The 60,948-nt window shown below is 44.9% G+C and overlaps 1 protein-coding gene and 1 long non-coding RNA gene across 9 annotated transcripts; one reads left to right on the plus strand and one right to left on the minus strand.

The window, feature by feature from the left end:
- Positions 1-23,942: 23,942 nt before the first annotated feature.
- Positions 23,943-33,911, minus strand: LOC145534347 (uncharacterized). The gene is made up of 5 exons (XR_014074487.1): positions 33,811-33,911; positions 32,816-33,115; positions 27,804-27,885; positions 26,306-26,361; positions 23,943-24,235 (listed from the first exon to the last, which is right to left on the minus strand). It is a non-coding gene; the product is annotated as an uncharacterized LOC145534347 (long non-coding RNA).
- Positions 26,586-58,429, plus strand: TMEM273 (transmembrane protein 273). Of its 8 annotated transcripts, XM_081561614.1 has the most exons (7): positions 26,592-26,669; positions 36,191-36,424; positions 47,747-47,800; positions 48,898-49,038; positions 50,274-50,304; positions 52,760-52,783; positions 57,277-58,429. In XM_081561614.1, exons 2-7 carry the CDS (start codon positions 36,400-36,402, stop codon positions 57,299-57,301), a joined length of 300 nt encoding a protein of 99 aa, XP_081417740.1. In that variant the 5' UTR covers positions 26,592-26,669; positions 36,191-36,399; the 3' UTR covers positions 57,302-58,429. The 8 variants fall into 8 exon arrangements, with proteins under 8 accessions (XP_081417719.1, XP_081417724.1, XP_081417733.1 ...); XM_081561593.1 differs by lacking the exon at positions 36,191-36,424 and having other exon boundaries at positions 26,586-26,669; XM_081561598.1 differs by lacking the exons at positions 36,191-36,424; positions 57,277-58,429 and adding an exon at positions 56,739-56,824 and having other exon boundaries at positions 26,586-26,669.
- The last annotated feature ends 2,519 nt before the right edge of the window (positions 58,430-60,948 follow it).

Consider the following 60,948-nt stretch of genomic DNA (forward strand, 5'->3'; position numbering starts at 1 on the left):
ACTTTTGCATTCCAGTCCCCTATAATGAAAAGGACATCTTTTTTGGGTGTTAGTTCTAAAAGGTATTGTAGGTCTTCATAGAACCGTTCAACTTTAGCTTATTCAGCATTACTGGTCAGGGCATAGACTTGGATTACCATGATATTGAATGGGTTCCCTTGGAAATGAGCAGAGATGATTCTGTCATTTTTGAGATTGCATCCAAGTACTGCATTTCGGACTCTTTTGTTGATTATGATGGCTACTCCATTTCTTCTAAAGGATTCCTGCCCACAGTAGTAGATATAATGGTCATCTGAGTTAAATTCACCCATTCCAGTCCATCTTAGTTTGCTGATTCCTAGAATGTCGACATTCACTCTTGCCATCTCCTGTTTGACCACTTCCTATTTGCCTTGATTCACGGACCTAACATTCCAGATTCCTATGCAATATTGCTCTTTACAGCATCGGACCTTGCTTCTATCACCAGTCACATCCACAACTGGGTGTTGTTTTTGCTCTGGTTCCATTCCTTCATTCTTTATGGAGTTATTTCTCCACTGATTTCCAGTAGCATATTGGGCACCTACCAATCTGGGGAGTTCATCTTTTAGTGTCCTATCTTTTTGCCTTTTGATACTGTTCATGGGGTTCTCAAGGCAAGAATACTGACGTGGTTTGCCATTCCCTTCTCCAGTGGACCACATTCTGTCAGACCTCTCCACCATGACCCGTCCGTCTTGAGTGGCCCCACACAGCATGGCTTAGTTTCATTGAGTGAGACAAGGCTGTGGTCCATGTGATCAGATTGGCTAGTTGTCTGTGCTTGTGGTTTCAGTCTGTCTGCACTCTGATGCTCTCTCTCAGCATCTACCATCTTACTTGGGTTTCTCTTACCTTGGACGTGGGATATCTCTTCTCGGCTCCAGCAAAGCACAGCTGCTGCTCCTTACCTTCAACGTGGAGTAGCTCCTCTTGGCCGCTCCTGCGCCGCACAGCAGCCACCGCTCCTGCAGTAACCATCATCTTGGTTACCGACAATAATTTAACACCATCTGTTACCCTGTCTGTGTCCAATTTTCTCTGATTTTCTGTAAAGTTGTTTACAGTTAATTTGTTCAACTCAGGGTCCAAACAAACTTTACACTTCTTACTTGGTGGTATGTCTCTTAAAGATATTTAATAGCTATAGTAGCACCCCCTTTTCATGCCACTTATCTTTGTAAGAACTGAACATCTATTCTATGATTCCTTCACATTTTGGATTTGACTGATTTTATCTTGCAAGTGTCATTGAACACGTCAGATTTCCTTTAACAGGCAGTTAGACCCAGTTACTTGGTTATGTTCAGGTTCAGTTTTGTTTTGAAAGGGAATTTTGCTAGATGGTCTTCTGTTCGTCCTGTTGTATTGTATCATAGGGAGCATGGTATCTGGTGAAACCACTCGGAGTGATTACTGATCAATGTCCACTCACTGATAGGTGACGTAAGTCTCTCTTATTACAAAATCCTTGTCAATCTTTTCCCAGTGGACCTTCAGCCATTGATGTATATCATCTAGATTCGTTGTCTTGAGGTGGCAAAACTGTAGTTTTCTAATTCCCTGGCCTTTTATCTGCTCCTACACTTTATGTAATGCTGTAATGTACTTGTAATTAAAAATATAAATACATAAGAATGAAAGTTTATATCAGTATCAGTAGTAAGCTGAGGCCAAATGGCATTATCCTTAAGAAAGATTTTTAATCTCGTTTCCCAGATAGTCTCGTTACCATGCCTCTTGAGAGTGCACTAAAGTTTCCAGAGGCTGAGGGCTTATTTTGGGAAAGTGTGTGACCAGTTAAATCCCTTCATAGAAAAGGAATTAAAACGCACACACTCTGTCACTCAACAGTTCTACGTTGATATTAGCACCAATGAAATGGCCATCTTTCTCAGGGCAATGGCTTCTGTACTCTTATGACAGAAGTGTTTTGGTGGGCCAGTTTAAAGACAGAAACCAGGAGAGGTGTACCAGGAATTTTATTATAGCAATGTCTGCAATAACCACAAGGTGTAACAACCTCAATGTGAATGGAGGAAGGAACAAATTAAAGGTAACAGAACAGAACATGCAAACGGAACAGGGTACAGCAGGCAAAAGGCATTTGAGCTATCTGAATCAATAGGGATAAATCTCAAAAACTTACTGTTGAGTGACAAAATGAGGTACAGAAAAATTCATTTTTATGTCAGTTATGAAAATAAAAATATACCAAATAATATTTACTTTTCATGCATAGATATGTATCTATGTATATATGACTGTAAGACATGAGTTGAAGGCAAAATGAAATATAATACAGATAGCCACTGGGTTGAGGAGAGGGCAAAGGACCTTACATTTAGCTGACGTGTTCTAACACTGTTTTTAAAAAACAATATAATACTTGTGGGATTGTTTTTTAAAAGAGTATAAGCACAGAAAAAGATGCAGATGAAATATCCCAAAGTAGGCGCAGTGTTTCACTGTCTCACATACGGGTCATTGTTTCTTCTTTTCCTGTTGTTTTTTGGTACTTTTTAACTTCCAAAGATTATAAAAGGGCAGAACCTTGCTCTGCAGCAGCAATAGCTCATCCAAAAAGGTCCCTGGAGGGACAACTCTCATTGTGATGTGATGGGTCCGTCTGGACTGGCAGATCTCACTGGAGTGGGCGCCAGGCCTGGGACTGTGGTGTCTCCCAAGACCCTCTGGGCTCTTGCAGTCTGGGACCATCTGAAAGCCATGTCTCCTAATACAAACCTGTCTGCCCTTTTCTCGGAGGCAAAACCCTGGATCCCCTAGCTCCTTTTCTTCTTCTCCCTCCTTCCCCACAGGCAAACAACCCCCAAGAACTGAAGTCCCACTTTTCTCACAGCTTCCCCCGCCCCTAGCACTGCCCACCTCTCTCTAATCCCTCTTGTGTAGATTCCAGACTGGCCTTCCTAAATCCCACGGCACATGTCTGTCTCCCAGGTGTAAAAATTCTTGGTAGCCCCTTATTGAGGCTGAGACAGAATCTCAATAGCTTAGCCTAACATTTATGGTCCTCTCTTCAATCTGACTCCGGCTTTCATTTCTTCCTCATCCCCTTCTCCTTCCCTTCCTCCATTGACGCCTTTCCTCCAGTCTGCCAACAAGAATCTTTCACTAGAGCCAAATAGTCCACATGGTGTTTCTCAAACCTATGGCTCACCTTCCCCTGGCTGGCCTGGAATGCCCTTCCCTCCTGCCTGGCTCTCATTGGCTCCTCTGTGATCCGCTCTCAGTAATCAGTCTCCCCTCTGAGCTCTCTCATCATGTATTATCCATGCCCTCATGCATTCCTTTCATACCTATTATAAAATAATAATAAAGTAATAGCTACTGCTTATTGAGTAGCTCCATGTCAGGTGCAGACAGAGTTATTAACCAAAGCCATTAGTTTGATGGAGGGCCAGAGAGATGAGAGACCAGGAAAGGGTTGGCAGGGTCCCAACCATCCAAGCTGTGGCTGGAGATGGACTTTCTCAGCCCAGAGAATTCCTTGGGCACAAGAGAGTCAAACACAAGAGGGTCTACTTGAAATCATTTGGGGGAGCCGAGACGGGCAATATGGGAAGAGGCCATTTTCTCTGATGTCTAGAAGGGGCCAGGTTTGGGATACACCTAGTGGCTGTTTTAACTGCCCCCTTGACAACTACTTCCATGCTGACCCACAGAGGGTCTAGGACTCTAGCAACAGGGAAAGGAACAGAGGCCTTCACCCTGAGTCTCCTCACTTGACTCCCCTGCCTACAAGGCAAGCTCTGAAAAGCAAAGAGCCCTGGAGTCCAGCTGCCTGGCTCTGGTCCCTCCTGCCCCAGCTAAGGGTCTGCCCACCCCTACAGCTTCTGGTCCTATGGGCACACTGCTCCTTCACCCATTACTTGAAGCTGGGGTGGGTGAGCTCCTCAGCTGTCCAGGCCACAAGATTCTCTTTCTATAATCTACAGTCCATTTTCTGTCTCCAGCATCTAGCTGTCTCTAGTCCTTTGCTCAAAGCGGTCACTGTGCTTCTTGTCTCAGAGCCCCAGATTCTCATCAGCTTGAAGGAACAGGATGGAAGCACAGGCCCTGGGCTGGTGGCCTGAATAAGCTTTTATTTAGGGCTTTGCCTATTTGTCCAGGTGGCCTATATGTCCTTCAAGATAGGGCTCTGGGTCCTTAACACCAAACATCCTTAGAGAAAAAAGCAACAACCTGATTTCCAGATAGAGCCAGGGGAATTTTCCTGTATAGACTGGAGACCCAAGCCAGAGACACTCAAGGAGGCTGCAGGAGTCTGTCTTGGAGGCAGAGGACACTCGAAGAGCAGCCTTCTGGCCTCAGCGTGGATGTGGCCCCTTTCAAATGCCCAGCCTCCTGCCAGCCGCCGGGGGCTTCTGCCACTTACCTGGAAGCTTTGGGAAAGGCGGTGCATATGCGGGGGCATTCGGAATGCCATCAGCTTCCGGAATGGATGACGTGGAGTTTGCACATGGCCGTTTTATTTTTATTCCATGTTTCTGGAGAAAGCCTAATGGCTTCAAGTGCTCCTCTCTGCTCGTGAAATTTAAAAGGGGGAACAAGAGCACACATAATTATAATCCCACAGCAGGGCAATTGGCTTGCCTCTGACTATTAGGTCCCATTAAAGATGTAATATCTCTGGTGTCTCAGGAGAAATTCCTACTTATTTATGCTTAGTATTAGGGCAAATATTAGTTAGCATCAAAACAGGATGCAGTTAAGTCTAATCTGATGTCACCAGCAGAGCTTGCCTTATAAACAAAATAAGTGGCAATTACTTTCAAGCTGAACTAATAATTTTTTCAAGTAATTCCGTTTGGTGTTCATCAGAAACATTCACCAAAGGAAGGTGTGTTCTAGGCAAATGTGCAGGATGTGCTTTTTAATCACACTTCATTTAAATGTACAAGTGAAGGCTGCGGGGCCGGCTCCCCTCTCCTCCTCCCTAGGTTTTCCTGTGGGACAGTAATTAGGAAATATGACCCAATATAGGAAATGAGCATTGCTGCTTTTATGGGGATTTTAAACCAAATGGCTCTGCTCTGGTGACTGAAGGAGTTGCTCCCAAGAAGCCCAGTGGGCTGCTCCAGGCTACCTGTAATTCAGACCTTTTGGAAAATGGCTCCTCGTTCCTCTGGGAAGACCTTTCTTGAGAGAAAGAGGGGAATACCCGGGAGAGGGCCTGGGGGCAGGACCCTGGGTGAGGAGTGGGCCCAGCACTCAGCCTTGCTGCACGTGACCAGGCAGGCTCTCCAGGTGGTGGTCTGGGGGCAACTCTCCTCTTCTGCACTGTGGTCTTCCTGGCAGCCAATGGCTGTGTGCTGTGCTTTATTTCAGTCTTTAGCAGCTGGACATTCAGCACATTCTCCAGAAGCAGAGTGTCTCTAGCCCAGAACTTCCTCAGGTTGCAAATGTCACCCCCAGCCAGGACTCTCTGCCTTGTTAAATGTTCCCCTTAGTCTGACATCCACACAACTCTCAGAGGGCTATACCTAGGCCCTCCGAGTGATAGACGGGGTCATCCATCCTTCTGTCCTTCTGAGAGGGGCAGCTGCTTTGGGGTCTCACCCATGGGCCTTTTCTCTGCAGCAGAGAGATGGCCCCAGCCCCTACACCAGCAGGCACTGGGGGACCATGCACGGAACTGTGCCTCCAAGTGTATGTGAGCTGAGCACTCATCTCCCACAGGACCCCGGTTCCACATCTGTGTCTCTGCACAGCACCAGCCAGGGCTGGCCCAGGCCATGAGAAAATCTACAAGAGCTTCAGATTCACTTCCCCTCCCAGGTTCCACCCTCTCTCCACATAGCTCCATCTCATTACACCAACAAGGGACACTCCATGGATCAGGTCTGGTGAGGTCCAGTGGCAGATTCACAGAAGAATGAAGCCCAGATTCTACCTACACAGAACCTGCACTTCTAGTCGAGAGAGATGGTAACAGATAATTAACTGAAGACACCCAGGCTGAGATGAGTGCCATTGTGGTAGGTAGAAAGTGGTCTAGAGAGGCAATCATGTCCATTTGGGAGGATGAAGGAAACCTTCAGGAGGGAGGCAGCGTTCGCGATCTTAAAGGTCAGATACAATTCCCCTTCGAGGAGCTGGTTTCCAGGGATGATATTCCAAGCAGAAGGAGCTGCAGGAGGAAAGATGTGGAGCTGGGACGTGAGGGGCACTTAGACAATGCCAGGTTGGTGGAAAAATTAGTTACGTTTCTTTTATTGAAGCAGCAGTAACCACCGACTGGTTGTGGAGGCTAGTGGCACAGGTTAGCGTGCCAGCCATCATGGGAGAAGGGTTGGGGTACAGCAACACGGGTGTCTGGGTGGGACAGAGGTCTGGGGTGGTGGTCAGGTCCTCCAGGGCACTGCTTTGAGTGCCTCTGAGCTGTCAAGGGTCAGCTTGACACCAGTACGTTCAGTCGCTCCCCTGCCAGAACCCACCAATGGCTCCTCATCGTGTCCAGGGGAAGTCCAAATGCCTCTGCTTAGCAAGTGCTGAAAGTCTCTCCCTGAGCTGCCCCTTTCCCCTTCCACCTGCTATTGCCTTTTAGAAATCATTTCCTCTGACTCTGGCAGACCCTTTTTGGGGGCTGAGGTAGACAGGCCAGCTAAGCTCCCCACAAATCCTCCCTCTCCAGGAGCACAGAGCTGACACCTCAGCGCAACCTTGCTTCCCTGGTCTGTGGGTAGGCACCTGACCAGTTGTGCCTAATCACATTTGTTCTAGGAACTTGGAGAAGGGCAGAGGCTGGGTTCCACAGGGAGGGCCAGTGAAGTCTGGCTGAAGTCACAGGTGCTATTACCGTGTATTTTCCTGCTTCCTGCTTCTTGGTTGTTCACATCTTTCTCAGATTCCCTGAGATATGTGTACACATATAGATACATATTCCCTCTGTATTACTTGAAAACAAGTATTTACATGCTAATCACTTCACCCTAAACACTCTGCAAGGTAGCTTCTAAGAATGAGCCTAGGACAATCTCAGGGAGTGGAGGAGGACTGGGGTCCAGGTAAAGGGTTGGACTCAGGAGCTGTCTCATGGTTGCCAATCACTGAGCTCCTGCTCACTTGCCTGTGAAGTGGGCTCCATATATGTCCCCTGTCATGCAGCACGTCACGGGACTCTGCTGTTAATCTCACTGACCCGTAGGAGCTGGCCACACTGGAGCCACTGGCTGCCAGATCCAAACCTCACCAACTTTCCTCTGCAGCCCAGAGGTGGGAGGCGGAATGTCACTGAGAGGGCAAGGTCCAGTCCTAGCAAAGAAAGGGGGTGGCCTTGTTAGGTTAAGAAATATGCCCAGAAACAAATCTTGTAAGAAGTTCTGTCTATGGGCACACATGTTTGGAAACATTTTGGCTGCCACATGGGTTGGTAGAAATAGAATGTAGTGAAACAGCAGAAATTGGTGGATCTTCATGAACGCATCACAGTCAGCAGGAAGAACGTGTCTTGGTCAGCAAGATGGCAGGAGATACAGGGCTGATAAAGAGGAAGGGTCGCTGCAGAGCTGATACTCTCTCAGTCTCCCGTGGGAGGCCCAGATGGAGATAGCGAGATGCTATGTGGGAGGCAGTGATGGGCCTCCTTGGGGAGGATCTGGGCTGTGCACTGAGGTGACACTGAGCCTGCCCTGAGGAGCAGGGGGTCCTGGCTGTGCCTGGTCACCACGTGTGTGTGTCAGCAGTGTGAGCACATGCTGCCTGACTTGCCCTCAGAGCGCCGGGCGGGGCTGCACTCTCTTTCCTGTGGCTTCTCTGAGCTGGTGCCACACCGGTGACAAGGGCAGCCTGCTGACGCGACTGCTACTCTCTGACCTTCAAAGCGCAGAGCCTTTCCTCAGAAAGAGAGCAGGATACAGAAGCAGCCTCCCAGGGTCCGATTACATCACCCTCTTTACCCATTGCCTTGAAATATTTGAGGGTCCCAGCCATCCACTCGACAACTATTTTAAGAGTCACAGGGTGTTATCAGCGAGCAGCAATAACATAGCGGGCTGCCTGGAATTTTTCTCTGGTGTGTATCTGGGAGCCAAAGCATTCCAACTCTCCTCCCTGGGAGATGGTCATACCCCAGAGGCAACAGCTTTAGGTCTGCTGATGAAGCTCTTTGGGTAGAAGAATAGAAGTATTATGTTTTCAAATGAATGTTTCATTGTTCACCTAGTCTTAAGACTGGAAAGGCCTCCTTTTATTAATAAAAATCACCTAACAGTAACAGGGCTCAGAGAGGGACATTGACCTGTCTAGAGCTACTCAGCAGGCAGTGGGGTTTGGGATTCTGATCGATGGCCGCTGCACCACAAAGGCGGGCATAAGTAAGAAGAGATGGATGGATACCTCCGGGGAGGGCTGAGAACCAATGACTTCATGTTTTGCCCCAGTCCACAGGAGACTGCAGAAGACTCTGGAAGATAGAGCTATGAGAAAGTAAATCTTGAACCATTGAGATTCTGGTCCCAGCTTCCCACCTGGGCCTTCCTCCTCTGATGGGAGTGAGTAAGTGTGTAGGAGCTGCAATCCATCCTCAGGCTGGCTGAACTCATCCCTCATTGTATTGGCCAGAGTCTGTCCCATTACCGGTCCCTCTGTCTTCCTGACACCCTTTCTTACTCCTAGGCAGCCAAATTTGTTGCTTTTCAGGTTCCAGAGCTGTGTATATGGGGGCAGGATGATGGCATGACTCTTAGCATAGGTTATAGCATCACATGCTACATGCACGCTAAGTCGCTCAGTCATGTCCAGCTCTTTGTGACCCTATGGACTGTAGCCGGCCAGGCTCCTCTGTCCATGGGATTCTCCAGGCAAGAGTGCTGGAGTTGGTTGCCATTTCCTCCTCCAGGGGATCTTCCCAACCCAGGGATTGAACCCATGTCTCTTACGTCTCCTACACTGGCAGGCAGGTTCCTTACTACTAGCACCACCTGGGAAGTCCACATAGTATCACATAGACCTGGTTCAAATCCAGGCCCCACTGTGTAGCTCTGTTTGACTTGGTCCCCCTGTGTGCAATCAGTGATCATTAGAGTTCATTACACATGTCGTGGGGGCTAAATGGGGTGATGAATGTACAGCTCAGGGCATGGTGCCTGCTACACAGTATGCAACCCAGTGATTCTGGAAGTTTTTAACCCTGGCTTCAGACACTTGCGGTCTCCTGGAGAAGGGCAAAGAGGCTTTAGAGTCCAGAGGACCTGAGGGTATGTCCCAGCTCTCTCCACATGTCAGCTGTGTCCTTGGGCAAGTTACTTTGTCTCTCAGCCTCAACTTTCCAATGCATCCTGACATGTCATAGCTGCCAAACAGATACCTGCCTTGTAGGAGAAAATTTGAGGGTCATTGTGAACACATATTTAAAAATACCTCTTTTATCTTTACTTTTATGAAACTTGATGCCAGTGTTAATATTTGTTAAGATTTGGCTGACTGAAACTGAAATGATAAAGTAACTGCATTTGCTACATGTAGTGGGAGATACTCATTCAAGCTCATCAATGAAACTTTCTAAATTCAGATTCATTATGATGTTTTCAGACTTATTTATTTGCATGTTTGTTTATTTTGGGTTTCTGAGACACACATTAAAGTAAGAGTTGAAAGTGTTCTGGAAGGAGATCAGAGGCATCAAAGGAAGAGCATGAGGTCGGGGTGTTTATTGCCTCAGATCCCTCCTGGCAGTTGCCTTGTTGTGTTTATTATGTGCAAGGGCTTGTCCCTCTGTTTAGGGTTCACTGTCATTGGGACTGGTGACCAGGCATAACGACAGGCAATGACACCATCAGGGAAGCTGAGTGGCAAAGTTTCAAGGCGAAGCATCCTTAGGGTCTCTGTGACCTGAGTCCAGCGTGCGGTCTGTCCTGCCAGCATACGGATGCAGCCTGTGTGGAATGCCAGGCCACTAAGCCAGCTTGTCAAGCATGTTGGTGACACACTTCCAAGGAAGGAGAATTCTGTTTTGTCCAAAGGCGATCACAGGACCAGAGGTGTGAGCTGTCTCACTGTCTCTATGCAAACAGAGTCTCAACAGCCATTTGGCTTCATTTCTACATTTACCAGACACTACAGCTCTCATTTTCCCTTCCAGCAATTAATAGAGGAGGCAGCTATAGCTATTTCAGGGAACATGAGGAGCCACTCAAAGTGGCCAAATTGTTAGCAGTCGTGCTTGGAAATACAACATAGCAATAAGGCTTCATTCCAGGGCAGCCGCACTTCTATAACGCAAAGGCATACACCTTGTGCGCGTGTATGTTTTTTCTCTCTTGAGAAAGTAAACTAGTTAATACCAAAGAAGTCATTAGAACAGTGTCTGGAATAAAGCTCTGTATAGTTGTTACACATGGTGTTTATTATGTGCGAGAGTTTGTCCCTGCCTTCAGGGTCACTGGGGCCAGTGAACACCTAGGAAACAGATGGTATCCTCAGGTTAACCCTTGTGCTAAATTTACCAATGATGATTTTCCTTTGTCTAATCAGGTGTTGTAAAAGGCACAGGTTTTAGAGACAGACAAGACCAGGTTTGGATTCTGGTTCCCCTTTATATTAACTTTGATAAAGCCCCCAGCTCTCTCCAACCAACCCTGATATCTTCCATTTGGGCTTCCCACACTGTTGGAATGACTTCAGCTGGGCCGTGTGGGGAAGTGGGAGTTCATTGCCCCTCAAGCTCTGGGCCAGATGCCTCGTCCCCCAACCCTACGTGCCAAGAAAGCCTTGCATGGTACCTGATTCCACCTTCCCAAAGCCTTGTATCTTCTTGACCGCTGTGCCCAGAGATCCTGATCTCCTAGGGGTGGGCCTCTTTCCAAGTGTAACACTGATGCAGGGGTGAGACCCATCCTTGAACTGAGCTTCAGATAACCCACTCACACACACACTGTTGAGACAGGTCAGGGGAGACTCACATGGAACACCACCCTGCAAAAAACTGAACTCACTTATTGATTTTTCTTTTTTCGAAAGTTTCTCTCCGGATGCCTTCCACTCAGTCCACCTGTTGGCCCGTCCCTCAAGGGCTCCCGCTGTCTTCTCACTTCTCTTTTGCTGCTGCACCTCCTTCCTCCTGTCTGCACTAGATAACACACGAACTCCAAGTCCTTCTCTCCAGAGTTGTATCCAAGTCATTCGGGCTCTCAGCAAGCAAAATGGCCTTTTATTAAATGGCATTCACCTTTGCGAGAAGACAGCTAAGGATATAACTGGCAAAGTTCTTCATTCAGTTGCTTGAGTGGCTTTTGTTTGTGTTTCTCTCCCAAGATGAATCTCAGACAAATCCTTGGGTGCAAAGAACTCCTTTGGGAGGTGAGGCCCGGAAACAAGAATAAAAAAGGAAGGAGGGTGAGACTGGGAAAAAAACTCATACAATGTGTACAGCACGGTGATTTCTATGTGTTCAGCAGAGGCTGATCTCTGCAGGAATCTCTGTGAAGCATTGCCAGTCAGAATTGTCTGTTTAAAACTCAAGAGGCTGGAGGATGTGTGTTCCTGTCCCCCAGGACATTTGAGTTGCCCAGGAAGTAGTTACTCCCCCACATTTCCAGACTGCCTATGAGCTAAATGGGATGCCACATCTACAAAGAAAGCTCAGAAGCAGAGACAAAGAGATCCAGGGCTCAGGCTGGAGTTGGGACGCTTGCTTGGAACTGTCCACCTGCTGTGGCTGAAAGTGGAGGTGGCCAGGTCCGTGTGGAGCAAGATGCTGGTGGCATCTTCCGCATAGTGGAGCACATGCAATAGCTCCGCAGCTCTTCCTCCCCTCTCCCCTGCCCATCCCCTGACCCTTCATACAGTTGGCTCGTCATGAGATGCTGACCATGCCTGGACTCCAGCCAGGTCTATCTCTTATCCTGGGATTCCACTTCCCTACCCAGCTGGGTGCCTGCATATACAAACCACGGTTGAGTGCATGTGTGTGCCCTGTGCTGACACCAGGAGCAATGACGGATGAGATGGAGGCTGTCTTCAGCTCTCAGGAGGGAGGAAAGGAAGGGCCAAGAAGGAACTCTGTGCCTGTGTGGCCTGGGGGTGATCAGTGGCCAGGAGGAGCCAGCTGCCAGCCTCTTGTGCTGCTGTGACTGCATGAGCCCTGGGATGAGAGGTGAGGTAGGCAGGGAGGATGTGAAGGAGCTGTCCCTTGGGCGGTCTTTGTCACCAGCAGTTGGCTGAGCCAGCTTTGGTGCAGAGTGTCCATGAACCCCCTTTTCTGGCCATTGAGGGGTGTAGGTGGAGGTGAGATGAGGGCCAGGCCAGGGAGCTGCCCAGCTTGGGGAAGTGGGAGCACAGGAGTGGGCCTAACCCAGGCACAGGTGGATTTAGGGCCAGACTCTTCTGGGTGGCCCAAGGAGGACAGAAGCACAGACATATTCTGCTTCTGAGGCAGCCAGGAAGTTGGTGAGGACCGTGGTTGGGGCAAAGGGGATCAGCGTGAGGCCTTCCTACTGTTTGCAGACCCTGTACTGGGTCAGTGAGGGAACTTCAGTGTGGGCAGGTGTTCCTTGCCACCTTAGAGCATCAGCTCACACAACGCCAGGCAGGCCTTGCTGTGAGCATCATCCTGATCTGACAGATGAAGAATCTGCAGCACAGAGAGATCATGTGATTTGCTTAGATGACGCTGTGCATAACTGGGAACATGGATCCTGGCACTCAGACAGTCTGGGTCTAGGGTGGATTCCTAACCATGCACAATCCTGCTTCTTTCTTGGGCTTGCACTGCTGTATGATAACCTTGTGGGACTGCAGCTCATCCTGCTTCCATGCGAGGCCTGCTTCTAAACACAGTCAGTAATGGGCAGAGTCAGCACTTCCTGCTCCAAAGCTCAGAATCCCTGTTTAGGGCTCCAGAATGGCCTGGACCCCTAGGGTCTCAGCCCCAGATGCTTAGGACATGGCTCAGTTTTCTCTATTTTTTTTTTTTTTTTAAATCAGAGAACTATTTCTCCAGCCCAATACTGCTCACATCTTCCTGCCTGTCTGTTTTTGATCATGGGCTCTGAATGTTTTCCTCATATCCCCCCAACTCCCAACTTTAATTAGAGAGCACAATTGACTCACAGTCTCGTTCCTGGCATTGACTCCCCTGGCACTCCCTGTACTTGTGTCTCGGCTCTTTCCAGAGAGAATGACCCGAGGATATGAGGGATAGCTTAGAGCTCAGGTAATCAGCGGGATGGACCTCTGAGGAGAGGAGAGGATGATGCCACCCCCAGAACCATGAAAGCTGCATAAGAGATGATGTCTGACCCTGGAGAAAGCTCTTCCCAACTGCTCTGAAGCAGGCAAAACTCAGAACAGGATGTGATGAGAACACTAAATTCCAGCGGAAATGACAGAAGGATGCCGATAAACGGTAGATATTTGTCCCAATTGAGACCTAAGGCAGAAGTTTGACACAAATGGCGCCTCAGTGACTTGCATAAAATAAAATGGAATGAAATCTTGAAAGCAAAGGAAAAATACATAAAACAGAGCTCAGTTCCAGGACTTAGGTTGCCGTGCATTTTCAACAAGGTTGGATTTAGGTTTTGTGAGCAGAAGTCACCAGGGGGTTGGTTGAACACAGGAAGTGATTCTCCCATGAAAATCTTACTAAAAAAAATCTCCTGGGGAAGTCTCACCACAGAGCACACTTGCCAATCCGGCCATGATTGGCAGGAATTTGCTGGTGACTGAGGTAGATAAAGAATCTGCCTGCCAATGTAGGAGACGTGGGTTCAATCCCTGGGTTCAATCCACTCCAGTATTCTTGCCTGGGAAATCCCATGGACAGAGAGCCTGATGGGCTACAGTCCCTGGGGTTGCAAAAGAGTCAGACACGACTTAGCAACTAAACAACAACAACAAAAAGGTAGATTGGACTGAGGGTTCTTTTAGAAGTGAGACCACTACTGTGACATCAATAGAAGTCTGGAAAACACAGAAAAATTGAGTGGAGGAGACACTGACTTTCCCACAGGTTAATAACCCAAACAAAGCTATTTTTTGTCTTGTTGTTGCTTCATTACCATCATTTTCCCATGAATTTTTGTGACTATCCTGTGTAAACAGATTTTGTATATTGTTTTCTCCTCAAATGGCCTTCTCCATGTTAGTCTTTTGTCAAACCTGCTGTTATTAATTGTACTCTATCCTATCAAATGTTTGTGCTTCCTGATTTGATGTGTTCCTCTTTGAACATTTGGGTTATTTCTAATTTTTCACTATTAAAGGTATATTTTGTGCATTGGGCTGTTTTCCATCTTTGAGATTATTTCCTTGGAAAAGATCCCCAGTACAGTTCACATGGCAAAAAACGCAGTCATTTTGAAAGCTTTTGTTGAAAATGACCAACTGACCTTCTCAAGGAGGCCCTTTTTAGTTAGTTACCATCCCTGGGCAAACATGAAGTTACCATCAGCTACCCCCTTACAGCAGAGGCTTTGTCTTCTCTTTGTTACTTTCTGACCCCATTCATTTATTCAATATTCACTGAACCCCTGCTACAGAACAGGAATTTCTGTGTGTGTAGTGCAAAGAAAAATGAATCTGACACATCCCTGTTGCTCAGAGAGCACACAGTCTAGAAGAGAAGGCAGATGGTGCAGCAGCAGTCAGGCACCATGCTTCCTGTGTCTGTTGCTGCCCAGAGTCTAGCACAGAGCTAGGCCACCCTTGTGGAGATGTCCATGGTTTTGCTCCCACTACACCCAACGAACTCCTGCCAGGCTCCTACTCTCTCCTCATTCCCTCTCCTCCCACCTCCTTCCCAGTGCCTCTTGAAGGACCCTAGTATTCATATCACATAACTCTCAATTCTCGAGTTCATAATGTGCTTTCAGCTTCTTACCCAAACCATTCTACCTTCTTCAGATTGACCAGGTAGTCAGATTGCCTAATTTGTTTTATTTCCTGGGGCTTCTGATTTTTTTCTCTGCATCCCAGGGACCCTTTCATGGGATCCCAGAGCCTCTGAGCTGTTTTCTCCATATGTCTTAGGCCATCTTGAGTTTCTTAATTCCCAGTCTGGAGTGCAGAGAGGATATTTGCTTAGAAGCTGCAGCAGCGTGGCAGGGATATACAAAAGCCCCTTGGAGCAATTCCACCATCACCATGCTTCTCAGATGGCCTTTGGGAAAAGATGTGGGCAATGGCCTTTCAGAGAATTAAACAAATTAGGGTATTTTGGGGAAAAGACGATTGTTTCCTTGCAGCTTCGTTAGGTGCAAGCTGTTGTCCTGGAGTTTTAATGTTCTCTTCAATTTTTCTGTGTCATAACCTGCTTTGAGGTAAGAACTGTTCATTTAGTTTGATTCCCCTCTTTTTTTTCCCGACTCTTGCACAGAGGTAAAGTTGATAAGAAGAAAGTAGTTTCTCCTTAGTCCCGGAGGACTGTAACAGCAACACTTTAGCTTGCCTCTAATTACAGCCACCATGACAGTTCATATGTTGTAGCAATAAAAATAACCATAAACCTTACATAATCATTAAAGTTAAGCAAACAGCCCCTCCCTGCATCATAATGTACAGGTAGTTGCTAATAATCCAGGAACAGCATTGGGGCATTCAAGGAACATCTTTCCTATCTCCACAGTTTCTTAAACAACTTTAGAGACATATTTTTATTAAGTATATGCAAGGCAGATGATCTTAAACCTCAAGAAGAGTGTGCATAATAATTGTGTACTCTTCTAATGCTCTCCAAAGACCTATTCAGAGTCCATTCTGAAAGACAATAATATATCAAGAAGTTCTGCAAACTTCCTCCTAATGAAGACATGCCAATTTGAGACCAAGAATGTGGCCTCTAAGGACAAAATAACCACCGCTCTCAGTCTCTCGGTGTTTTGCTACTTTATTTCAGAGTGATTCAAAATCTAATTAAATTTCTAAACTCTAATGAAATTACAGAAGAAAAATCATTTAGGATTATATTATGTACAATTACTCACAGCTGAAAATTACAGTTACCCTCTTTCACCAAGATGGAGTCTCCTGGGAAAATCCTTGTTATTTATCCACCAAATAAATCTGACAATTCTCTCACTATTTACAGGTTGGAGGTAAAACTGAATTAATTAAATGTATATATCCTGAACTGCAACAGATAGGTGGGGAGGGAGTCCAGAAGAGGAACGGACTGAGATTTTCTTACACAGGAAAGGCTGGGATTGGGTGAGTAATGACTGACACTAGATTCTGTCTAAATGAGAAGGTACTCAGAATCTGGGATCTCTTGGGAACAGAAGCATCGCAGAGCTTTAGAAGATGAGCCTAGGGTGTAGGATGTTCTTTCAAGTTATGTTTGGCTTTGAGAATCTTTAGCTTATTTTTCTGCAGGTAAGTGAAGACCTTGCTACCAGAAGTTTGCTTAGGAATGGTGGCCTGAATTTCCATTTTAAAAGGGCTCGGTAATGCGATCCATTCAGCCTAATATCATTAACCAGATGCTTTTGAGTCTTTAGCAGCTGATTAGCAATTTCAAGGAATGCATCTGCTCAGTCTTTTTCTCTTTTTTCTGTGAATAGGGAGTTTTGAAGGTGTCTCCATAGATACAAGTATTATCTTGTGCTGCAACAAGTTGGGCTATGGTGGACTTGGATTTCTGGGAATATAGACTAAGTAATTCAGATCTTTCCTTTTATTAAGAATGACTGGAAATGCTAGACAAAAAATAAATTTTAAAACATCTGTTTAAAATTGGCAGAGAGCTAACAGGCAACGAAGAAGTATGACAACAAGATCTGGGAGAAGAAACTCCAAATGTGAGTGGAACTTGACAATTTTTTCTCCCGGAGGCACCTTTCAATTCCAGAAGACGTGACTGGGAGGCTGAGAAGGGAGGAGAGCTGTCAATAACTTTGAGGAGATAAAACCAGAACCTACTAAGAAAGAGGACTCTTGGAAACTCTCCTAGCTTTGGGTCTGGATGCTAAAGGGCTAATTCCTAGTAGAAATGGTGGACCAGAAATAAACTGTCCCTCAGAAGGAGTAGCGTCCAACTTTTATTCATTTTAGTCTCTGGTCAGTGTTGCAATTTTTGCTAGTGAAGCATAGGATACTGTCAAAAGAAATACAAATCTACTTGAAGGAATATAATATCATCCTAAACTATTTTGTTTCTCTAATGTTCATATGTAATATCAGGGATTCAATAATACAACCAGGTATATGAAAAGGTAAAACACACTGGAAAGAAAATAAAAACAAGAAAAATAAATATAATGAATTAAATTGATAGATTTTTCTGGTTTTAAGTCATTCTTGAATTCTTTGAATAAACTCTATTTCATTACAATTTATTAATTTTTTTAAAGTAAGTAGTTGACTTGTTAATACTTTACAAAAATCTTTTCTCTATATTCTATGTGAATATTTGTTATAATACTGACCTTATCTGATTTTAGCATCATTAATATGAACTTTTATTTAAATGAGTAGGACAGATTTTAGTCAATTTTTTTCTGTAAAAGTTTATATAAGAATTATTTGTTCCTGTAGAATTTGGTAGAACTCATAAGAACATGTAAACATGGGTTTTATAAAGGTGGGATGTCTTTGATCAACGTCTCAGTTTTTTGGATGGCTATGCCTGGAGAATCCCAGGGATGGTGGAGCCTGGTGGGCTGCCGTCTATGGGGTCGCACAGAGTCGGACACGATTGAAGCGACTTAGCAGCAGCAGCAACAGCAGCATGGTACCATTAATTTGTCTATGTTTTTCTTAAGCTAATTTTGGCATTTTATATTTTTACCAATTTTCGTCCATTCTTTGAGGTTTTTAGCTTGATTTTGTAGATCTTTATAAAATTTTTAAAACCTCTCAATTATGTAATCAGTTCAGTTCAGTTGCTTGGTTATGTGTGACTCCTTGTTATAGTATCTTATTTATTTTTATGTTATTTCTCTTTCCCCTTTGATAAGTCTTGCTAGAGGTCTATTGTATCAGCATTTGTAAAGAATCAGTGTTTTGTTACTTCTTTGTATTGTGTAGGATTTCCCCCCCCTTCCTACCTTAATAATAAATCCCTAAATTTTATGCAGGGCGCATAGATGAAAGACTTTATTTCCCAGTCTCTTTGCATTTAAGTCTGATCATGATTAACTTCTTGCCAATACGATGTAAGATGAAATGTGGTGCAAAATTTGTATTCTTTCTTTTCTGAGTGTAAATGTATTAATATGAACTTACTTTATTCAAACTCTTTACTTCTTGTTTATTTTTGTCTATTTGATGTCTCAGTTTCTAAAATAGATATATGACATTCTCCAAGTATAATTGCTTATTTCTCTCTGCAATTCTTTCAATTGTTCCTTTATATATTTTGAGATTATATTTTTAGGTGCCTGCATATGCATGATTATTATACTTTCTTTCATCATTTTTACCATATGTGTAATATCCATCTTTTCACTTATGTGATTTTGCATCTTAAATTCTGCTTTATTCAATATTAAAATCACTACCCTATTTTTTGTATTTGTCTGCTAAATTTTTTGTTTCTAATTTTCAACTTTTCATGTATTTCTTTCTAAAATAGATCTTTAACAACAAATAGACAACATATTGCAGAATTTAAAAAAATTTAATGTTAGTGTTTGTCTTATAGTTATCCCAACTTACATACTTAAATTTTTATTGAAGTTCAATATGTATACAGAAAATGTGCATATAAAAATATAGAGAACTAAAAGAATTTTTTAAAAGCATGGTTCATCCCCAGCACTGTTTCTCCCTCCAACATCTTTGCCTTTTTCCCCATCTCCAGTCATATTGTTTAGCAAGCAGTATCCTAGCAGGAATATTACCCATGGAGTTAGATCTTTGAGCTTGTGTATGGAAGGAGATATTCCATTTTCAAAATATTTATTTATATGATGACATCTTTTAACACCAAAGAAATTGGTGTTTATGCTAATTTCTTGTGATTCCGGGGCAGAGTCTTAGCTGCAAATTGAGAATTTGTAGATAACTCGAGGCTTACTTCCTAGGCAGAGAAGCCAGGAATGATTTTAATTCCTTCTGAGAAAATAAGGTGGAATGGAAGACTTCTGATGTTTGCTATCATTCTTTAAGCTTCTTGTAGCACCAAGGATGTCCAGATAGCCGACAGTCTTTTACTCAGGGTTGAAGTTAAGAAACAGGCACTGGGGTGTTTGTGTTTTTACCGGTCTTCAAATTTGATAAATGCCAACTTTTGCAACCTTCTAAAAGATACAGGTTGAGAATGCAGTTCTTCTTTTTGATAGTGAGGGAAACACTGTATACACCATAGTTTCCTAATTATCACACAGCGTGCAGATGGCTAAGTATGGGTAAAATTGAAAGCCTACCCTGAGAAAGATGCTCTGTCCCTAGAACTCCCTTTGAACTGGGCTCTTAGCAAGCCATGCCTATGTTTCTTTGACCAGGAGCCCCTGAGCCAAGGGGGCTTTATGGTGTCCACGGCTTCTTCAAAGTCTCACTGGTAGATACCCAGCTCCTTAGCTTCTCTGAAGCACTGGAAAATATTTGAGAATGAAAATTCCTTTTTGGTTTTGGTGGTTTTATTTTTTCAAGATTGATTACTTTAATAATGAATTTTGCACTAGTACCTTAATGGACTTTATCCTTTTTATGATGACCTGGCCATATTTGAGAAAATTTAGAATTGCAATATTATTCTTGGATCAGTAACAGAACTGTATATAGCCATGCAGAGATAAGGAAAGAAATTAAGTCATATGTAAGTTAAGGCATAAATATATATATATATTTTTGGCTGTGCCACATGGTTTGTGGGATCTTAGTTCCCTGAGCAGGAATTGAACCCAGGTCCTTGTACAGAGTCTTAAACACTGGACCACCAGGGGTCCCAAATTTTTATAATCAGAAAATAATATTGAAACCACATCACATTTATGGTAAGATTTATGGATCACATTTATATGTAAGATTCTCTGTGGGTCATACCCAAATGTACACATATCCTTACTTATTACAGTATTTCTGACTTACTTCACTCTGTATAATAGGCACTAGGTTCATCCACCTCACTAGAACTAACTCAAATTTTTTTCCTTTTTATGGCTGAGTAATATTCCATTGTATATATGTACCACTACTTCTTTATCCATTCATCTGTTGATGGACATCTAGGTTGCTTCCATGTCCCTGCTATTGTAAATAGTGCTGTGATAAACATTAGGGTACATGTGTCTTTTAGAGTTGTGGTATTTTCAGGGTACATGCCCAGTATTGGGATTGCTGGGTCATGTGGTAGTTTTATTCCTAGTTTTTAAAGAAATCCCCACATTTATTGTTCTCCACAGTGGCTGTATCAATTTATAGTCCCACCAACAGTGCAAGAGAGCTCCTTTTTCTCCATATCTTCTCCAGCATTTATTGTTTGTAGATTCTTTTGAAGACGGTCATTCTGACTGGTGTGAGGTGATACCTCATTGTAGTTTTGATTTGCATTTCTCTAATAATAAGCAATGTTGAGCATTTTTTTGTGTGTGTTTATTAGCCATCTGTATGTCTTCTTTAGAGAAATGTCTGTTTAGGTGTTCTGCCCATTTTTTGATTGGGTTGTTTTGTTTTTTTTGTTATTGAGCTGAACCACTCTTTAATTGTAAAAGGTTTTGAACTAAAGGGCTGCACTACTGACCATGCTTGCCTACCTTTCTTCTTTCCCTGGAAACAGGTATCTATACCAATTTGCTTATGAAACTCAAGCAAGATGATGAAGGTAAAGGCACACATTTTCTGGTATAAACCCTCCTGTGCTCTTACTATTTCGTTAACGACATGAGTCAGTTTAGGTTGGGTACTATTTTCTACTTGTCACGTTCTTATTTTTAATTTTCATTAATTGTATGGTGAGCATTTTTGTATATACATCCTCGTGGGTGATGATGGTGGTTTAGTCACTAAGTTGTGCCTGACTCTTGTGACCCCATGGACTATAGCCTGCTAGGCTCCACTGTCCATGGGATTTCCCAGCAAGAATAGTGGAATTGGTTGCCATTTCCTTCTCCAGGGGATCTTCCTGACCCAGGGATCGAACTCACGTCTCTTTCATTGCAGGCAAATTCTTTACTGCTGAGCCACTGGGGAAGCTATATATAAATACTTGTACACTTGTTCAATTCTTGCCGTAAACTCTGTTTCTTACAGTGGGATTAATGGAGCAAAACTTGTGTAAACTTTTAAAGCTGTAGATGCTTATGACTAGAATGGTTGGAACAATTTAAAACTTATCAAACAACTGTGCCTGTATCTACATTTATTTTAATTATTCAATATTTAATAAATAAAAAAATTTTTTAACATCTGTGGATTATGAATAAGTAGACTATATAATTATGATTCAAATCTTTTGGTCCTTGTCAAACTTTGGGGAGTGAAAGGGATGCTATTATAACTACACAAAGATAATGGACATAAACCAGGACTTATCTGGGCAAAACTCAGCATATGGTCTTCCTACTAGTGAAGCATAATAACCCATGCACCTGACTAGAAATTAAAGAGCTAGAATGTTGCCTCTACTGCCCACCTTCATACTCCTTCCCTTATACCTCATCTCCTGAACTTTTCGTTTATAATTTTAATGATTCTTAAAAATACTATTCAATGAAAAATATGTATGTGTTCTCTGGATTCTTTATTGTTCAGTTTTGCTTGCTTTTGTACTTCATGAAAATGGTGTCATTCTGCCTGTCATCTTTTGCAATTTGATTTTCTCACACATTATGTTTTTGAGTTTTATCTAAGTTGTCTCTGTCACTGTCGTTCGTTTATTATTTGTTGTTGTGCAGTTGTTAAGTCTTGTCCAACTCTTCGCGACCCCATGGACTGCAGCATGCCAGGTTTCTCTGTCCATCACTATCTCCCTGAGTTTGCTCAAACTCAAGTCCGTTGAGTCAATGATGCCATTCAACCATCTCATCTTCTGTCACTCCCCTTCTCCTCTTACCCTCAATGTTTTCCAGCATCAGGGTCTTTTCCAAATTATTAATAGTTATATAATATTCCATTGTAAAATTCATCATGAATTATTTACCCACTCCCCTGTTGATGGATTTTGTAGTTCTTTCAAGATATTTTTTGCTATCACAAATTAGGCTCTGTGAATATTCTTTTCTATGTCTCTGAATGTACAGGTGTAAGAGTATATCTGGTTATATTTTCAGGAGTAGAATTGCTGAATCACTTGATAAATCTTCAACTTCACCAGAGAATAAAAATTGTTTTCAAAAATGTTATATCATATTTTTCACATTCTCAGCTTAACTTAAGCATTACCCAATATTTTCACCCATCTTCATTAGAGGATTAATCAACAAATAAAAATTGATACATTTAAAGTGTACAACTTGGTGTTCTGATGTATGTATACATTGTGAAATAACAGTCAAGCTAATTAACATATCTGTCCCCTCAGTGTGTGTGGGCATGTGTATTGAGAACAATTAAGATTTACCCTCTAAACAAATTTTAAGTACAGAATACAGTATTATTAACTATATTTGCATTACTATGCATTAGATAACCAGACTTATTCATGTAACTCATGCCTTTTTAAGTTCTTCTTTTCTAAGCATTTACATCTACTCATTTCCTTTTAATTATTATTTTACTTTCAGTCCACAAATCTGATACAAGATGTTTTCATTATCATTCAGTTCTAGCTGTTTTTAATTTTCATTGTAACTTACTCTTTGACTTATCAGTTACTTAGAAATGCATTTTTTAAATTTCTAAACATGGAAACTTAATGTATTTTTGGCCACTGTTACCTAATTCAATTGCACCATGGTAAGAAATATGGGCTGTTTGGCAACTATTCTTTGAAATTTTTGAGAATGGCTTCCTGGTTCAGATTTTTTTTGTAAATATTTTATGTATGGTTCAGAGAAGGCAATGGCACCCCACTCCAGTACTCTTGCCTGGAAAATCCCATGGACGGAGGAGCCTGGTAGGCTATAGTCCATGGGGTCGAGAAAAGTCGGACACGACTGAGCGACTTCATTTTCACTTTTCTCTTTCATGCACTGGAGGAGGAAACGGCGACCCACTCCAGTATTATTGCCTGGAGAATCCCAGGGACGGCGGGGCCTGGTGGGCTGCCGTCTATGGGGTCACACAGAGTCAGACACGACTGAAGCGACTTAGCAGCAGCAGCAGTATGTATGGTTGAAAATAGAATTTTCTATTTTGTTGGACCAGTCTTCTATTTAAGTGTGGTACATCAATATGTGATTAAGAATCCTCCCTATACTTAGTTTTTTACAAAGCCTCCCACAATCTTGGTGGATTTGACGGTTTCTCCCTACTAGTACTGGGCTTTGCAGGTGGTGCTACTGGTAAAGAATCCGCCTGCCAATGCAGGAGATGCAAGAGACGCAGGTTCGATCTCTGGGTTGGGAAGACCCTCTGGAGTAGGAAATGGCAACTCATTCCAGTATTCTTGTCTGAAGAATTCCATGGACAGAGGAGCCTGGCAGGCTATAGTTTATGGGGCTGCAGAGAATCAGACACAACCGAGCAGCAGCAGCGCTCGACTCACACTATAGACACACGTGTCAATCGCATGCACTGTGGCTGGTGCTAAGCTGCTGGGAGAGGACAGAAGCTTCCTGGGCATGAGGGGACCGTGCTGGAGAAGGGACAGAGCCTGCAGAATATCAGAGCTGCAGAGCTCTTTCTCTTTTGGTTGGCAGAGCAGGTTACCTCCCTACCGCAGGTGAGGTCCACAACTTCTGTACTCTAGGCTGAAGGCTGGGCTGGCTCAATCTGTGTGTGAGCAAAGTAAAGTGATTCCTTTATTCAATAAAATCTCTTGAGACCCTACGCTGTGGCAGGCTCTTGAGATCCTATGCTGACCTCACAGGCTCCCAGTCTAGTGGGAGGCATCCCAACACCTATAAAAGAGCAGCCTCAGGTTAAGAGCTGGGCATTTATTATAGGGGCATGGGGTGGGGCAGCCCATTCTGGCTGGGAGAACACCAGACCATAGAGACTCCAATCGCTCTCAGGTCCACTGGCTAGATGATGTCAGGCTGTCTTTTCAGATTCCAGCTTATGGGACCATTTTGAGTCTCTATATTTTCCACTCTTCTACTCAGGTGGGTAGCAGATGCTGTATTTTCTGGTCTTAGGAGGTTGTGGCTGGGTGAAAAAGAAGTTGCTGCAGAAACTTCCCTTCATGGGTTTAAATATGAATGCTTGAGCCCTGGAAGAGATCACAAGAGGTATTCTAGAGCAGAAGTTACACACTGCTATTTGGTTTGACTTGCCACATGGAAGGGCTTCCCCAGTGGCTCAGCAGTAAAGAATTTACCTGTAGCACAGGAGATGCAGGAGACACGGGTTCGATCTCTGGGTCAGGAAAATCCCCTTGAGAAGACAATGACTACCAACACCAGTATTCTTGACAGGAGAATCCCATAGACAGAGGCGCTTGGAGGGCCACAGTCCATGGGATCACAAAGAGTCACAGATGACTGAAGCGACTGAGCATGACACTGCATGTGAAGACATTGTAAAATTAGTTGCCCCAAATAGGAAAGTCTGATGTCACATCAGCTTGGGACCTCTTTGTGTACCTGAAACCTTGGGTCCGTGGGAAGGTCCCCTGGTGTGTTTTCTGCAGCCCACAGCCACTGCCCATAGATTATTGTGTCTGCACTGGCATCTTTTAGTTCACTTAGGGTAAACTGAAATATCTCTCCTACAAATGTCTCCATTAAGTGGGATAAAGATTTTAAAAGTCCACTTGTTTCAGGAGAAGCAAGAGAGAGTATGTTTCCTGGTGCAAGTGAAGACTGAGCCAAAGTGTTTAAAATGAAATAAAGTGTATCTGGGTATAAGGATGAAACTTAAAGGCACCCAAATGAAGCAAATTGCATTCCCCCTGAACCGTCTACTCCACTCATGTGGAGACTCAGAGGAGCAAACACGGCTGTTCTGAAGGGGTCCCGTCTGTGGGTGTCAGCAGCTGCCAGTGCAACCTGATGGCCTCTGTCTGGACAGATGGACCTTGGCAGGGGTTGGTGCTTACCCACGGAAGGCACAGTGCAGTGTGAGAGGCACAGACTGCCAGCCGAAGGCTTGGACTCAACACCCAGCTGAGTGGACCTGGGGGTAACACACACCTCGGTGATGTCGTTCCCTCCTCCATCAAAGAAGGCCAGTGCTAACACCTGACTCAGAGGGTTGGGATGGGGGTCAAATAAACTCACATTCTAAGAGTGCAAGTGCTCACTGAGTTAGCTGTGTTAGGGATTTGGCTGAGGAATCCCAAGAAAAAAAGTGTTAAGTTTCTGCCCACTCATTTAAATGGAGCTCTACAACTGTCATTAAGTTGATTTATGTTTTTGCAAGTGACATTTCTTGCACACTGGAGTTGGTGTCTTGATAGTTAAGTATGTGTCAAGGAGAAGTATGGAAACATGTGACCCCAAATTTGCGGGCTGAGTCTGTGTTAACAACCAAGGGTCCTCCGAGGTTGGACACTTGACCTGGGATCTGTGAACTTGGATGGGAAAAAATTCCATCTCTGTCCTCTAACCCCTAATGGAAACTTAGCATTTCCTGCTAATGTTAAGTTCAGCCAGTAAGCCACAGTGCCATTACCACACTGGTGATTTTATTACTAGTAGGAGCAGTGAATATGTGCATCCATATTTTAGTTGTTAGAGACATCTCTCAATATCATTTTATCATGGCATCAAGATCGTGGTAGTTATTTCACTTGATGCTACGCCTTGTTATTTACTGTGTGGGCAAAGAAGCACATATATTTCTGTATCACAAGTCTGTTTTCTAGATATTTGGATAATTGTATTTCAAAATAACTGGTTTCTTTTATAATCTGTGTGTGTGTGTGTGTGCATGTGCTAAATCATTCAGTCATATCTGACTCTTTGTGATCCCATGGACTATAGCCCGCCAGGCTCCTCTGTCCATGGGATTCTCCAGGCAAGAATACTAGAGTGGGTTGCCATTTTCTTCTCCAGGAGATCTTTCTGACCCAAAGATTGAACCCATGTCTGTTTTGTCTCCTGCATTGGCCGGCAGGTTCTTTACCACTAGCACCACCTGGGAAAGGATCCCCAAGTACCTTATTTGGGGCACTTAAAAATGTTATTCTGGGAAGAAATCCGTAGGCCTCTGGAATCTAAAGGAGTCTGTGGTCCTAAAATAGTGACTGGCCACGTGGTGGGCTGGGAGGCTGGGGGCTACTGTAGGAGTTGCTCCTCCAGGCAGGCCAGCTTTGCCCACATCCCTCTCTGAGACTTACCAGCTGGGGTCTCTGGGAAAGAATCTGCATCCAGTCACACTTGTGTGGGGAAGATCCTAGGAGATAATATTGGGTAATGATCAGTACTGTTCCCCCTGATGCCCCCCTCTTACCCCAGATGCCCTCATCGTGGACCAGCTCCCCTTGGCTGCCTGCACTTGCTGGGATGACAAGGCTGAGAGGAACTGAGCGGTGTTGGGCTGTGGTGGCAGCTTCCTTCCCCATGTGTCACGTGGGACTTGGCTCCTGCTCCCCAGAGCTTTGGGTCACATAGTTCCCCCTTTCTGCCCTTTAAGAAGCCCTGAGCAGAACGCCAACATGCGTTCTGCTGCCAGAATGCTGAGAGTCCTCCTCCTTCTCCTTGGTAAGTGGTGTGTGGAAAGGGGGCTCACATTCCCCTTTCTTGGCTGGGGCGGGGGCGCCTCAGTGGGTCGGAAACGGGGGCTTGCTAGCCCACTGGGGCTCAGTCCCTCAAGAACACATGTGTCCCTTTGGGCACATAGCTTTTCTCTCTTTGATGGGACATGAGAAAAGCTTTTGGTCTGTTTCACTCCAGCTGCAGCTGACAAACGCTTCTGGGACTGCAGAGGACAGGAAGTTTCCTGTGGCAGAAAGAGCTTTGGGTTTGGGACCTAGACAAATCTAGCTTTAAACTGTGGCTCCATTGCTGACAAAACAGAGCTTCTTAGAGTCTCAGTTTCTGAACCAATAAAAGGGAGAATAATAATGTTTACCTTCTAGGATTGTGTGAAAATTAAGTTAAATTTAATTAAGTCAAATGAAAATAATTATGTAAAATGAGAAAATGTAGATATGTAGATGCTTTTCTATTGTTAATGGTGAATCAGTCTTATTATGCAATAAAGCATGCTCTTATTTACTCAGAGGTATTTGTTTTTTAAAGTCGTTTTTAATTCTGTGATCAAAAGAGGAAAGAAGGGAGAGAGGCAGAGACTAATAGAAAAACAGGGAGATACAGAGGGAGAAAAATCAGGCTAGAGAAACAGAGAGGAAAAACCGATAAGAGATAGCGATCAAGACAGAGTGATGGTTAGAAAAATGCATAGAAACAGAAAAGGAAAGAGTCTTGGGACTTTTTGCAAAATCCTCTTTAACGTCAGCTGTTATTTCTTAAAAAGGCAATGGATGTCTGTCATCTACACAAAGAAGCTCTTTGCCAAAACTTGCACTGAGTCAAGACTCAGAGGCAAGCAGTCTGTCTCAATTTAATATTCTGTCTTTCGAGTAACAGCCTGTATCCTGGACATGGGCAAAATTATTCTCATGGGCAGGACTTTGTCTAAAGCCTGCACTAAGCCCAAGAGAGAATAAAGACCTTGACCTCCGGGAGTTAGCATGTCAGACAGCTAGCAGCCTCGGCATCTGTCGGTTTACACGTGGAAATGGCATGTAAAACAAGTGTTGGTGGCAACGAAAGGATGGCAAAACCCAGTCAGCCAGAACTAAGGATGTACAGGGCAGACAATGGGAGGTGTACCTGGTAAAAGTGACAGAAGGTGGTGCAAGTTCTAACCCTTGTTTCTGCTTTTGACCCATGTAGATACACAAGCCACTCTGTCCTGGGGGGGAAAAGTTAAATTTAAGGAGCCTAGTGAAAAAAAGGTGCAAATTATACAAACAGGCAATTCGCTGAAGAATGACAAATAGAAATAAACCTTTAAAATGCTCACGCTCACAAGTAACAAAAGAAATAATAACGTCAAAAGTTTTGGAGTGCATCTGATAAGCTGCATAGTCATATATATTCTGCTCAGTACTTTACATTAGCTCATTCTGTCCCTGTGACAACTCTGAAATTAGTCCCCCTATTATCTGAGTTTTATGGATGAGGTTTGCACTGTGATACTTGGCCAAAGCATCACAACTGTTTAGGGCTTTCAAACACTACTGGTAGAGATAGCAGTGATCAGCCCTGTGCATCCAGCTCTAAACACACTGCATGTTAATCCTTGCTCTTCTCTTTACAAGCCCAGAGTGCATGGGTAGGATATTCATCCTCACTGTGCTCAGTTTTCTCATGTGTAACTTGGGGATAAAGATAGTAGGGACCCCACAGCTTGAGAGAATTCCATCTGTTATCATATTTAAAACATGTAGCCAGTATCTAAGGTGAGGGGAGCATTCGTTATTGAGTACCAGATTCTGTAATCACAATTTGGTAATTTGTAGCAAACTGTAAGCTGTTCACAGCCTTCTACCCCAAAATTCCACTTCCAGGAGCTCATCCTAATAACCTAATAGAGTAAAAGCTCCCTAAAATATTTAGCAGGATGCTATTCAGCACTGCTGATCACAGCAAAAACCAGAAACTAATGATTATCAGTCGGAATCCGGATAAATCAATTATGCTCTAAAATTTCCGATGAATCCAGTAAGCTTCAATGAAAGACTTAACTTTCTCAGAACTGATCTGGGTAGAAGAGAAGAGACAAAGTCGTAGTTACAGAGTTCTAGTTATGTCGTCTTATTTTGTACGTTTTCTTACCTTTCCAAAAATTGATGGGAAGGAAATATAGCAAATGGTTACAAGTATCCTTCAACTCTTTTTAGGCAATAGGATTATGGGTCATCTTTTAGTTTCTCTGTGTTGGAAAATTTCATAATGTTTATATATATTCTTCATTCCAATAAATACATTTCTATGAAGAGAAAAATAACTACCAACCTATTGAAAATTATAAGACAAACTGCACTTTCCCTTTGTGGACTGGTGAAAGTGACCTAAGGATTATCTAGTGTAACCCATTAACAGATGGCCTGTGAAGGCAGCTGACCAGGCTGGTCATCCCAGGGTATATGTGGGAACTGTACAGGAGAAGGCTTTTAGGGACGCAGCGAGGTAGAGTGGCATCTCGACCTTGTCACCTCGGTGACATCCAGGCTTGCCTGGGGCCAGGGAAGAGAGACCAGGTCCACTGTCTCCCGTACATGGAGTACTTGGAGAGCTTTTGAAAAACCAGTCCTCAAATATTTTGAAACTATTTCTAAAACTTAGATCAAGGTGACAAACATTCATGGACCCAACACCCTAAATTAACACATTTCAAAATTTGGTTGTTTTTGAAGATATCCGTGTTTAAAAGGAGATGGATAAATGAACACATCCATCAAAGAAGCAGGGCACCAGAGATGAAGTTAAACCCTCTGTCTCACTTCCTCTGTCTTGTTTACCTCCCTCTCTCTCCAGAGGAAGTAGCACACCTGCTTTGACTGTGCTTCTTTCCTGTGTTGTTCTCTAGGTGTTAAAATGTTGACCTGAATGCCCTCACAGCATGGGTAACATCTGTGTCATCTACCCATGCTGAGCCTCTGAATCAGGTGTCTTCATCTTAACTATCTGTATGAGTCTATTGAAATACTACACAGTAATTTCATTATCCATTCCAGTACTGACCCAAGTCAGGTTGTTGCTAACTTTTCTCATGACAGCTGTAGCTGCAATGAGCCTTCTTGGTCCTGTCTCCTAGAACCTGTGTGCTGTGTGCCCCTTAGGAGGCATGCCTGGAAAGGAGTTACTGTCATTTGTATGCATGATTCTCCTCTTATTGGGGCTGCTCTCCACCAGTGAGGTCTGGATTATCTATCCTGCTAGTAGATTCAATAAAACTTGATATTGTCACATTTCTAAATTTTTTTGCCAGAGTTGTGAAATATTACCTACAAGGGTTTAGGTTATATGTTTCTGATTGCTAGTGAAGAATCGTTTTCTACGTACTTATCAGACAGGTTTCTTTTTCTCTAAACTTCTTGCTAGTTTTACTTGGTTACTGGTCTTTTATGTAATTTTTTCTGGATATGAAGTTTTTGTTTATGTCATGCATTGCAAATATTTTCTCTTATTATTGTTTTTCTTGTATTACTGTTTTTCTTTTATATTTGTGGTATTCTTTGCAAAAGTCTCTAAATGTGACACAGTCAAATTTATCTTTTCCTTTTTGTGTGTTTTGTTTTTCGGTCTTGCCTAAGAAGCCTTTTTTTAAACTTTAAAGTGGTTGAATTTTTCATGATTAGGTCTTTAATTTATTTGGAATTTATTTTTGTGTAAGGGCTAATTTTAGTTTCTTTATGGAATATTACTTGTCCTATCATTTATTTAATCATCTTTCCTTTTTCTCCTACTTTGCAATACTTCTATCCTCATCTAATATGTGTCTGAACTGTTCATGAGCAGCATCATTATGCCCGTTTCGCAGATGAGGAAACAGAGAAATAGAGCATTATTGCTAATTTACTAGAGGTCAAGGTAAGTGAGAATGTTGGGATTCAAATGGAAGTGTTTTGATGCCCAAAGACTATTTTTGGCCCATCAGTCAAGAATAGAAAATGGATCATCAGGCAAAAACTGACAAGACTTTTCAAACTATCCTTTCAATTTTTTATTTAAAAATAATATTAAACCTAAGAAAAGTTGCAAGAATAAGAATACCACAAAGAACAATTGTACGATTTGCTGATTTAACAAATTACCTCGCTTGCTTTATCATATGCTCTCTCTCTCTCTGTAGATAGGAAGAACAAATGATAAAACAAATGTGGTTATATGTATATCTGTATTTATAATCTCTATTGGTCTTTATGTAGATAATAGCTATGTTTTTATGATACAGAAAATATCTATTATATATAGTAGATATATTTATACATATACATATATACAGAGAGAGATGCATACACACACAGATTTTTTTCCTGAGCCACCTGAGCACAGAAGAACTGTACAAAAAAGATCTTCATGACCCAGATATCACTATGGTGTGATCACTCACCTAGAGCCAGACATCCTAGAATGTGAAGTCAAGTGGGCCTTAGAAAGCATCACTATGAACAAAGCTAGTGGAGGTGATGGAATTCCAGTTGAGCTATTTCAAATCTTCAAAGATGATGCTGTGAAAGTGCTGCACTCAATATGCCAGCAAATCTGGAAAACTCAGCAGTGGCCACAGGACTGGAAAAGGTCAGTGTTCATTCCAATCCCAAAGAAAGGCAATGCCAAAGAAGGCTCAAACTATCGCACGATTGCATTCATCTCACATGCTAGTAAAGTAATGCTCAAAATTCTCCAAGCCAGACTTCAACAATACGTGAACCATGAACTTCCAGATGTTCAAGCTGGTTTTAGAAAAGGCAGGGGAACCAGAGATCAAATTGCCAATATCCGCTGGATCATCGAAAAAGCAAGAGAGTTCCAGAAAAACATCTATTTCTGCTTTATTGACTATGCCAAAGCCTTTGACTGTGTGGATCACAATAAACTGTGGAAAATTCTGAAAGAGATGGGAATACCAGACCATCTGACTTGTCTCTTGAGAAACCTGTATGCAGGTCAGGAAGCAACAGTTAGAACTGGACATGGAACAACAGACTGGTTCCAAATAGGAAAAGGAGGACATCAAGGCTGTATATTGTCACCCTGCTTATTTAACTTACATGCAGAGTACATCATGAGAAACGCTGGGCTGGAAGAAACATAAGCTGGAATCAAGATTGCCAAGAGAAATATCAATAACCTCAGATATGCAGATGACACCACCCTTATGGCAGAAAGTGAAGAAGAACTAAAGAGCGTCTTGATGAAAGTGAAAGAGGAGAGTGAAAAAGTTGGCTTAAAGCTCAACGTTCAGAAAACTAAGATCATGGCATCCAGTCCCATCACTTCATGGGAAATAGATGGGGAAACAGTGGAAACAGTGTCAGACTTTATTTTTTGGGCTCCAAAATCACTGCTGATGGTGACTGCAGCCATGAAATTAAAAGACGCTTACTCCTTGGAAGGAAGGTTATGACCAACCTAGGTAGCATATTTAAAAGCACAGGCATTACTTTGCCAACAAAGGTCCGTCTACTCAAGGCTATGGTTTTTCCAGTGGTCATGTATAGATGTGAGAGTTGGACGGTGAAGAAAGCTGAGCCCCGCAGAATTGATGCTTTTGAACTGTGGTGTTGGAGAAGACTCTTGAGAGTCCCTTGGACTGCAAGAAGATCCAACCAGTCCATCCTAAAGGAGATCAGTCCTGGGTGTTCATTGGAAGGACTGATGTTGAAGCTGAAACTCCAATACTTTGGCCACCTCATGCGAAGAGTTGACTCATTGGAAAAGACCCTAATGTTGGGAAGGATTGGGGGCAGGAGGAGAAGGGGACGACAGAGGATGAGATGGTTGGATGGCATTACCGACTCGATGGACATGGGTTTGGGTAAACTCCGGGAGTTGGTGATGGACAGGGAGGCCTGGTGTGCTGTGATTCATGGGGTTGCGAAGAGTCGGACACGACTGAGCGACTGAACCGAACTGAACTTGAGATTAACTTATATACATCACTTAAAAAAAACCCTAAATACATTAATGTGCATTTTTTAAAACTGAAGATATGGTTCAGTGGTAAAGAATCCTCCTGCCAATCCAGGAGATGCAGGAGATGCGAGTTCAATCCCTGGGTCGGGAAGATCCCCTGGAGTATGAAATGGCAACTCACTCTTATATATACTTGCCTGAAAAATTCCATAGACAGAGGAGCCTCCTGGGCTATAGCCCTCGGGGTTGCAGAGAGTCAGACACACGCCACTGAGTGACTGAGCATGTACAATCTCTCACAAAACTACAGTCACAGGACAGTTATCAACTTCAGGAAAGTTAGCATTGACAAAATACTATCATGTAATCTATCATAGTCCAATATTTCAGGGGACCTCACAGTGATCTTTGCTGCTTTCACCGTGTCTCAGGCAAGGAGCCAGCGAAGAGGATCTGGTGTTGTGTTTGGTTGCCATGTCTCTTTAACCTTCTTTAATCTGGAACAAATTTTGTTCATTGTTTATGATACTGATGTTTGAGGGTTTCTGTCCCCTTTTTTCATGGAACATTCCTCAATCGGGAGTTTGTCTGATATCCTAATGATCAGATTCCAGGGGTCCACTCCCCATCAGAAAACTCTGTAACTGATCTTGCGTCCTTAGGGTTTCACATTGGGAGATGTAAGACAGCTTCCTGAGGAGGCTGATGTACTTTTGACATAATGATAAAAGACTTACAACCAGGTTTTGGGTAATAGCTGTCACTATTCTAAATAATTTGCCACTTAACTACCAACCAATCAATATTTTAAAATTTTGTTAAGATATTGCCCTAAGAAGAGCTATTGAAAATATCCAGTGAAATTTCTAGGCATTTTATTAGAGGTTTGCACCTTCCTCTTTAGAAAGCTGTTGTATAAAATATTCCTGTAGACTCTAATTCCCACCCAAATGTCAGCCATCTGTCTTCATTTTAATTCTGTTGGAAAATACCTGCTGAAATCTATGTATTATTATAATCATGATAATAAAAGAAATACAATATCACTTTAATTATGTTCCAGTGCCTAAAACATTCTTCACTGGAGAAGGCAGAGTTATTGAAGATAGCAGAAGCTTTTCTCCCCGCTTAATTTATAATGAAAAGATGGCAAAGGCCGGGGTAAAGAGAATTAAATTCGTTTTTATCTTACAAGTCAAAGTCATCACTTTATGCCTTGGCTCATACTCCCTGAGATCTTTGTAGAAATCTTTCCTGACAGCTTTTCCCCTGTTCCAGATTCTTGCCAAGACAATGGTTAGGAATTGTGTGGTGTGTGCATTCCAGTGAGAAAGAATTCCTGCTGTATTAGTTCTCTTTGACTATGTAACAAATGATCATAAATGTAACAAAAGAAAATATGCACTAGAGTCTTTCTCAGAAAGTCAGCAGAGGGTAAAGGAAGGGGCTAGGACCCCAGGAAGGCAAGGAGAAATTTCCTGATATGATAAGAATTCTCTTCATGATTTTTATCCATTTTCTAATTCTACTGCTTTTTTTTTTTTAACTGTAGAATCTTAAGAGTTCTTAATATATTTAGGATTGGAGTCCTTTGTCAAATATGTGATCTGCAAGTAGTTTCTCTCAGCCACTAGCTTGTCTCTTCATCCTTGTCCCAGGGTCTTTCATAAAACAAAGCTACTTAATTTTAACTGCCTAATTTACTGATTTTTTTCTTTAATTTATCATGCTTTTGATAGCTGAGTTTTCACCAAGCCCTAAATCTCAAAAATTTGATCTTACATTTTCTTTTAAAAGTTATATAGTTTTATATTTTATGTTTAAATCTATGATCCATTTTGAATTCATTTGAGAATTTAAGTCAAGGTAATTTTTTTCTTTTTCTTCCTTTCTATCTTTCTTCTCTACTCTTCTTTCTTTCCCCTCCCTCCCTACCTCCCTCTTTCCCTCTTATGGATATCCAGTTGCTCCAGCACCATTGGTTGACACAAAGGTTGTCCTTCTATTGAATTGATTTTGCTTGCTCCTCAAAAATCTGTTGGTCGTACTCGTGTGAAATATTTCTGTGATATCTTCTCTTTTCCATTGATGTATGTGTCTGTCCCTCTGCCAGTACCACACAGTACTGATTTCTGTAAGTATACAGGTTCCAAAATGGTAGAGCGATCATTCCTACTTTACTCTTCCTTTTCAAAAAAAATTTTAGCAAGTATAGTTCTATGTAAATATTAGAATAATCTCATCTATATCTACCAAAATCTTTCTGGAATTTTGACAGAAATTACATTAAATCTGTAGATCAATTTGAGGAGTCTGGCATCTTATGTTGAGTTTTTCATGAAGTCAGTATGTATTACTAATTATTTAGGATGCTTTTAACTTTCTCTCAGCATTGTGGAATGTTTAACATATTAGACATTGTATATATATTACCAGACTTGCACCTAAGTATTTTTTTGAGTGATTATAAATTGTATGGTATTTAAATTTTCTCTTTCTATGTGTAATTGTTAGTATATAGAAGTATAATTGATTTGTGTATGTCCATCTTTTATCCTGCCCCCTTGCTGAATTGACTTATTAGTTCTAGGATTTAATTTTTAGATTTTCCTACATAGACCATAATATCATCTGTAGGGACAGTTTAATTTTTTCTGAAAAGTATGCCTTATATTTCCTTTTCTTGCTTTATTGGATTGGCAGGGACTTCTAGTAGTATGTTAACAGGCATATTCTCTATCTTAATGGAAAAATATCTCATTGAATTAAGTATTCAATATAATGTTAGCTGTAGGGATTGGGGTAGATATTCTTTATCAAGTTGAAGGAATTTCCCTCTATTCCTAGTTTCTGAGAGTTTTTATCATGAATGGATGTAGAATTTTGTCAAATGCTTTTCTTGCATCACTTTATATAGTCAGGCAATTTTTCCTTCATTAGCTTGTAATTATGGTGGATTACATTGATGGATTTTTGAATATCAAACCAGTCTTGCATCCCTAAATAGACTCCATATGGTCTTGATGTATAATTCTTTTATCTTGCTGGATTCTGATTGATAATATTTTGAATCTATATTCATGAGGGACACTGGTTTGCAGTTTTCTTTTTTTTTTTTTACATTTAATTTTGTCTGGTTTTAATGTCACAGTAATGCTGGCTTCATAAAATCAATTAGGAAGTGTTTCCTTTCCATTTTCTGGATGGAACTGTGCAGAATTGGTGTCAATATTTTCTTTAAACATTTGCTAGAATTCTCTCATGAAATTGGTCTTGCAAATTTCTGGGAATTTGTAGATTATGAATTTAATTACCTTAATAGCTACAAGGCTATTCAACATATTTCATTTGGTTGAGTTGTGATATTTGTACTTTTTGAGGATTTGGTTCATTTTCTGAGGTCTGAAAGATCTATATGATTCCCTGTTTCATTTCTGCTATTGGTAATTGGTATATCCTCTTTTCTTCCTTTGTCAGTCTTGCTAGAGGTTTGTCAGTTTGATCGATCTTTTCAAAGAACCAGGTTTTTGTTTCAGTGATTTTCTCTACTCTTTTTGTTTCCAATCTCTCAGACACACATCCCTGATCCTAGAGACTCCTGAAGGGAAGTGCCCTGTGAGGTGAAGGCAGGAGGAGCGACCTCAGCAGAGTGTCTGTCTATAGGAATATTCCCCTGTTCCTTGCACCCTGGATGGGAGCCACAGCGAAGAGGCTCAGAGCTGTTGCTGACCTGGCTAACACACTCATCAGCAGACTTCTTCACTCGCTCTCAAATTAAACCATGCATGCTTCCTCTGTAAAGTCATGTAAGCATCTCTATCACACCCAGACCCTCATTTATCCACCAGAATTGCTTGAACTGCTCCTTTTATTAAATTTGATTCCATTAAATAAGCGGCTAATGGTTCTCAGTAAGATGAACTGGGCTCGTGCTCTCCCTGTTGTCTGAATGAAACAGATGAGCAGCTGGGAAATTTTTGCCTGGAACCTGACTGCACCCACCTCAGAGACCTGTGCAAATCCTTGGGCCATGTCATCAAGGAGTTGATGTCCAGGGTTTGAGGTGAAGGACCTAGAACTGGACCCATGGGCTATACCAAGGGACTGGAACACATGGACCTCAGGGCTGTCCCTTATCTTAACCAAATAGTGATTTTCACCAGACTCTGCCAGGACACAAAAAGTACTTGATTTCAGGCCCCAACCTGAAGTAGTTGACAGTCCATGGAGAGGACAGTTGCAATGTGTTATGTTAAGTGCTGAGATGAAGGAACAGGCAGGGAACAGAGAGAAGACCTTGAGCCAAACTAGAGTATCCAGGAGGGCTTCCTGGAAGAGGAGTTTTCCTGAGAGCAATTTAATTATACCTCTGCCTGACTAAAATCCTTCAGCAGCTTCCTGCTGTTGCCAGGACTGACAAGCATTTATGTGGTCACTGGGCCTCCCTAGTGCATCATGCGGCCCATCCCAGGGCTCCTGCTCCCCAGCCCCAAAAATATCCATCAAGTTCCTGTCCAATCTCCTGTCCAGTCTCGTACTGCCTCTGTTGTGTGAGATATGTGCCAACCCCTCCCCTAACCCCAGGATCCCAGAGATGCTCTCTCCCGGTGCTGTTTCCATGCCTGTTTGGGATCTCACTCCCTGCCACACTGTCACCTCAGTCAGGTCAGGGATCCAATCTTGCCAGCCACTGCTCAGCTCATGCCCAGCAACTGCCCTTGTTTGAGTTGGTTAGTGCATGAAGTAGAAGCTTGGCTTCCAGGAGCCAGTCTGCAGGAACCGTGAGCAGGGACAGATCTGGTTGTCCGGAAGGACGGTGGGGAGGGCAGTGAGGGCTGGAGAGGAGTGTGAGGTGCAGCCGGGGATGATAGGGGGATTGTGAGCCTTGGGAGGAAACAGGTCTTATCCTGAGGGCATTTTAGCAGCCCTGGAAGAAGAGCCGCCTCACCACATCCCCCATCAGTGTAGCAGGTGAGTTAGTAGTAAGGAGACCACCTAGGAGAGAAGACAGGCTGGATGTGTCTAGGGCCTCACCAGCAGGGTCTATGCTGGCTTCTGAGGCCTCATTACACACTCACACCAGCTTTCCCACTGCGTGCGGCCTGAGGTCAGGGTGTGGCCAAGGTGCCATGTCTGTCACAGCTTGTACTGCAGAAGACAATGTTGGACCAACTGGCTTGAGGCTGTGTGGAGATAGCCCTGGGCAGCTAAGCTGACCCAGAGAAGGTTCTGGAGACACTCAGAGAGGGCCCCTGAGGTGTCCTTGGGGTACAAAGAACAGAGCCCCCCCTTACAGAGCTGTAGATGAGCCCTCGTCACTGAGCCACACATGACACGTTAAGAACCTGTGGTCAGCCTGGAGCCACAGTCCACACTGTGTGCTGGCCTGAGACTCTGAGGAGCCTGGCCGGCTCGGGTTCAAATCCCAGGGCACTCTTTTTCAGTCGTGTGACACGACATGACATTCACCTACTGGGACTTCCCTGTGAAAGGAGAACTGTGGTCGCCAAGAGAGACTCCTGACCCTACCTGGCTTTAGAGCTCCCCACCCCCCACCAAATCACACACACATACAGCAAGAATTTTTCTTTTTTTGGTTATGTTAGAAAATCCTTGAAAGTTCCAGAACTGGGTCAGCACAGAGACGTAAGGGAGGGACCTGTGTGTGTGTGCTGGGCAGTGGAGCGTGAGGGGACGGGGACCACAGCTTGGTAGGGAGCTGTGAACTAGAGACTGAGAGTGGGCTGCTGCTTTTATTTCAATGATCGAGGGCATTCCTATGCAGACTCAACCCTTAGGTAGCTCCCCTTCCTCCCTCTACTTGGTGGTCCAGTGTGGGATGATGTCTTAATGCTGCCCAGGAGTCCAATGGGGAAAGCAGGGTGTTGGTTGGTGCGAGGCCCTTGGGGGCATCAGACTGAGCCAGGCTCCATCCTGAATCCTGGGGATCTGTCCAGGTCAAGCCTGACATCCCCCTGCTCTGTTCAGAAGACCTTGGCAGCCCTTGGGGTCACAGGCAGGGCTGAGCTTCCCTTTGCAGAAGATGACCCCTGGAGAGTGGACCGCGGGGCCAAGCTGGAGGAAGTGGGTTGAGCCCTGTATGTGGGTTGATCTCTAATCTTTACTTAGATTTGTGGTGTGCCCTGGTTTCTGCAAATGTTAGAAACAGCCTTTAAAAAGATAACTATGGTGGAAATGCCTGACACAGACCTCGACACACAGTACGGCCCAATGATGGCGACAGACGGCTCGGAGTTGCCAAGCTCCCTGGACTTTCATTGGCTGGGTGGGTGTGGCTGATTCCTCTGCAGCTTCACGGCCCCTTCCCTGAGGGCTAGGCCAGCTGTCATCCCACAGCCCCGCCCCCTGGGCACATGCCCCCTTCCACCAAGTCCCCGAGGACTCCAGAGTGAAGCTTCCCAGAGACTGAAGAGCACACTATGAATATTGCATGAATAATAATAACCCCACCACTTAGCGGTTATGCAACGCTTTCCTTTTCCACAATACTTTACCATCATTAATTAGTTATTCTACACTGCTTCCAGCCTCCCCTACTCTCTCTGCAAAGGCGGGCCCTGAGATCGCTCCTGAAGACAGGCTTTCTCTGGTCTGAAGCCCCCATGTTGAGTGGGTGGGCCGTCCCCCACCTGGAACCCCACAGTCTCTCAGAGGCAACAGTAGAGACCTGAGACCTTGATGGGGAGGACTTTCTCCTTTCTGATCCGAGTGCCTTTCCAGAGCCGCTCCTGATATGCTCTGTCCCCGCCTGTCCTGCAGCCCTCTGGAAAGCTGAGGACCCCATGTCAAGCAGTGGCCAAGTGCCCATGGAGGATGGTTCCTGCCCACACTTCAGTCTACACCACCCACCTGTGAGGGGATCCTTGCAGTCACAGTCCTCGCGTGGCCAGGCAGGCTTCCTGTGGTCAGCCCCACTGCACAGGGGCCATTGAGCTGGGAGCCACGAGGGGCCCATGGCCACTGGCTGAGCAGGGGCAGAAAGGGGACACAGATGTTCTGGTTCTAAGCATCACGCCTTCCCATCCACCATGGGGGCATAGGGAGGTTTCATGTCCCCCCCAGAGACATTCAAAGATGGAGTGAACCCATCCACTGGTGAGTGTAGAATTGATTGGGTGTTCCAACTGGGGGGTCGTCTGACCCAGGCTTTCCTGGACATCACTGCCCACCCCACCAGGGCAGCCTCAAGTTCCTCCCAGCTTCCAAGCACCTCTGACCCCCTTGAGGATTCAGCAGCTCTTCTGCTGGATGTGATAGCATTTATGCATCACCACTCCTCACTGAGCATAGCTGGAACTCCCTGTGGCCTCCTACCCCTTTGGGAGCACTCCGAGGGCCTGGAGCACCCTTGGTTCCACCTTGGGCCAGAGCCGGCTCCCTGCATCCAGCCCCTCCATTAGCCTGGAAGGGTATTGATCAGTTTGGCTTCTGCAGCTGAGTGTTTTAATCCCAGTGTGTGAATCTTTAAGAATTAATTAGCAAAGATTGCTCTGGAAAAACAAAGTGGGCACAAGTTTTGATACCGTCTGGTCACCCACCATTAATGTTTTCCTCTTAATTATGAGGCTATTTCTGGAAGCTGGAGGCATTTCCCCTTGTGTTCTGTTGCCTCAGATGGGCTCCTCCATCCTTCTGGTGGCCTTCTGTGGCCTCCTGCTTCCAGGTCCTGCCCAGCTGCCTGTCCCATCTGCATCCTCTGGAAAGCACTGAGAGCCTCAGTTTACCCATGCCCCCTCACTGCTCTGACCCACTGAGCCACTTTCTTTATTCCCAAGGCCTTGTCCTACTTTTCCTTTTGTTTTTAAATAGTGCTCATTCTTGGGGACCTTCACGGATGCCTCAGGCTGGGTTGGGTCCCCCTTAGTTCTCCTGGATGCTAACAGCTCTATGCTTCTCTGTGTTAGGATGGACCCCCTGCATGGAATTACTTACTCACTGCCCATCTTCCAGGAGTCAGGGCCCACTGCAGTCCAGGGCCTGGGAGGTCCTGAGCTGGGTTTGGAAGCAAAAGGTCTGTCTGCTTCAGTGTGCTCTTGCCCTGAATGGGGATCCCTGGAAACCAAGGAGGCATCCCAGTCTCCCAGGCCCATCGTGGAACAATCTTTGCTTTGTTCTCCTAGATCCTCTGCATTCCTTCTGCTTTCCATCTCTCAAATCTGTGCAGCTTTGCAGGTTTGTGTTCTCCCCAAAGTCTAGGTGCTTTCATAGGAAGAAAGGAATGCCAACAGCTATGGGATAGGGATGGCAATGTCCTGTTTACTTGAAGTTTGGCAGCTGCAGCCTCTTTACTGAGACTGGAAAAGGGTATTGAAGAAGAGCAATTTCAAGGTGGTTTCTAGGTTTGTGAGCCAGGAGCCTGAAGTTCCTATAAGTCACAGAATGTCAGAGGAAGGCTGTAGACCCCAGCGCAAAGCCAGCCGCCACTGGGAGCAGGGGCCACTGCATAACCCAGACCAACTCACAGTCCTGTGACATCCTGCTCAGGAGAAGATTAGAGCCTCCATCCTGTGTTAGGGTTTCACATGTCTAATTTCTAGCATCTAACAGCCCCAGGGAGGGGCAAAAGGGCCAGGGCCACTGACCTGGTTTTTATCAGAAGAAGACCCATCTGTGAGCCCTGAGGAGGGATGGGATTGCCAGCACCCACAACCCCCAAACCAGCCCAATTAGAGAAGTGTGCCCTGAATCCTACTGGGACCCCAGGGTCAGCTTCCGTTGCAGGAAGGGTTTGGGATAAATAGATGAAAGAAATCTGTCTGAGTGAGTCCATTCTATGTGTCAGGGCCCATGTTCAGATGAGAAGAGTGAGGTCCAGGCTCTTTTCATGACGTAAAGCATAAAGGGAGCATCCCCTCTCACTCTGCACTTCCACTCCCTTTTCTAATCCTCCCTCCTAGTGGGATCTGGCTGTGTGGTACTTGGACCAGAGCCTCAGGTATATCTACAGCAACAGCAGCCACGTGTCCCATCTGTGTTCCACACATGATCCACGGGTTCCTGGTCTCAGAGTCATAGGAGCAATGCTGTTACAAGATCTATTTCTCTGTGGCTGAACTTTACTTCCTCCTGAGCCCTTATTATATCACTCAGTGTTGTAAACTTAATCTTATCACATAAGCCACTTCTGGTTTAACAGTAATTTCGGGGGATCTTTCCTGTCAGTTCAAGATTCTCCCCTTTCACCTCCCTCTTGCACCTCCCTGGAGGAGAAACTAAGCTCTAAGGAGTCTCACATATCATCCTGGGCCTGGGGAGGAACTGGGGCTAGGAAGTGTGTCCTTCATGCCCTAGAGCATTCTGCGGGACAGTACAGACAGGGCAGGGGCAGATATGTGATGAGGTTCAGGGGGATCCTGAGCCAGCTGAGAGCAGGGGACTTCCAGAGGAGGTGGCTTTGTGCTATGTCTTGGAGGATAAGTAAGAGCTTTCCATGGAGACAAGAAAGGTATTGCATCAAATGGCAGCATGTGCAAAAGGCCCAGAGGCACATAGGTTTGCTTAGCTGGTAGATCATAGTTGGGTTTATCTGAGGCTGTGCTGTGAGCTCCTGGTTCATAGCCAGCACTCTCTACTGTGTGAAGGACCTGCCACCTAAGTCATCAGGTTGCTTGCAGGTGACACTTACTTAGCTCAGGTTAGACTATAAGATAAAAAAGGTGTTTCCTTACTAAGGTGACTGAGAAGTTAAGAAGAGGTGCTTCAGGCACAGCTGGATTCAAGGGCTCAAAACCTGTCTTAGATTTGGTCTTAGTCTGACCTTCCTGGTGGCTCAGTCAGTAAGAGTCTGCCTGCAATGCTGGAGACCAGAGTTCAATCCCTGGGTTGGGAAGATCCCATGGAAAAGGAAATGGCAACACACTGTGCCTGGGAAATCCCATGGACAGAAGAACCTGGTGGGCTGTATAGTCCATGGTGTTGCAAGAGTCGGACATGACTCAACAACTAAACCTAAACCTAAACCTAGCATGACCTTATTCAGTGGGGGTTTCAGTCTCAACAGTTTCCCTCTAGCCTGTGGGTCTCCCTCAACCCCACAGTTACTAATTCCAGAAGACATTCTTCTTTCTCAGTATTTTCCACAAAGTCCCAGAGTTGAGTCTCACTGGCATGAGTCGGATCACCCCTCGACCAGTCACTGCTGACTGGAAGATGTCATATCTGACTAATCAGGATGGTTCACCGTCCATCTTGGGACCAGCCTCAAGGGAATCACAGGGAGGTGCTTCCCCAAAAGAAAGCCAAGGTGCTGCCTGCAGCCAAAGGGCCAGGAAATGTGGGGGGGGGGGCCACATGGCAAGTGTTCACCCCACACACCCCTGTTCAGACTTCCTCCAGCTCCTGGGGACGCAGGTTTGCAAGAAGATGCTGAACATCTCCTGTAGCACTCTGATCTTTTCTTCAGTGTCAGTCTTGTCTGTCCATCACTGTGCGAGCTCCTTCATGGGGTGCCAGGGTCTTTTGTCCAAGAGCACTTTGATCCCCCTGCACCAGGGCCATGCGGAGCACACCACAGGTACTTCATTCCTATGTGTGTACTCTGTTAGGAGAGGATAGATGTTTTTTCTAGTTATCTGAGACCCCTTCCTTGAGCTGAGAACATTGGAATTTATGTGATCTAAAGTTAGGAGCCATTCTGTAATATTTAAGTTTCAAGATGAAAATGGCCAGGCATCAATTGACAAACACTCAGGGCAGCCTCTCCCTATTTTTAGTCCAGATACTTATAGAACGACATCTGCGTGCATGCACGCCCACTGCCCCACAACTGGAAACACACAGCCTGATTCTGCCCAAATAAGGGTGGTGAAGAGGGCCAGCTCCCAGGAAGGGTGGACCGAACAGGTGTGGGCAGCTCTGGAGGTCTGGATGATGGGGATGGGCTCTCAGGGGTCAGATTCCAGCTGAGATGCGGCAGGCCACCCTATGCCTTCCACACACTCCCCAGAGCAGCCTTGCTTCCGTCTACCTCTGAGGCTAACATCCCAGTCCTGGAGGAGGGGGACCCAGGGAGCCTCCAGGCCTCAGGACTATTTACTCTTGCAGGAGATTCCTTCCTGTTGGGAAACCACTTGCCCAGAGCAGATTGTGCTCTGTAGGGGGGAAGGGCTGCAGAGAGGGGGCGGGGCACTGGCTGTTTTGCAGGAAGGGCTGGGGTGTCAGGTCTCTGTCAGCTGCCTGTCCAAAAGGGGCCTGGGAGGAAGAGCCACTCTAGACTCAGAGCTGTAATGGTGTCTTCGTACATCTTAGAAAAAGGCACCATCTTCTGGGCAGGCGTAGCCTCAGGTGAGTGGTTTGGTGAGAGTGTCGGGGTGCAGGGCTGGACCTGAGTGTGCATGGGGACAGTGTGGGTAGAGGCCCTGGAACCTCAGCAGGCCCATCTAGAGGCAGCACCCCTACTCTCTGCTCTGCTGCTGCTGCTGTTTAGTCGCTAAGTTATGTCCAGCTCTGCACACCAGCAAAAGCTGTGCCCCAGGACCTTGGCTCCTGCACTCTGCACCTGGCTCAGTGTAGACAGTCCTAGTGCAGTGTTGACTGGCAAGCCAGATTTGGGCAGCACTGTGCCTGCCAATGCAAGAGACATAAGAGACATGGGCTCAATCCCAGGTCAGGAAGATCCCCTGGAGGAGGGTGTGGCAACCCACTCCAGTATTCTTGCCTGGAGAATCCCAAGGACAGAGGAGCCTGGCAGGCTACGGTCCATAGGGTTGCAAGGAGTTGGACATGACTGAAGCGACTTAGCACGTATGCATGCATGTGCCTACTACAGCCATGTGAATCTACCAGTCAGAGGGTCCCTGCTTGCCCCCTGGGACACCAGCCTTGGTTCAGTCAGCCCTTGCTCAACCCCCTTGAACTATCCCCTGGTTGTGAGAGACTGTTTTCTGGATGCCAAGCTGCCAATTCATGTTTGCATGAGAGAACCCAGAGAATTTCAGTAAAGAAAACGTGGTTTGGCTTCCTCTTGTGTCTCTGACAGACCTGAAGCAGGAGCAGTTAGGAGGCCTCTGGCTGTACTCGCAGACCAGCAATCCATCCTTCAGCTACTTTGCAGAGCCAGGGGAAATCATCCCTGGGGGCTTGCAGGGGTCTACAGCGCAGGAGGTGATGATCTTGGCAGGAGGCGGGGGTGGGGGTGGCCGATATAAGTGTGGTTCTGACAGGTCCTCACCAAGGGCTCTTGGAATGCAAGGCGGAGAGGCTGAGCACAGGAGGAGGGCGGCTTGGAGGATTTCCTCCCCGAGGAGGGAAAAGGCTGCCGCCAAGTGGCCGTCTGGATGGCTAGCAGGAATGACTGAGATGGGAGATGGCTGATGGAGGGCACAGCGTGGCCCACTCCTGGGGTTTGGCACCTGCAGCTGTCTGATCTGCAGCCCCAGGGAGAGCACTCACTCAGTCTCTGACCTTGGACTTCACTCAGTCCCTGAGGCCCAGGGAACCTGTTTGGGGTCAGGGACTAGGAGCAGCCTCCTGTCTTGGGGTGGACCCAGGAGAGAGCATGGAGAGGAGGGGTCTAAGGAGTCTGAGCCTGTGGGGGTGAGAGTGGGAGCTGAGCTGAGCCACGGACCCCTGCCCGGGAGGGGCAGAAAGAGTGGAGCATTCAGGAGGATGCATTTGGCGGGCAGCCTGATGAAGGACACTGGGCAGTCTGATGAGGACTGGGGGCCTGGTGCTGCTGGGAAGGCCAAGGCCAGGCTTTTTTGGACATTAGACATTCTTTCTCTCTTTCCTTCTCTGCATGCTCATCAGCAGTCTGAGCTTCTCTGGCAGAACGTTTGTGTGTCCCTCTGTCTCCATGTGTCCTTATGTCTCTCTGACTCTTTCCACCTTTCCACTCTTTCTGATCTATGTCCTTTCTTCTTTCCCTGTTCAAGTTTCATTTCAGGTTCATATAAAGATTTTATGCTGTGTGATGGTCATGCAGAGCCGTGGTCACCAGGAGAAGACCCCTGAGGGAGGACCCAGGAGAAATGTCTGTGTGTGAGGGGGCAGGGGGAGAGGCTGGCCCTTAGTGGACCTGGCCCCACACACTGATGCCTGCCTTCCCTGTCCCTTGTCTTCTGGCCAGTAAAGGCTGCGTGGGGTAGACTGGGGTTGGAAAGGTCCCCTCGTGAGCATGCAGCACACACGTCAGGGTTTCCAGCATCAGCCCAGAAGTCAGTTCTGTTCAGTGACTCTAGCAGCCTAGCCCTACCATGTGTGAAATACAAGGCTTTGTCTAATCCCTGGAAAGGTTTTCACTCTGTCTAGAGTGGCAGGATTAATGTGAAGAATAAATGTAAAGAAACAATGAAGCTCAGTGGGGACTTCAAAGAACTGATAGAATCAGGGTCATATTGTGTCCTGTGGTGTCTGTGGTATGTGAGTGAGTGGATGGGCCCCATATGGGCCCATCGATGACAGAAGTCACCAGATTTCCAAGAAGACTAGTGATTAGAACAAGGCTGTGTACTTTTGCTTCAGAGTCCTCCAGCTTTTTCATCACTAGGTGAGGCCATCAGAAAACCCCTAAAGTCTATTACAATGGTCCCTTCCCCACCAGCGCACTCAGCGAAGATGTCCTCTGTGGAGTGTCTGCCCAACCCCTGGGCAGCACAGAGCGTGGTCACATGGACATCTTGTCACTTTGGTGACCAAGTAGCCACCATTTGCCCACCATTTGCCCTCTCTTGGAGCTAAGTTGGGGAAGATGTGGTCCCTCTCAATGAAGTCAGCTGCTCCCTTTTAGGACCAACAGGGATTTCTGCCTTTGTCTGGAAATTTGAGCGTAAGAATCAAGTTGGGCCTCACCACCCACCTGCCCCTATCTCAGCCCTCCAGTCCTTGGTCTTGATGGTTTTGGCATCATTCTATTAGTCAGCTGCCTGGGATTTGAGTTCTCAAGGCATCACGGGGCTTTGGGCTAAGGTGGCAGGGCTGCCACTTTCCACTTCTCTTTGGCCCTTGGGTACATCCTCAAGTTCTCAGTGCTGGATTCCTCACGCATCAAATGGTTGGGTGACAGTGCCTGTCTCACAGAGCTCTTGCTCTGAATATTGAATGTATTAATGCAAGTGCTGCCCCCAATATCTGCCTCGGAGTAAGTGGCCAGTTAATGTACACTTTCCTTTACAAGGCCCATGCGTCAATCTTAGCTCTTCTAGAGCCCATCTTCAGGGACCAAGGCCCAACTTGTGAGTCACATCTCCTACCTTAAGGTTTCAAGTCTAGGCTAGAAGAGTGAGCACCCCCTGCAGCATGCTCTGTTATCATCATTCATTCACTCATCAAATGTCTATTAATACCTCCTGTGGGCCAGATACTGTGTCAAATGCTGGGGATAAATCACTCCACAGGGCACCACTCAGCCTAGGGGGAAGACCAGCCAGAAGACCCATCAGTGGGTGAATAGCTGAGAAGATCTGAGGACAGTGCCTGGCACACAGCAATGCTATGTAATGTTCTTCAATAAATGGTGTGGTCAGTTACAATGGGTAGGCACAGCCGCTGTGAAGCACCCAGAAGGGCAGCTAAGCCAGGAGTGGGGTGTCAAGAGAAAGTGACACAGAACCAAGATGAAGTAAAGAAGGAATAGGGGAGAAGACAGAGCTGGGCAAAGGATATGGATCAAGGGCAGCTGGTCCTGACCTGGGTAGGGAGCTGGAATCAATCAGTCTGGCCGGAGTGAGAGGGTTCTTGGGAGTGAGGAAGAGACTAGAGAGGCAGGCGGGGATCCCAGTGGGGGTCTTAGAAACCATGTTAAAGAGCTGGTTTAACTTACAGCTAAAAAAAACTGTTAACCTAAAAAAAAAAGATCTTTTATAATACGAATGAAATAAAAAGCAGCCTTCTAATGGGATTAAAAGGATCTGGTTTAACTGAACCCAGTGCACTCTCATTCCTGCTTTGGCAGAGGTTCTGACATCCCAGCAAAGCCCCCGGACACTGTGGCAACCAGGAGCTACCTCTGTGCTCCTGAGTGTGGTGGCCAAGCAGGAGGTTTCCTGTAACGGACTTCCCCAGACCTACTGGAGTGCACGGTTGGGGACAGGGCTTTGGCCTGAGACCCCCGGCCTGATCTTGGCCAGCAGTTCTGTTCTAACCATAATTTGGGGTTTTTATCTTTGCAGATGTTGGGGCCGCTCAAGTGTTAGCAACAGGCAAGCCTGCTGGAGCTGAAACTGGTAGGTGGCTGCCCAGTGGATTCTGGATGCAGGGCTGAGGGGCAGGAGGAGGCACTCCAAAATACATGGGCAGGTGGGGCATCCTGGTACCCGTTTCCTTCCAGTCATCGTGGAACCAGGGCAGTGTTCACCCCCAGACCTGTCTGGGTGGCTAACATGGCTTTATCCTGGGGACATGGTACTGAATGAGAGCCTGTCCTCAAAGGGGACGTGAGTCATCAGGGCCACCTCTGTCCACTCTCTATGAGATGAGCAGCCCTGCACTGCAGCTGTGAGCCCCCAGATAGCAGGCTCTGCGCTGGCCAGGGCCTCCCTCCACTTGAACCATCCCAGCCCCTCTCCACCTCAGAGTTCAGCTTTCCATATATAGTACCCCTTCCATGTCATCTCCTCTGGGAAGACTGTCAGTTTCCATATCAGCCCACCTTGTCACTCAGCATTCGAGTGAGCTCTTGTCTTCCGCTGCTGACTGTAGGCCCCTCAGGATGGAGTCAGGGACTCATTCATTTGCCGTCAGCACTCGCCAGAGCAGGCAATCGACACACACGTGGATGAACTGATGCAGGGATAAGTGAGGATGACTGCAAGAAGACAGAGAAAGAAGCCACCAGCCACTTGGGAATGATTCCCACAGCTGAAGGGACCACGGTTGGAGTTCCAGGAAGCGGAGATGCAGTATGGGTGGAGGGATAGGGAAGGAGCACGTTCCCAGGAAACTGGAAAATTAGGCTGGCCTCAGTGGATTGGAACTTCCCAGGTGGCCCAGTGGTAAAGAATCTGCCTGCCAATGTAGGAGACGTGGGTTCAACCCCTGGGTCATGAACATGCCTTGGAGGAGGAAATGGCAACCCACTCCAGTGTTCTTGCCTGGGAAATTCCATGGACAGAGGAGCCTGGTGGGCTACAGTCCACGGAGTCGTAAAAGAGCTGGACACGACTGAGCAACTGAACACACACGCATGCAGCAGGTTGGAGTGTTAATGTAAAGGTCCAAGTATATGACTTTGGATTTCATTCCGATGCAAAGGGAGCTGTGGAAGACTTTTGCTGGGTGATGACTGATTAAAGCCCCTTGTTCAATTCCCCCTGCCCTCCAGATATCAAATATGCCATCATCGGGACTGCTGTGGGCATCGCCATATCAGCTGGCTTCCTGGCCCTGAAGTTCTGCATGATCAGGAAGCACATGTTTGATAACGATTCATCTGACCTGAGAAGCACAAATGTGGGCTTCAATGGTAAGGAAACAGTGATGCTCAGCCCTGGCTCTGCCCTTTCCTGAGACAAGACATATTCTGGCTGGTTATCCGGTGTGAGGCTCTGAGGGTAAAACTGGCTGTAGAGAGAATAAAAAACATGGATCGAAAAGAAATGCAGTGACCTCTCTCTGTCTCTGTCTCTCTCTGCTTCTGTCTCTCTGTACTTTTCCATTTAGTCATTCTTGATATCCTTAAGAATCAGCTTTCTTGGAGAAACGTGGGGAAGGGAGCTGAGTTGGCTTCTGATAGAAATTTCTTTTCTTTTACCCAAATGATGTGATGAGATGAAATCAATCCCAGGAAGTGGTGAGGCTGCTCCTAGCATGGGTGGGTGGCGGGAGGTGTGGCCGGCACTGATGACCTGGGCCAAGTTGCATTTTTTCCCCCATAAATTGGGCAAGCCCTGCACTGAGTGGTGCTGAGTGTCTCCTCATGACCCAAGCAGAGCTGGGTTTATGAATGCCCAGCATGGTTCTCCACACCCTGTGGCAGCTGTGGAGATCTGGGTCCTTATGTAGATGCTGAACACTCAGTGAGTTTCAGTAGCAAAATACAACATTGATTTGCACCCCTTGTCTCTCAAGGGGAGACCTGCAAAATCCATCCCCCATATGACTGCTTAATGGGATGGTGATACAGTTTCCAGAGAGTAAGGAGGAAGGACTCTCACCATGTCTCTTGAAAATGTGATTATTAACTGTGAAGATATCCAAAAGGGGAGACAGGGCAAGGAGGAGACTGCATTGGGGGGCTTCCAGTGTGTCCAACTGCACAGGGAACTTAATTGATCATAGTCCACTTGCCATTGATTTTGTAGCCCTAGGAATAAGAGGAAAAAGAAAATAGTCTCTTCAGCACACGAAGAGACATTCTAGATCTCCTAAGGGTGAGAGGGCCCAGGATCGTCAAGGAGGGAGGAGGGGAGGAAAAACTGGCAGGGAGCTAGGGAGTCTATTTCTAGGGAAGCCTCTGTCTCACCTGGGTGCTGAGCTAGGGGGCTCGGTGAGGAACTGTGTAGAGAAGCTTCAACAGTGCCAATGGGGAGGGGGCAGAGCACTCAGCCCAAGACCACCCCCTCAGTGGCCCCAACCCCAAGAACCTCTCAGCATTACCTGAGTCTGGTGGGCTCTGACCCCCTCCTGCTGGCCTGGCACCAAGAGAGTTGCATCACCATCACAGTGCCCCCTTCCTAACAGCCTGCTTTCTCTGTTTAGAGACCATTGCACTAAAGAAGACAACTTCAAGGTAAGGTCACTACCAACTTGTGTCCTTCTCATTTTCCCTCCTGTTTCATCCATCCCTCTCCCTTGCCTGACATCCTAGCCCCTCTTCCCACTTTGAAATGCTTCCTAGGGGACCAGGATGCACCCCTGACCTCCCTCTTCTCACTCTCCCCTCCTTTGGGCAGTCCTCAAGTGTCATGAGAGTGGGGAGCCCACAGGGTATTATGTAGTCAAAGTAAGCTTGGGCTCTTTTCTGCATTTGGTGGGTTAGATTTTGCCTTATCTCCTGCTCAGAGTCCTCCCAGTGCATCGCGCACTCTCATGATCATGTCCCCAGCTACTGCCATGTCCCAATTGGAAAACTACATGTGTTCTGTTTCCAGCTTCCCTGCTGCCACCCAGCCACATTGCTCTTCTGTATAGAGCCCTTGTCCTCCAAAGACAATCCTAGCTCAAGACTTTTGCACTTGCTCTTTTGTATCATATGGAATGCTCTTCACTCAGATAGCAGTAAGCTACTGTAAAGCCCTCTGGCCTGAGGATCTGAGTGATACCAAGGAGGCAGCCAGTCTCTTGGAGCTGAGTGAAGGTACAGGCCAGAATCAAGAATCAGTAGCGTTTGTTGGAGTGGGGAGGTCCTAGCTGCAGATGCCCTTTGGTGAATCGGCAGTAGAGCAGGGTGGACAGTGGGCTGGGTGGGGTTGGAATATGTTGGTGACTACCTTTTTTGAATATGGTAAGTCTGAGGCTTCTGGAGACTTCCTCGTGGAGGAGCTGTTCAGTGAGTGACTGGTATTCAGGACAGAATCTGAGTTGAGATGGGCTCTTGGGCTTTTAGAGGGATGCAAAGCACAGTCCCCCCTCCAGTTCTTCCCTGGGACCTGGGGCTTGGTAAGTACAAAGTAGCATCTCTTGAAGAAATGTATGGATCTATGGATGAAGGAGATATGAATGTGTGGTACACTGCAGTCAGGGGGGATGCCCTGAGGATGAGCTGGAAATGGATTTTCTCAATACTTTCACTTTCTTGAGGCTCTGCCCTCCTTCAGATGTTATGGTGTCTGTCAATAATTTCTGAGGACTTAACTCTCTTGATGGTGGGGGTAAGGGGACCTGGGAATGTATAGATGAACCCCAGGCCAAGAATCTGCATTGCCTTTGGGGCCCAGCTCATCTCTGTGGTGGGAAGTGTAGGATTGGGGTCAGTTTTGGATCGATGAGCTGTGCCTGTGATGGCGGACTCTGCCCACAGCATGGTCTCAGGGGCCCTCTCCTGGGTGGCTGAGGCACCCTGGCATGTGGCTACAGGCTGCAGTGGCCAGCTCTGGCCCTGTGTCAGGATGATCGAGTGGGCTGGTGGAGGTTATAACAGAGTGATCTTCTTAACCACCCATGAGCCATGCTGTCTGGATCATCCAAACAGCTCACATTCATCGGGGGACACTTTGGGTTAAGGCATCATGCTTTGGAAGCTCCAGTGCCCCCTGGAAGTTCCCAGAATTGGTGTAAACTCTGATTCAGGGACATCTTAGTCATGGGATTCAAAAAATGGAAAGATTTCACAATACCCAATTCTTAATCCTGGTGCCTTTGTACATGCATATGTGCGTGCTGGGGGAAGGAATGTGAGAGGCAGTGATGAGTCATAATGAAGGTCTGACACACAGATGCTGCTGTGTGAAAATGCTGCTGTGAACAGTACATCACAAACCAGTTCAAGAGCACTGAATGAACAGTTACTACGGTTTCATGTTCCTACCTATGATCAGGTCAGAGGAGCATCTGTTTGGTATATTTGTTGTTGTTTAGCTGCTCAGTTGAGTCTGACTCTTTTGCGACCCCGTGGACCATAGCCTGCCAGGCTCCTCTGTCCATGGGATTTTCCAGTGGATTGTCATTTCCTTCTCCAGGAGTTTTTCCCAATTCAGGGATTGAACCCGCGTCTGCTGCATTAGCAGGTGGATTCGTGACCACTGGGACACCAGGAAGCCCTTTTGTACATTTGGATGTTTTGACTTATTTTGATACATCGGAGCTGTAGGAGGAAATTTCCATAACCCAGGCGAGATGGCTGCCATAGTCATCCAACAATAAGCATTGTGAGAGTGAAATACAGGAGAAGGAGTGTGAAGGGTGCAGGAGGAAGGCAGGGGCAGAGGAAGGCAGGGAAGAGATGAAAGATGGGAAGAGGTGGGTGGTTGGGAGTTAATGGCTGGACGGGGGTTCCCCTGCATCTATTGCCCCACAACGTGCAGGGAACTGTTCTCAGCATTATCACACCAGAGCTCTTCTATTGAGAAGACACAATTTAAGTTTCCAAAACTGACACTAGATGGAGTCAGGCTTAGTCGGGAAGCCAATAGACCTGAGAATGGAAAAGCAGAGGACATGCAACCATTCTCCCGTAGCAGAATTTTGCGTGTGCTTTTGGTCATCTAGGAATGAGTTAGTAAACATCCCGTCTTCCTGTTTTGCAGGTTAAACCTCAATTTCTCTGAAAGGTGAGCTGTAAGAGTAACGGATGGCTCATATTGCAAGGAAGAAAGGCAGTCCCTTTCCTGTCCTGTGCAGGCTGGAGGCTCTCCTGCACGCCCCCTGCAGAATGGGAAGGGGATTGCTAGGCATGGGCCAGAAGTCCTGGTGTCAGGCTGGCTGTGAGGTCAGGAGTCAGCATCTCTTTGGGACAGTTGTGGCAAGTCCTAATATGGTGGTACTTTGGCAAGATTTTAAATGAGGTTGTGGAGCATTTGCCTGATTAGAGCTGAGAAAACTGGGTTTTAACAGCAAGATGGTTAAATTTTTATCTTATTTGAGTTGGTTGTCCAAGACCTTCTCTTTGACAGAAGCCAGTCACCTGTAGCCAGCTTAAACCATTTGATGAAAAAAAAAAAAAGCCAAAATTTTCTTTGTGTCATAAAGCCATCAGTTTGGAAGAGGTGTCTGCTTTTCAACGCTGCTATGAAATCTCAGAGTATACAGTGCCCCTGCATACAGGGCAGCCTTTCAGGAAGGGGGACAGGACCCAAGGTTACTGGCTAAAGGAGCTCTGTTCCCAGAAAGGAAGGCATCTCCTTCAGGTTTATCTGAATGGTTGCTTCACAACTCACTTCCCCTAGTCCTGCTTTCTCGTACCTCAGATACCACCCACGTGCTCTCACTGTCCTTTTTGAAAAATCTTCAAAGCCACAGAAATGTTGAAAGAACATTGCAATAAAAACATCTACACCCTTCAGCTATATCCATAAATTAACATTTTGCTCTGTTTGCTATAACTCTGCATGCATAATTTTTTTCTGATTCACTTAAAAACTAGTGTAGATATCATAATATTCACCCATCATGTATCTCCTACATAATCACAATGATAGGAATGGTAAGAAATAAATGGAAATGGATAGTAATTCAATAGTATCATCTCTTCCACAGCCTGTATTCAAATTTCTCTGATCGTTTCCCAGGTATCTCTTACAGCTCTATTTTTCCAAGCCAGGAGCCATTGTACTTGATTTAGTCCCTTTTTAGTTTCTCTCGATGTTGCTTTCTCTCCCCACGTCATTGTCAGTTTTGAAGTACTTAAGCTTCTTGCATCATGTTCTATTTCCTGGATTTGTCTGTTTCCTCCTGAGTAGATTCAGATTGAGAATTTTGTCATGATTACTGCAGAGGTGGTATTGGGCACGTATCTTTCAGTGCACTGCATCAGGAGTCACATGACTCCAGGCTCTCTCACTGTTGGTGACACTGCTTTTAATTGCTTGGCTAAGGAAGTGACAACTAGATCTCTCCTGGTAGAGAGAAAAATTCCTTGTTTGCAATGACTAAATAATCTAAGGGGTGGGACTTGGAGACCGTGGGAACACCCTGAGCCAAGTAATTCTTCAACCCAATGGTTTTACATGTGTTTGTGGCCCGTGTTTGAATAGTTATTGCATTGAGGGCTACAAAGTACCGAGTTTCTAGTTCCAGCATTCCTTCTACATTTAATAGCTGGCATTCTTCTCTTATTTGTTGAACATTATTCCTAAGGACTTCAATGCATTATAATTCATCACCATCATGAATCTTTTTGATGTTTAAATTGTGCCAAGTTATCAGTACAAATCAATTATTGGTGGCTTTAGACCGGATTCCAGTAGTCACTAAGAATTTCATAGACTTCTGAAACAACACAATGTTCCAAGCTCACCTTACACTGTTCCTGCTCAGACTTGGAATCACGCATTTCCCCTAGATCCATGTTTTCCTACCCACTCCTCCACCCTCCTTCTATTTGTTTAACATGGAGTAGTTTTTAGAAACCAAGATCTGAGCACAATGGGTGCTTATGGCTACTGAGGCATCATCACGTGGAGACCTTCTCAATGGACAGTCAGCACATGCATATTTACCAATACGCATCAAAATCTCAGCATCATAACATTCTTCTTAAGATTTCCTCATTCCATATTTTTATTTTGCCTCCTCTAAAGTGAAAGCCCTGTTTCCCAACCATATAAATATTTTTATCCATTTACTCTACCCTATAATACACACAAAATACATACTTCAAGAATTACAATACAGTCCAACTACAAACTCACTTAAAAATTTCTTTGCTGTTCTTTGTTCTTAGAATTTAGCCCTTCATGTGTACTGAGTATTGTGTTCAAGTTGAATTAATTATTTTCTCAGTGAGGTTATGCTATCAATTTGATATATAGTTAGAGATATTTGTTTCAGTGTATATGCTGGGTTTTGTTTCATTTCTTAATCTTTGTAGTTTAATTTTAATTTTTGAGTATGTGAAACACATATATAGTTTTAAACTAAAAACGTGTAAATAGGTAAACTTAAGAGACATTTTACTCTCCTGTCCACTCCACCCTGCTCCTACCCAGTGCTTTGAGGTAATCAATCTCAACAGTTCCTGTTTTATCTTCCCTGTGTTCCTTTTACAAAACTATGTTTAATGAAAACATTTGCATATACACAATTTTTATAAAATTAGATAAATGTTTATATATGCATATATATATATATATATTATTATGGTTCTTGTATGGGTTTATTTTTATTTGGATCTCTGACTCATTTGGTATGGTGCATGGTATGAGATATAGATCCAATATTATCTTTTTCCCAAATGGCAATCTAGTTATCTTAATATCATTTTTCAAAATCACTGTATTTTCCCCGGTGTTTTATTTGTCACCTTTATCATGTTCAAAATTTTCACATATAGTTGGACTTTTTCTAGACTTCATATTATTCTCCAATGGTAATTGTGATTATTCATGTCTATTATCACACTTTCTTTTTTTTTTTTTTAATAAATTTATTTATTTTAGTTGGGGGCTAATTACTTTACAATATTGTAGTGGATTTTGCCATACATTGACATGAATCAGCCATGGGTTTACATGTGTTCCCCATCCGGAACCCCCCTCCCACCTCCCTCCCCATCCCATCCCTCTGGGTCATCCCATTGCCCCAGCCCTGAGCATTTGTCTCATGCATTGAACCTGGAATGGTGTTCTGTTTCACATATGATAATATACATGTTTCAATGCTATTCTCCCAGAACGTCCCACCCTCACCTTCTCCCTCAGAGTCCATAAGACTGTTCTATGCATCTGTGTCTCTTATTCTGTCTCGCATATAGGGTTATCGTTACCATCTTTCAAATTCCATATATATGCATTAGTATACTGTATTGGTGTTTTTCTTTCTGGCTTACTTCACTCTGTATAATGGGTTCCAGTTTCATCCATCTCAATAGAACTGATTCAAATGTATTCTTTTTAATGGCTGAGTAATATTCCATTGTGTATATGTACCAGAGCTTCCTTATCCATTCGTCTGCTGATGGACATCTAGGTTGCTTCCATGTCCTGGCTATTGTAAACAGTGCTGCGATGAACATTGGGGTACATGCGTCTCTTTCAATTCTGGTTTCCTCAGTGTATCACACTCTTTCCTGTGGTGACTTCATGTATTACCCGATGTGGCTGGTTCCCACACATCTTGCTATTCCATTCTAGCTATTCTTGTGTATTTGTTTTCCATATAAACTTTGCAATAAACTTCAGAATCTAGCTACAGAAACAAACATCTTGCTATTTTTATTGGAATTGCATTATGTTTACATATTAAATTGAAGACAATTGACTTTTTGAGGATATTATCCTTCACTGACACAAATACATACTTTTTACAAGTCTGATTTTGTGTGTCTCAGGAGAGTTTTCAGATTTTTACTCTTATGGATTTTTCACATTTCCTATTAAGTTTACTTCTAAATATTTCATGTTTTTGTTGCTTTAGTAAATGGAATTTCCCATCATGTCTCCTACTTGGTCATTGATTTGGGGTATTAACATGATAGCAACTGTCATATTGAATGCTTTTATTGTTTTGTTTATTTTATTCTTGATCTCCTTGAGTTTTCATCACATTATGTCTTCTGCCAAATTGTAGATCTTCTCTTCCAGTGAGCCTGTAATTGTTTTCTCCTCTCTGATTGCATTGGCTAAAATCACCAGTTTTAAATAATAGTGGAAACAGTGAGTATATTTGTCTTTTGCCTGACCTTTGTTGGAAATTCTCCAGTGGTTTTCATTAAGTAAGATGTTAGATTTAGGGCTAAAGTACACATGTTTTATCACCTTAAGGAAACCCACCAGTTCCTATTTTATTGTCTTTTTTTTTTTTTTTCAGGAATTTGTGTGGGATTTGGTTAAAAGACTTTTCAGCATTAGCAGGCATTAACTTATCCTCAGGAGACATTCTCTGGGATGGTCCTAGGAAAACGAGGACATATAGGCACCCTTGTTACTACTTTAGTTTTTTGTTTCTCTCCTTGTTGATCTGTATGATTTTGGAGGATGTGGTGGAAAACTGGATTTAGGCAGCCACTATAATCCTAGAGTCTCCAAAAGTCTCTTTCTCTTTCTTTTGGTACCTAGCTCAGGTCTGGGTATTAATGAATCTTCCAGATGGCTCTTTCTCTTTCCAGAAATGCACAAGTGATTGAGCTCTGAGTGAGCAGCCTCTTCGGGAGGGCACTCTGGACAGCTACTCATTGGAGACAGCTTGAATTTGAGCATCCAAAGCTGGTGGTGGACCTTCATATGGAACTCAAAATACAGAGTGAATAAACTTATAGAATCTACAGTGCCTCTGTCCCGAAAGAAAATAGTGTTTCTCTTCTGCAAGGAGCTGACTGCATAAAGGGATGTAAGAGTACTCTTTCCAGCAGTAAGAAAGTTTGGAAGTCAATACATGCTCACTGCTTATCCTGGTTTCCAGTGTCAGAGTTGTTCATGCTTCATGATGACACTGCGTCCGTGGATCCTTTCAGTAGCAACTGGGTCATGGAATGAGAACCAAACTCAAGACACAGCTTCTTTAGCACCACAGTCTACCAAGAGGTGAACAGCCTTGTCTAGAACTGTTGGCCTCAACTTCTTAGCTGTCAGAAGAATCCATCTGTCAACATTCAAGGGAAGTGAAAAGAGAAATTCTCTAGGCAGCCTCCATTTCTATAAATGACTGAGAGATCTTCCAAAAGAAGAAATGCAGGCTGGACTGGAGTGGGAGAAAGGGGTCTGACAGCTGTGGAATGGCCCCACAGCTCTGCAGCTTTCAAATGGTGGTACCAAGAAAGGATGAAAAGGGAAAGCAGCTGCCATGGCTTGTAGTGAGCTATACCAAAGCAAGTGATTATTGTTATGCTTATAGGATTATTTTGTGGTGACTATGACAATGTCCGTACCTTATCATAGAAGACACAACTGAGAGAGACCTAAACCCAAGGCTACGTGATGCAGGCCCCATTCACATTTCTCTCCCCTTAATATTAACCCTGGGTTTCTGGGCTGCAGTAAGGAATACTCTTTGCCTTTTCATTCAATAGAAATCCAGGTGGCTACATGGACTGGCTCTCCTTGGATTAGGTTACCCACCTTGTGTGTGGTAAAAGATGAGTTATATTTCAAAACAAAGCGCTGTGTTGTAATAATTTGCCTGAACTCCCAGGGCATCTTTTATCTGACTTGATAACAATGTAGTTCATTAGCAGCCTTGGTTAACGGATAACCTAAAGCAGTAATGCGATACTCATAAGCAATTTTCTGTGTGTTAGATAGAATAAACCATCTTGTAAGGTATCTGATAATTGATTTGCTTCTTTTAGCAGCATTTTAATTAAGACAGCTGGTTGGGAACGGAAGGTAAATGCTTCTGGATTCTCAGTAATCATTGTAATATCTATAAACTCAATAGAATGTCGGGTCCTTTCCCTCACCCCACATCATGACACATTTTCCCAGCACCACTCCCAGCCTCCAGTTTTGTTTGAGTCCCACCCAGAGTCTCCTATGTGAAGAACACAGAGAAGTATGCTGAAGACTGGTGCTTTCTCTTTGTCTTCTAATGGCAGACATGCTGTGGGAAGCAGAATGGGCTGGGGGTTCTAGGCAATTGGCTTTCTTGGCTTATACCCCAATTCCAAGCTCAATGACTTCCTTCTGTAGCAGTCCTACTGGAAGCCGTTTTTGACAGCCCCTCTTTATGGGAGCAACTCCTTGGGATAGAGGTGCCAATGGGCAGAAACGCTTGGATATGTTTTTGAAGCAACCACAAGCAGTCATTGTGTCTGTAGGTGCAATGTCCTGAGTGAGAGCCATTTCTCCTGTCCTATGCTGTGGTTTGGGAGGGTACTACTGGAGGCCAAGGACTAGGATAAACCCTGCCCTCTCAGCCCAGTAGGCTCTGAGTCCCCCAGAACACATACAGATCCCAGACAGCCCATCTCAACAGGCAGAATATCCTGCCCAAAGGAGAAAGGACAGATGATACTCAAATACCTGTGGGTGGAGTGAGCTGCTGCCTCTGTGACTCAGTACCTGGAGGAGAAGGTAAGATGGGAGAGAGTTATCTGGCAAGATCAACAAATTACAAATACGTATCAATCTCTATGGGCTTCCCAGATGCCTCAGTGGTTAAAAAATTCTCCTGCTGATGAAGGAGCTACAGGAGACACGGGTTTGACACCTGGGTCAGGAAGATCCCCTGGAGGAAGAAATGGCAACCCACTCCAGTATTCTTGCCAGAATAATCCCATAGTCAGAGGAGCCTGGCCGGCTATGGTCCATGAGGTCACAAAGAGTCAGACATGACTCAGCAACTAAACACGCACACATCAATCTCTATATCTTCACGTTAAAAATATATTTTACACGGAATCTATAAATTAAAATAAACATATAAAAATAAAATAAATATGTACATATATTCTTCTATGTGTGTTAGAAGTATGCATATGGTGGGATTATATTCTATCATAGAATGTATGGGCGTTTGAATAAGTAAGTGAAAAACAGCCCTTTTCATCATCCAAATTTGGAAATAGCTGAGAGGTAGATAAACAAGTTAAACAGATGGAGATGAAAGTATCAGAGTTATTCTGATCTTCAAATGAGTCATGACACGTTAATATCACTCTACAGGCTCTAGAGTCCTGCTTGGTTCTTGCCCCAGTCTAAGCAAGAGGTTAGTGTGGCTGGGGTTAGAGTGTCGACAGCAAAGATGCAGAGGATACATGGGTTTTGTATAGGGTTTAGTGGTAGGGGTACCAGGGCTTGCAGACATAGGTTTGGGTGTGGAGGAAAGAGTGACTCAGCCTCAGTCCCAGAGTTTGGTGCCATGGAGAAGGATGTGGAAGCCCCAGGGAGTGCTAACCTTGGGAAGCTGCTCAAGGGTTTCTTGGGTCAGCTCTTAGGGAGCCAAAAGATGGGCTGCACTTGGAGAGAGAGTGAATCCTATGTTCCTATGGGAGCTCAAGCTTGTAAACTGGGGTTAAAAGCACACATGCCAGAGATTGTTCTAGAATGTGCTCTGAGATCCATGAGAAAAGCAAGGAAGAATTGGCCTGGAGGAGCTATAAGGCTCTTTAACAGTGAGGTAGAGTGTGCAGAGGGGTTGTTTAGACAGAGGGAAACTGAGCTGAGCTGAAGATGCAAGCCAAGGGGCTGGTACATGTGATATGAAGCCTAGAAGGGCCAGGGCCAGCCTGTGCTCAGGGCCCATACCCCTGACCGGTTCTCTTCTGAGTTATTTGTCATAATCCCAGGGCTTGTCAGATAAATTAAGCATCCTTCAAGAATATGACTTTTCACGTGGATGTTATCAGTGGATGACAAATAGGTCTCTCCCAAGCTGTGTGTGCAGAGTGCAGTAAAGTCACTCAGGCCTGGATATGAGGAGTTTATGAGTTAGGGAGGAGGGCAGACCATTTTGGAACCTGCTATGCCAATACCTGCTTCCCTTGTGGCTCAGCTGGTGGAGAATCCACCTGCAATACAGGAGACCTGCTTCGATCCCTGAGTTGGGAAGATACCCTGGAGAAGGGAAAGGCTACCCGCTCCAGTATTCTGGCCTGGAGAATTCCATGGAGTATATAGTCCATGGAGTCACAAAGAGTCAGACACGACTGAGTGACTTTCACTGGCTCTGGCGATGCCAATACCCAGGAGTATAAAAGACCAGGACGAAGTGAAGAAAGGCAAAGCAATCACTGTGCATGGGCTTAGGCTGCACAGGAGGAGGGTCAGGAAAAATCAGTTCCTGATGCACAGTGTCCTGATGCACTGACACAGTGTATCCTGCCATTTGGTTGTCTGGATAT

Source organism: Giraffa tippelskirchi, chromosome 2, assembly GCF_054371585.1.
Source record: "Giraffa tippelskirchi isolate mGirTip1 chromosome 2, T2T-mGirTip1v1.2.pri, whole genome shotgun sequence".
Taxonomy (NCBI): domain Eukaryota; kingdom Metazoa; phylum Chordata; class Mammalia; order Artiodactyla; family Giraffidae; genus Giraffa; species Giraffa tippelskirchi.

What these genes read in the sequence shown, in the direction of transcription:
- TMEM273 (XM_081561593.1), top strand. Translation starts at nt 26,624, where the DNA reads ATGCGTTCTGCTGCCAGAATGCTGAGAGTCCTCCTCCTTCTCCTTG. An exon ending in GCCTGCTGGAGCTGAAACTG is followed by an intron (nt 47,801 to 48,897) that starts GTAGGTGGCTGC and finishes CCTGCCCTCCAG; the next exon opens with ATATCAAATATGCCATCATC. An exon ending in CTAAAGAAGACAACTTCAAG is followed by an intron (nt 50,305 to 52,759) that starts GTAAGGTCACTA and finishes CCTGTTTTGCAG; the next exon opens with GTTAAACCTCAATTTCTCTG.